The following is a 70,250-nucleotide window of genomic DNA, read 5'->3' on the forward strand; positions in this document are numbered from 1 at the left end:
TCTTTTTTCTTTTTTCTTTTTTTTTCTTTTTTTTTTTTTTTTTTTCCCTTTCTGTTTTGTTGGTTTTGGTTTTGTTCTTTTTTCCTTCCCCCCTTTCATGTCCCGGCTCGGAGGCTCCCGCGGCGGCCGAGCCCCCTCCCCGCACACAGCCGGCGTGCGGGATCGGAGCACGCCAGGCCTCGCAGATCAAAGGGATCTCTCCGGCCTCTGCACAAGGGAAGAGAAAAAAAAAAAAAAAAAAAAAAAGGTTGATTTCTCTAACGATTGTTCGTAAAAAGTCTTGGAAGCAGGGACCATCCCGCCTCCTCCCTGGCCTCGGGCTGCAGGATTGCACCAGGAAACGATTTCGGGAAGGCAGAAAGAGGGTTTGGGAGAAGGGAAAAGAAAAAGGGGGGGAAATTCAACAATATAGAGGAGTTGCTTGAAATTCGGCAGCCGTGTGTCTGCAGGAGCGCACACGCCGTCCCGGGTGGGAGCCCGAGCCGCAGCCCCCGGAGGGCGGCGGGGTCGGGGCCACTCTCGGAGGTTCGCTTCCCAAACCGGGGCCAGCTCCAAGCCCCTGAGCTGTGCGGGGGCACTCCCCCAGTTCCTGCCGGCACGCCCGGGGTGCCCGGAGCGCGCTGCTCCCGGCCAGCGCGGATAGACGGACGGACAGAGGGACGGCTGGACGGACAGAGCGGCTGTTCGCCGTCTCGGGAGGGTGGACGGGCCGATGCGGCGATTGCCTCGAGGCGCTGGCGCTTGGCAGCGTGCGGGGACCGCCCCGCTGCCCCCCCCGGTCCCTGTCACCCCGGCCGGGAGCGACAGCCCGCCGGGCGGATCCGCGCTGGAGGCGCCGGGACGGCGGGGCTGGAATCATCTGATGGGGGAAACGGGGCGGGAGAAACCTCCCTCCTTCGGCACCTCCAGAGAAACCCCCGGCCACGGGGGCGCGGTGGCAACCGCGAGCCCTCATCCTCTTCCCCACGGCACGGGCACTTCCCGGGGGAGAGAAGAGAGCCCCGGCAGGAGAATCCAGCCCGGGGATCTGGGGGTTCGCACCGCGGTATCGCCCCGACCCTCCGACCACCCCCGCAGCCCGCCCCGCCGCGCAACCATCTCCCTTTGCACCTGAAGTGTTTTGGTTGCGGCTGGGGAGGAAAAACCCAGCGGTTCCCAGGGAGGCAGCCCCAGAGGGTGATGCCTTGGGGGTTTTCTTGCTGGCGTTTTTGTTTCGGTGTTTTGATTATTTTTATATATGGGGTTTTTTCCCCAGCCAACCCCAAACTTCCCACGTGCTTCTCCCCAAACCCCGCATTATTTGGGAACAATTAAGGCGTGTAAAAACACGGCGAGGCGAAGCCCTCGAGCTGGAAGTGGCCGTCCAAGGCGCTATTTCAGCTCCTGGCCCCATCCTCTCGCCCCGACGCGGGGGTGCTGCGGGCAGGGTGAGCCCCGAGGCCGGGCCGGGGCTCCGGAGCTTCTGCGGGGCTCTGGAGTGCGCTTTCCTCGTCTGCCCCCGCTCCTCCGTGGAAGCTCAACCCGCAGCCGCCTCGCAGACACCACCTTCGCGCTCTCCCTTTTCTAATCCATCCTTTTTTCCTTTCTTTCTTCGGTTTCTTGCTTATTTATGATTTGATTATTCTAGAATAAATACTTAATCATCATTATATTTCTAAACGCTCCTCAGCCGAGACAGAGTTCGACCTTTAGCGCAGGTAACCGCGGCCATAGTTCGTGCTGAATTTCACCTCGGTCTCACCGAACTAAGCTTTCCCTCACTCTCCCACATAAAAACCTTCCCAGAGAAGGCGTTGAAATAAAAACTCAAACCAGCACAGAGAGGGCCGGGCTGTGCGGAGCCCACCCGACCCCACGGACACCCCGACTCCCCTCCCCTCCCGGGGCAGCCCTCCTCTGCCTCCGGCTTCTCTCCTTTCCGATGTCCTTTCAAGCTTTTATTTCCTTTCAAGCCGTCCGAGCACCACTCACAAAATAAAGTTATCAAGGAAATAAGCTGGAGAGAAAAAGCCAGCGGTGCTTTCCCCCCCCCACCCGGAGCTGCTCCTTCCAGTGAAGGTACGAGCGGAGCGGCTCCGGGGAAGGGAAGAGGATGGGGACGCGGGGTCCGGCTCGGAGCATCCCATGGGCTGGACGGACGGCTCGGTGAAACAAGGAGGTGCTCTCGGGGCAGGAGCAGGCGGTAGCGAGCGAGCTGGAGGGATTTCTCCAAGCTTTCCTGGAGTCCCGTATCAGGTGCCTCCGCAGGACAGGGATTCCCCTGGGGAATGTCACCGCGATCCTCCGGCGGCATTCTGTCCTCTCTGCCGTGCAACTGCTCCTAGGAGCTCTCGCGTTTGTTTGCCGTAGGTTCCTTGGAAATGCCTTTCCCCAGCTTTCCCTCGCTGTCCATTTCGTGGCCTTCCCCGTGGATTTTCGAGGGGCGCTTTTTTTACTCCTCCGTTCTCCCGAGCCCTTTTTTTTTTCAGCCGGTTTTCATTTCTCCCGTCTCCGATCTAAAAAGCAAGCAGAGAAAAAACCCCCTCAAACCTAAATACGATTACAGACCAGGTCAGGAGGCTCCCCCGCTCCCCTTGCCGGGGCGGGCGGGGGCAGGGGCTGCCCCTAGGAAAAGTGAAAAGCTCGTTTTAATGGGCGGTCATTGCTAAATCTCACCTTAGGGCCAAAACGACTCGCGACCCATTGCCCTCCTTACGATGTATTTATTTGTCTCAGCGGCACCAGCCGTCAGTCATTAGTGGGGGGGTGAACCCGAGAGCCGCCCCACGGTGGTGGCGGTGGTCCTGTGGCTTTTTTGGGTTTGTTTTAAATATGATTTCTCAACAGGAACCCTTCCAGGGGAGGAGGAATGACCTGTCCCGGCAGGGCTCCTTGGCGAAACACGGGGGGAACACGCGAGGGAGCGCAGAGAGCGACGACCCCTCCGAAAATGGTTTTGGTGCGAGCAAAAGCGGGGTTTGGTTCGCACCGCGGAGGGTTCGCTGCCAGGAAAAGCGGCGCTTGGGTCGGCGGGGACATTATTTAGTGGATAACAATAACGGAGGGGCAAACCAATGCAGAAACCCGAATTCAGCAGCAGCCGCCCGAGCCCTGGGGCAGCCGGGCGAGAGTTCCCGACCCCGGGAGCGGGAGCGCAGCCGGGCAGCAGCTCCGCACAGCCGCCCGGCCGTGCTCGCCTGCACGCAGGTCCGTGCTCACGGCCGCTCCACGGGCTCCAGAGCCGCTCCGTAGCTGGGCGTCGCTTTCTGTGCAGCTTTCTCTGCACATGATATTCAGAGAGCGCTGAGAAGTTTCGTATACATTTAAAATATTTATATAGCTGGAATACATGCGTGTGTGTGGTTATATAAAGTTGATGCAAAGAAATGTGGCTGTGAGCGCGGTTTTTTTTCACTCCACACAAGACGTGGGCGGTGTGGGACGCCGGGCACGGTGCGACCTGTCCCCGCTGCCCGCACACGTCCCCTCCGGCCCCGGCTTTCCCGGGTTAATCCCGCCTGGCCGAGCACAGCCCGGCTGGCACACGGAGGCTCTAACCTGTGGATTTGGGATCTCTGGCTCGATTAGTTCAGCGATACTTTCGCTATCTCGTGTTTTGGTAAATTCATCTCTGCCAACAGCAGTTGGCTGAGCAGTCCCAGGCTCCCTCATCACCCTTGGGGCAGCTTTGGGGTCCCTGACCATCGCCCTTCGAGGGCAGGGAAAGGTGTGTGAGTGTCCCCGTGTGTTCACAGCCCTTCCACAGGCGGCTCTGGTTTGTTCCCTTTGCCAAATGTTTACCCAGGGCTAGGGACGAGAGAGAACCATGAATTTCATCCTCCCTTTTCCCGCAGCTCGCCATTCCGCTGTCAGGAGCCTGGACCCACGGTGCGGGCGTGCTCGGCCTGGCTGGCACCGGGCAGGGAGGGAGGAGGAGAGGGACGGAGGAAGGGATGGATGGACTGGGGACGGGGTCGGGATGGGGACGGGGGAAGCTCCATCCTCGTGCCGCGGCTCATTTCCTCCTGAAATGGGGAAATCAGGGAATCATGAACGCACGGCAGGACGGGGATGCCCCGCAGCCCGCGGGAGGACAGGGGGGCTCCTTGTCGCCGGGGGTGTCCCCGCGGCCGGGGCCGGTGCCGGGAGCGGGGCCGACGGGCGCCGGGCCCGGTGTCGCCTGAGCCGCTCCTGGAGCGCCACCTGCTGGCAGCAGCGCGGCAGCGCGGGCGGGGCTCGCGTCCCGCAGCCCGGGGAGCGCGGCCCGAGGCTGCCGGGGCAGCAGCGGCGTGAGGGGCGTCCTGGGGACCCCAGAGCCCGGCATGAGGAATGGAGCGGACGCAAGCAGCAGTACCCAAAAGGAAAATATCTGAATTGAAAGAGTTTCTTCTTGAGAGCCAGAGAAAGGAAAGGCACTGCTGGAAATCCTGCGAATCCCTCTCACCTCGCCGGGGCCGAGAGCAGGAGTGCAAGGCTGCTCCCAGCACTGCCAGCACGGCTCCTGGGCATTCCCACACGCTCCAGATGAGAACCCCCGTGCTGGGCATTCCCAGGGAAACAGCTTTGGGCCTGGGTGTTTTTTGCAGGAAACCTCCCGGAGTTGTCCAGGTGTGTGTGTGTGTAGGTGCACTCTGAGAGCAGGCAGGGTTTTACAAACTGGGCCGTCGCCCTCCTGGCTGTGCCGTGGGCTGGTTTGGGTGGCAGGGGTCTCCTTGCTTTGTCTCCTTGGGTTTCTGATGCCCTCCCTCACATATCCACAGCTGCTGAACTATTTTGCTCCCGTGGTTTTGTCATTGCTCGCTGCCTGCTCACTCACAGACAGGTCCCAATGTGAGCAAGCACAAACCCAATGTGTTCATATTTTGTTTCACACTTTTATTCCTACTCTTCCCACTCGCCTTATGCTTTTTACTCTCTCTTACACACAGCTATCCTTCATAAGCACTTTGTCTAATCATATCCATATCCTTGTTACAGCTCTGATGTCTGCCTCCTGCCTCATTACAAAACCATTCTGCACCAGAAACTGCCATTTCGCACGAAGCGCTTCCCTCTGGGCCAGAGATTAACGGGCCTTGGTGAAACTGGGGGGCACAAAAACATGAGAACAAGGATGTAAAAGCAGGAAGACATGCATCAAACTTCAGGGTAAACAACAGGAATGACACTGATTGCTTTCTAATGTGCGGTGGGTGCACAATGGGGAAGAACACCTTCCCAGACCAAGCAACAACAACAACAAAAAGACACTTGCCCCACCTTGGAATCTTGGAGCAGACAGGGAAACTTTGGGATTAACTCAGAGGGGACCTTATCCCAGGGCTTCTGTGAGGAAGTGGATTTCCAGGTCCAGCAGAGCTTCCAAATGAAGTGCTGTCCTACTTTCTGGCTGTGTCTAAAGAGTGATGAGAAATGCCCATTGTCTCTGCCCAGGCTGGTGCGTGCTCTCATTAAGGCTCTGAATTGTGTGTGTGCGCGTCGGCATCAGAGCTGCTTGGGAAGGCAGGGACGGGCAGGGATTTCGTGGGAGGTAATTCCCGGGTTCCAGCGGGCTGAGAAATTTCTGAAGGAGTTTTAAACCCTTGGAGGCTCGGTGCTTCCAGGAGTGGTGAGATGGGGAGATGGTGGAGGGCAGGACGGTGGTCCCGCATCACAAATGTTTAATGAAGCTGTGTGAGCAGAGCTGCGGGAATCCACCCCTGCAAGGGCAGAGCCCTCGCTGGGAGCTGCAGGATTCATTCGAGGTGTACCCTGCTCTGCTCCTTGGGTGTCAGGTCCTGATCCTAACTGACAGGGGTTAGGAGACCCAGAAGAGGCTTTCCCTGCCTTCCTGTAACGAGTTACCTCAATCCAAATCACTTCATACTCAGCGAGGACGGTGTAACAAGAAAAAGTGTCAGGAAACACGAAGGCGCAGCTGTTCTTTCCACTCGGGTAGCTGCGATCGGTTTGAATAATGGACATTCTGCTCAGCTCCTTCGAGGGGAGCTGGGAGTCTCCAGCTCATCACTAAGAGGAGACACGCCCATTTATCATTTATTTATTGGATTGTAACCCCGTTTTACGGGTAATCAATCGCTGCTTTTTCGGCTTCCTCTTAAATCACATCACCCCGGTGCAACCAGGGGCTGAGGCCACTCCGAGAGCACGGAGGTTTCATTGGAAAAAGCATTTCCATCGGATCTGGAGATGTTAATGTGGGCAATTGATGGGGGAATTAACAGGCAGGGGCTGATCTGGCCACGTCCTCTGGGGCTGGGTGAGGGTCCTGTGGCCCTGAGCACACACTGCTGGAGGTGCTGTTTTCTAAGCTGCCGTGCAGCTTGGACACCCTGGTGTTTGAAATGAGGTGCGGCAGAAACAACGCCCATTTTGGGGCTAAATCCCATTTACCACAGAAAAATAGAGCGGGGGGCGCAGTCTGTAAACTCAAAGAGCTTTGAAACTTGCCGTGTATTCTTTGCACGTCACTTGTACACCCCCCCCTCAGATGTCTCCCCCCCATTGAGCTGGACCCCACACATCTCTGGTGACGGCTTCACACAGATTTTAGTGCCAGGGCCCCTCACAGCAGCGTGGGCACCGCTGTGAGGGCACTCACTGCCTGCCTGGAGTGGTGCTTCCCCTCCTCCTGAGCCCAGGTGCCAGCAATGCCCATCAGGGTCAAGGAGAACCAGCTGTGGCCAACAGAGAGATAATTAAGGTGTGAATTTGCTGCACGGAGAAAGAGAGCCTTGAGGTTTTATAGGCCTGATTCAGGCCAGGGAAGGAATGTTCCTCAAAGCTGTGGTGGTGAAGGAGCCATGAGAGGCCAGGGGGAGAGGACCTACGATGGGGAGCTCTGGAATCCTTCTGAAGGTAGGGAACTGTGTGAGAAGTGAGGGGGCCGTGGTGTGGGCAGAGGATGGAAATGGTTGCTGTGTGAGTTTCTGGCTCCCCTGGAGAGCTGTGGAGGGGGTGTTTCCCTGGAGGGAGTTCTGCTGTGTTAGATGTGCCTTCCCTGTGACTCAAAAGGGCTCCAGGGTCTTGGCGCTTCTGGTTTCTGCTTCTTTGGGGACCGGTGGGATGAGCAGAGACAGGAGCAACGTGATTTACATGGAGCTGAAGGGTGGGGGAGAAAGCAGCTGCTCTGTGCAAATCTGAAATCTGAGAGTGTGAAAATGTGGGAAGGGCTCATGGAGGCTCCCTGTGGAGCTGCTTCTCCTCCCTGCTCCTTCAGCTGGTGCTCTCCATCCTTGGCTGCACCTTCCAGCCAGGCAAAGCACTACATCTCAGGGGTCTGAGGGTTTCCACGGAGCTTGTGCAGGTATTGAGCTGGTTTTCCTCTTTGCTGAGGCTCTTCCAGACTCACCCTTACCCATCTGTGGGATTCAAGTTAGGCGTAAGCAAGCCCAACCTGGTTTTGGGTCCCCAGGTGCCAGTGTGTCCCCACAGAGAGCTTGTAGCCACTCTGCCCCTGAGGGCAGGTGGGAAACGGTTTGGGTTGTGTGCGGGGTCCTGTCCTATCAGTCTCTGCGCTCTTTGATTTTTGGAGCTCCTTGGCTGGAGAACAAAGGAGGCGTCCTGGGTTTGGGGAGGATGTTGAAACTCAGAGATGAGCGTGGCAAAGGTTCTGCTCTGGAATGAGGAGTGTAGCTGGAAGGGAAGGAACTCGACAGACAAGTGAAGTGCTGCCTCAGGCTGGCCTGGCAGCCCTTTATCATCCTGCATTCCCCTGCCAGCCTGGCTGGGCCGTTCGACACCTGCTTTCTTATGTGAGAAGTCCCCAAACTCCCCACAGTGGTTTTTCTTTTTAAGGACCTCAATCAGGTACAGCATCAATGTGTAATTTTCCATTCTTGGCGAGGCACACCCCAGTAAATCTGGGACAGCCATCTGCGGGTAGTGGCTGTCCCTTGGGGCTCTGGGTGCTGCAGGGCAGACACAGGCAGGAAGCAACACCCAGGGTTGGGCTGGTAGCTGTGATGGGAGCTTCTGGGTGAGCTGCTGGCCCTGGTCAGTCTGAAATGGAGTAGAAATAAATGCTGCTTTTTAGAAACTCTCCCCAGGAAATGTGGTCTTTGGCTTTAAAACAAAAACCTGTTACCCCCTCTGAAGGTTTAATGTGGAAAAAGAAAAATGTTGGAAGGGTGGGATGCCACTGCAGCCTTCAAAGCTGCAGATAATTATTGAGCCTATTGTTACAAGAGTGTCCCCATCTTTGCCACAAGACCATACCAGATACTTGACCATTGAGGAAACATGGATCTTTCCAGGAAAATTACTGCTCTGGATTAATTTTTCATTTTCTAGCAAGTGAGATGTTCTACATAGCAGTGAATACCACAGCCTTTTAGGCTGGTTATATTCCCAATAGTCTACAACTTCCTAAATTTCATAAAGTCTGGAAGCTTAATAACACTTATGTTTAGGCATGTAACATCTAGGAGTTCATTCTGCTTGCAGAAGGCCATGACGAAGGAGCTGCACAGCTGCTGCCAGTCCTCTGTATAAACGCTGCCCTCCCTGTTTACTGGTGACCTGTGAGTCCCAGGTGCTCATCAGGGTCATGCCTCACAGCTGGGGGCTGAAGAACCAGTTACAGGTTTACAGTGGGTAAATAGACACAAAGAAATGCTCAAAAAGTGCCTCTGTCTGGACACTGAGGGAGTCAGGACGCAGCCCCGGCTGGTTTTGGGTTCTCGGTCTCCGCTGCTCTGGTTGTGTCCAGAAAAATGGTGTTGTTTCCCTGGTGGGCTCTGCACATGACTCTTCTCCAATCCCTGCTGCCATCTCTTCCAGCAGGTGATGGGCAGGCCTGGCTGCAGTCCCCGGTGGCACCTTTGTGTGCAGGAGTGGGGCTTCCCTCATCCCCCTGATCGCTGTGACACGCTACCAGCGAGGGCTCTGCTCCTGCGTGGAGGGAAATGGTTTGAATTTCACTGGTCTGATATTGGTGCAGCCTTGTCTAGATCAGGGAATGCTTTTCCAGGCTTGGGTGGGTTTGTAGGAGCATTCATTTCATTTAAATATCTTTCAGGAGAAGGTCTGGGTTTTTTGGTTTTCTTTTTTTTTTTTTTTTTTTTTTCAGGGCTTAGTGCATGGGAACAGCTACGTGCACATTATGGCAAACATAATTCGGAAATGTTCTGGGCATAGAGGCACAGGTGTTCGGATCCTTAACTTTAGAGGAGATTAAAACCCTCAACCCTTGTGGTTAGTCCTGATTATTCCGACTTGGCTGTGAGGTGTCAGGCTTTGAGGCACGGAGGGTATCCTCACAACTAACCGGCCCGCTGCCCTAGTAAAAGCATTTTTTGGGTTAAACCATCCCATGTTCATAAAGATTTTCAACAGCGGGGGAAAGGGAGCGTGTGCCGCTCCCGGTCTGTCGGAGGAGGTGGCTGCGCTGGAGGCGCCGCGCTGTGCCCCGCTGCAGGACTGCCATCAGGCTCCCAGAGCGCGGTTTGCATACGGCGCAGGTGAACGCGCGGGCGTTTCGGGCACGCTATGGAAATGTGCCGCTAGATGGCCCCAGGAAGGAGGCGGACCGGGCGGCACGGAGCGCGGCAGCCCGCGGCGGGCACCTGGGCCCCGCCGCGGGGCCCCGGGGCAGGGCTGGGGCGGCACGGTCCGACCGCCGAGACACCGCTGGTGGGAAAGAGCAAGGGCAGCGCCCGGGGCTCCCACGCTGCCTGCTCTGTCACAGCCCCTTCTGCTGGCTCTAGTGCCATGGGAGCGCGCTCCGGGCTGCACGCAGCTCTGCTGCCTCCTGGGAGGACCGGCGTGGGCTCTCTGTCCCCCGGGACCGGTGTCGTGAAATGCCGCGTCCCCCCCGCCCGGTTCCGGCGTGGGCTCCCTGTCCCGGGGCCGTGTCCCCCCCCCGGTTCCGGCGTGGGCTCCCTGTCCCGGGGCCGTGTCCCCCCTCCCCGGTTCCGGCGTGGGCTCCCTGTCCCGGGGCCGTGTCCCCCCGGTTCCGGCGTGGGCTCCCTGTCCCGGGGCCGTGTCCCCCCGCCCGGTTCCGGCGTGGGCTCCCTGTCCCGGGGCCGTGTCCCCCCGGTTCTGGCGTGGGCTCCCTGTCCCAGTGCTGTGCCCTGTCTCGGCACCTATCCGTGGAGTGAGTGACAGCCCAGCAAACCTGTCACACCCAGGTGACTCTGACCTGTGTGCCTGAGTGTCCTTACCAGGCTGGAGAATTAACCAGGTTTCTTGGAGCCCTGGTAACTCCCAAACGTCACCTTCCATCTAGAACCAACCTGGCAGCCATTCCCAAAGTCACATGTTGGGATAAGTGACAAAATCACCCCTGTGATGGGCAAACCCCTGGGCTCTGCTGGCCTGGGTGGTGGGACTTGGGCTCAGAGCTGCTCCTCAAGGGAATGTCTGGTATTTAGGATCAAGGTGCTTTTCCTTTCCTTTCCCCTACTGTGCGAGGAAGCCTTAACTTCAGAAGGGGATGCATCCAAGGCCAGGCTGGGTGGGTCTTGGAGCATCCTGGTGTCCTTGACCATGGCAAGGGGGTTGGAACCAGGTGGTCTTTAGGGTCCCTTCCAGCCCAAACCATCCTGTGGTTCCAAGTGTCGTGTTCTGGTTACTGTTGCTACTTCTGTTGTGTGTAAGGTCACAGATATTTGGGTCTCCATACGCAGAACTCCAGGTGCTCTGGCAGGAAAGGTGGTGGCTGTGCTCAGGGGAGCACATGGGTTAGGAGGGGGCTGCAGGGGCTGCGACGGGCTGCGGCTCAAACTCCAAACCCGGGCCTGTGGGAAGCAGGAAGGATCAGAGGCCGTGCATCGTTCCAGCGCTTCTCTCTGGTGTGCTGATGAGCTCCTGCGGAGGATTTAATGAATGGAGCTTCTCTGATGGAGGAGATAGGAAAAAATGCTAACCTGGGGAGGTGAAAAATAGTGCTGGGCCGTGTCACAGGCTGAGCCTGGCCTGGCAGCCCTTCAGGAGGGGACGGCTGCTGTGTGAGCCAGCTTAGGAGGGGAAGCACAGCCAGGGAAGGAGCCGGCTGGAGCTGCCACCAAGCCGCAGCTTTCTGAGCTGTGCTGGCACGGATCTGCTCTGGAAGGAGCTCTGGGAGGCTTTGCAGCGCTGCAGGCAGGTGTGAGCCCTGCCAGGGAGGGCTGCAGGGCAGGCTCCCCTGGGGCTGCTGCCCTGCCTCGCACCTCGCCGCCAGCCGGGGAAGTACCTGCTCTCCTGCAGACAGGGAAGCTGCGTCCCTCTTCCCTCTGATCTGCAATTCCTGTGGGGCCCCAGGCGAGTGGCACTGCTCTTCCAAGCCAAGCTTTGCTCCTGAGGCAAACTGGGATGAGTCCAAGGGCTTGTCTGGTTTCCTTTCTAGGCTTCCTCCCTGTTTAGTGGGATTAATAACACCTAAGGGTGTCAGAGTTAATTACTCATCAGGCTTCAAGCGCTCTGAGAAAACCCTGTGCCATCCATTGTTTGAATTTACAAGGTGCTGCTGCCTCCTGGCTTCCAGAGGAGTGACTGAGGTCCCTTCTGTGACTTTGCTCTTTGAAGGACACACAAAAGCCCCTCTGTCGTGACTGTGGGGCACAGAAGGGAATCAAAAGGTTCTTAAGAGCAGTTGGATTTAGGAGTTGGTTGAAGAGAGAGGATGTGGCTCCTCCACAAGACCCCTTGATTTAAGGAGCAAACCAACCTTCAGCTGAAAACCTTGGGACAAGCTGGAGTTTTGTGGCCATTGGCTGTCAGGACAGTGCTCAGGCCTTTCAAGTGAGAAATGCTGATTTCTATCCTTGTGTTTGAACTGACACAACTGAATTTGCTCAGTTTGGGGACACTTTATGCAGATTTGAGCCACAGGACAAATATCCCTTTGGTCTTGGTATAATCGTTATGAGCTGAAATAACACCTGCCAGGAAGTGTCCCTGGGCAGCCATGGGTAAATCCAGTTCAGCACAGTTCAGAAAGGGATTGACAAGGCTGGGACACCTGGCCTCTGGTTTCAGAAACTTTTTCCCTGAAAATCTTTGTTGTACCCCTCCCCATCCCTAAATATCCACTCAGAGTCTTTTTCCCCTCCCAGTCTCGTTTCTAGAAAGCACCCTGTAGAAATAGCTGTTCACAGGATAAATTCCTTCTGACAGGTAAACTGAAACCTGCTCTTGAGCCCTTTTGGGCTGGGGATTGAGCAAAGCTGGCATGTGCTGGATTTTGCCTCTTTTCTGTCAGGGAGGTTCGGTTCCAGCTGAAGCACGGCGAGTACCTGCTGAGTCAATGTGTCTCTGCTGCTGGTGCGATGGGAAGTGCAGTGCCCTGTCTGACACCTGCTGATGAGCTCAGCCAGGATTGTTTTCCCTGTGGGAGGAGGAATTTCTGGAAGGGGAATGCAGAAGGGAGCAGGAATGACTCCTGAGCACTTGGAGTCAAGCTGAACCTGTTCTGTGGGGTGCAGGCCCTGCTGAGGCACTTGGACGGTTGCTCCGATCGCTGGTTTGTGGGAGCAGGGAACTGAACCTACCAACATATCCCTGAGGATTTCATTCCCAGACTTGCTGAGTTGATTAAGTGGCAGCAGTGGTAGGTTTGGATCCCTTGTGATCTAGGAGCTCTGGAGGATGTGTGCTAGGAACTCATCCAGCTGGCTGCAGGTGCATCTTGAGGCTTTTGTTGTCTTGAATTTCAGGCCTTTTAGCAATGTGGGGAATTTGGGAGTATTCTGTGGCGTGTGTGATGGATGTAGGGGGGGGGAAGTGGCTGTTCAGTGGGCCCTTTGGGATGGAGGATGGCTGTGCCTGGAGGAACCCTGGGTCCTGTTTCCTAAAAGGGCTCATTTTATTATTATAGGCAGTGTCATTCCCACCCTACAGGACCAGCGTGATGGCAGCTGTGCCCAGCGTCCAAGTCTTTGCTCCCAAATGCACAGAGCCACAGAATGGTCTGGATTTGCAGGAATCTTAAAGCTCATCTCATTCCATCCCCTGCCATGGCAGGAACATCTTCCACTGTCCCAGGCTGCTCCCAGCCCCATCCAGCCTGGCCTTGGGCACTGCCAGGGATCCAGGGGCAGCCACAGCTGCTCTGGGCACCCTGTGCCAGGGTTCCTCACCCTCTCAGAGAACAATTCCTCCCCAGTCTCCCATCTCACCCATCTGTGCAGTGAGATGCCATTTCCCCTTCTCCTGGCATCCCAGGCCCTAGCAAAAAAAGAAGTCCTGGAAGCCCTCGGAAATTCCACAGCAATGTGGCAAGAAACTCTTGGGACGATCAGAAGAAATGAGAGGACCTATAAACGCTGCCAGGCCCCTGTTCCAGGGCTGGCTGTGCCTTGAGCTGGGCTTTCTGCTTCGGCTCACTGGGGTGAGGAGCTCTGGGGCAGGAGGGGACTGGGCTGTGCCGACCCCTGGGCTGGAGGAGGGAATGCTGATCCCTGCAGCAGCGCTGCCAGGGCCACGCTTCCCTCGGCAGAGCTGGTCCTGGCATTGGCCTCGCTCATCTGGAGCAGCTGTGGAGCAGAGCTGGTGCCTCCCACCCCTGCTGCACCGGGGACTCTCAGCTGGGGGGTCCCACCCGTCCCCCCGCGCATCGCTCAGCGGGAGATGAACCCAACCTCCACGTACCCCAAAGTGCAGCCCGGGGTCAGGGCAGGGGGGAATGAGCCTTGCCCGCCCCTTCTCCCCTGCAGGGGCTGCAGAGGGCTGCTCCTCGAGCTGCCTGTAAATCAGAGTGCGCGAGGAAGGCAATTTTCTGCCAGTGAAACCTGCCCTCACCGAGCCCTGGGGGAGGGAGGAGAACTCCGAGTGTCAAGGTGAGACGGAAGAGCACCAGAACGAGATTTAATTTCCTTCCCAATAATTTTCTCAAGCTGTATAAACTTTCCTCATTTAAAACAAATACTCCCTGAAAACACATTCTGTGTCAGTGGCCCTGTGAAAACACCCCCAGTCACAACCTGTGCCTGTCCCTCGCTTGCAGCCTCAGCCAAGAGCCAGCAGTTTTACATTTTGCTCTATTAACTCGAGCTGTAAATTTCCTTGTGCAAGGTCTCCCAGGCTGGGGAATGAATTTAAGTAAACAGGGTTTACAATAATAGGTTTGTGTTAGGGCAGGTTTTTCAAGTGGCCTGTAACTTTTGGAGTAAGTTGGTCTAAATCTTGCCCTGTTACGTGGAGAGTGTGTGAGTTTGTCCAGAAGGTGGAGGAAGTCAGAGAAAAGGCCTGGCTGATAAAAGTCTCTGGAATCAGGCAAGAGTAAAGAATTCAGGTGATTTTCTTACCTGGCCCATGGCAGAAGGGTTGAACTAAGGGATTTTTAAGGGATTTTAACCCAGACCATTTTATGATCCTATTATTCCATTACAGTTTTTGGTCCAAGTCTTCCCTAATTATTTTTTGTCTTAGTGACAGCATCCATGAGATACTTATAAGGAGACTGAGGTTTTCTTTTCTTCCCTTGACCTACAAAATCCTGAATGCTCACTCTAAAATCAGTTTTGTTTGCTTTGATGACTAAAGGATTAGTTCCTTCTCAGTTAACCTCCTGTGGGGAAAAGACAAAGAGGAGTTTCTCCTGTAAGTGTGATGGAAACCAATATTCTGTTTCAGGTTTGTGGGCATCATTGCTCTGAGGCTCCTGAAACTCTGCCTGCTTGGTGTACAGCTGTGCTGGATCCGTTTCTGGCTCATATTGCCAAGGAATCTGAAGGGATTCTGAGGATGTTATGAGGTGTTCATGTTTCCTGCTGCTCCAGGAAATCTCTACTGTAAATGCAACCTACTTATCTCAGATTGTTGTTCAATCTTCAGCTAAAACCAGGCTCAAGGTGAACGCAATCTAGAAGGCTGCAGCTGAGGAAAGACTGATGTTGCAAAATAAGCAGTTTGCCTGCCTGATACTTCTGTAGTAGATGATTTTATTTCCCCCATGAACTTGCAGTTAAATGCACATCTGGTCGGTGCCTTTGAGTAATCTTGTAAAGGGAACTTGATCATTAGATAAAGAGGAAAGGAACTGCTGGCTTACAGGCAGCCCCTTCCTGAAAATAAAAGGAAAGTTGTATGGAATAACTTGGCATAAAGGCACACGAACCAGGGTTTCTTCTGACTCCCCTGGGTTTGGGGATGTCTGGTTATCCAACCGTTCTCCAGCTGGCTCTTGTAAAACCACAGCAAAGTGGTTCTGACTTCTTCTGGGGAAAAAAAAAAAACCCAAGAAAACATCTTTAAGCCCTTATCCAGAACTCAGTAAAACCAATGGAAAACCTCAGAGTCCAGGGGGATATTGGATCACTTCCAAAGGGTGGAAAACAGTGGAGAAAGGTTGAGCCCAGCTCATGTAAGGTCTAGAAGCCAAGGGAAGTTCTCTGCTCCTGGGGAAAAAAAAAAAAAATGAAGTCTTGGCAAAATCTGGATCTTTGTGCTGGAGGAAGTGATTGACCCAAAATGGAGAAGGTTTGGATATATGGGACAGAAGGAGGATAAAGCCTTGTTTACTGAGGCACTCGAGCAGCTTCTGAACTAGGAATTTCCTCTTGGTCCCTTTATTAGATAAAAGGGGAGCGCCAGGGTTCCTGCTGCTGTGATACATCTATTTCCTCTCTTTGAAGTAAGCGTTTGCACCCAAAATTCCCTCCTTCTCCCAGCCAGGTGAGTGATCCTGCAGCAAGGCTCAGCCCAGGTGTTTCTGTAGCCCCAAAAGATGTTGAGTCTCCCTGCTGTGGGCCTGAGGGTCCTGTGCCTGAGGTGCAACTGGCAGCAAAAGGACGAATTTACCCAGCTGAATGCAAAGACTTTTAGATAAAACCAAGTGTTTGCTTTGGCTTTCAGAAGCCTGGAGATACCTTGGATGGAGAGCTGCCAGCTGGCTGCTCCCCAGCCACTGACTCAGAATGTAAAAGTGCAGAGTGAGTCCCTGTATTTCTTCCCCCCACTTCTTGACAAACTTTATAACTGGCTTTTTTTTTTGGGGGGGGGGGTGGGGAGGAGGAGGGAATTCTCATGGTTTTACGCAAATCACAACTGACTCAGCCTAAGCCCAAGGGTAGAATGGCAAAGGCTTGGTGGATTAAGTGTCCTGGAACAACTGGCTGCGCAGCTCTTTCTTGTTTTCTGGCTGTGAGGATCATCCTTTTGATCAGATCCATTTCCCTGCCGCTTTCCGGGTTGTAAATCCAGATTAGTCATGGCAGGGTGGCAAACAATCCATATGGAGCAGGAGGTGAAGCCCAGGGAGCGTGTGGTGGTCTCTGGGTGCTGGTCACACCCTGGTGGCCAGGTGGGGAAGCAGGGACACCTTGCCGATTTGGAAGGGTTGAGATCCTGAGATTCCAACGACAAACCTGATTTGTCATCTGCTCAGAGATGTCTCTAACTGACCTGCTTGAGTGTCTGACTTCCAGGTCTTGCTGTAAGGCTCAGATTTGTATCCTAAATCCGGGGGAAGAAGCTGTGTTTTGGCCATTTCCCATCTCTCCTGTGTATCTGATCCTCACAGCTCCTTGCCTGTGCTGCTGAGCTCATCCTCACCCTCAGGACTCCCTGGATAACTGGTCTTTGAGAGCATCAGGCAGCTCCTGCTCATCCCTTGGGTGCTGGTGATCCCTACTGGAAGCAAACTTCCTTGCTTCTCTGGCCAAACAGGAGACTGGGGTGATTTTATAGACCTCTGGAACCGGGAGAAAACACTGAGGGACTTAAAATCAGCATCACCAAGGTTGCATTTCAGATCATAAAGTCCAACCATCAACCCAGAACTGTCACCCCTTTTAAAGGACTTTGGAGACCATGAGGAGGGCAAAGGCTTAAAGTTCAAGGGACAAAGTGTCCTGATTCCCAGCCGGTGTGCTGAGGGATGAGCACAGGGACACCACAACCCTTGCCTTGTCTCTGGCTGGAATCCCTCCCCAGCTGCCCCAGTCAGACCAACAGGCTTGCTTTGAAGGCCACCTCGGGTTATGCTTCCCCAAACAGCTCCTGCTGTGGCTCCAAAATGATGCCTTCAAAGGTGAAGGCTTTGTAAAAGATGAGGTGACCGTGCCCGAGTGATGGCCATGTCCAAGGCTGACAATGTTATTTTAAGGCAATAGTCTAAAGCAGTAAACTCGCAACACAGTCAGTTTGCAGTGGGGTCCCAAAGGTGGAGCTAGCAAGGGCTGCTGTGTGAATTTGCAGATTTATTTGCAATAGACTGATTTGCCTGATTAGGGTGGCTTATGAACACAGCTGCTGCTTGGTGCACGGCTTCTGACATCAGCGCTGTTGTACCAGGGGTGAAATTGGCCTTCCCCTCCATTGTTACCACTTGCAGGAATTTATCATCCACCTGTGCTCTGATTTAGGGGTGTGTAAATCCCAGGTAACTGCATTAACATCAATAAAGCTGCTTGAATAGATCTCTATCTGAATCGCTGCTGAAGACTTCTCCCGTTGCTGTTGGCTATGCAGGTGCAGGGATGTGGTTGGCTTCAGCTGGGAAACACGATGCCATCCAAGTGTGTGTCTAGCATGCAAACAAGAAAATGCTGAGTTGAAACCACAATGCTCATTTAAAAGCCAGGGGAGAGGTGCTGTCAGGCTTTCAAGAGACGATTTCTCTTTGCCGTCTTGAAATATTTGGACAGGCAGAATTTTTCTGGAGAATGTTTGCCTGGAAATGTTTCCCTTGGAGGAGGAGAAAATGTCCTTCTCCTTTGTGGTGAACAGAGGAAGGTGGAAGGTGGGCTGGTTCCAGATTGGTTTTGATGGCAAAGCAGGGAAGAAAAATGAGTGGTTTTATTTCTCATTTACCTCCTCCACTGTCACTGCACCTTTACCTTCACCAGCTGTATAAAAGGACACAGAACTGCAGCTTGCTTTTTTTTCCCCCCCCCCCATAAATTTTGGAAATTGGGAACTTAGAAAACAACACTGAGCATGTGGGGCGGAGCAGAGCCACCTTGCACTGGTGTGTGGATTTGGGGTCAGTTGTCTTGTGGAAGCAGCAGAAATGGAGTGTCACTTTTTAGTGAAAAAAGTTGTCCCAGGGAGATGAGAGAGTTTAGCCCTAAAATAATTTCTCCACAGAGCTGGTGGCTACAGCCACAAAGCATTTGGGGCTGGCAGCTCTTCTGAACCACTTGTGATGTTACTAAAGGCTCCCAGGTAAATTACCCACACGATTTCTGAATCTCACTGGCCTCTTTGTGACAGCTCCCACTAACGAGATTCTGGGATTTTTGGGGGGTCGTATGGCAGCTTCACGGATAAAGGTGCAAACCAGTATCAGTTTGGATTGGTTTTTCATGTGTGAAATGCAGCTTTTTTGACTGGAAGTTTTCCTGATTTGCTGAAATAGAAGGATTGGAAATACTGTTTGAGGCAGTTCATTTCTGGGAGCCTGTGCTCATATTCCAGGGACTCCAGCACTGAGCTAACAATGGATAGGTGCAGGGGAGGAGGAAAGTGGATTATTGGCAGGTTTATTATGGTTTTGTTTGGTTGGTTGTTTTGTTTTGGGTTGGTTGGTTGGGGTTTTTTTTGTTTGGTTTTTTTCCTTTTTTTAAATTAAGATGTTGGCTCCTTGGAGTGAGAGGTGACATCTTATTGAAGGGAAACACTCGCAGCATCCCAAAGTTTTCCATTGCTGGGCAGTGGAGGGCTGTGGGCTGTGCCCCCAGCTGGTGACACCCTGGGCAGGAGGAAGGGGGTGCCAGCCTCGGGCTCTGGGGACACTGGGCACCACCTCTGCTGTGTCCTCCAGTCCAACCCTTTGGCCAAATCCTCACGACATTCAGACAGCTGGAAGTGGTCAATACTGAGGTGTGTAACCTGTGTTTGACCACTGCTCTGTCTTGTGCCTCTGAGCTGGAAGCAAAGACAAGACAAAACCAAGCACCTTAACCCCCAGACGAAACCATGGCCCTCCTCATACTCTCCATCCCATAAAAACTGGAATACTGCCTTTGGAATGAGCAGAGAATGTGCTTCTGCGTTGTTATCTTTGCAGCTAGTGGTTCCTCAATATGAAGAAGGGTCTGAAGATATCGGTTTGGATCTGATCCTCATTCACCTTGCAGGGCCCCCCAAGCAGCTGGTGCAGGAGTTGCAGTTCAGGTGTCTCGTGTGCCTGTTTTCCATGAACAGGTTTCCCACCTGGGCCGTGTCTCTCATGGCGGATCCTAGCTGGAGGTTCCTGTTGGGAATTGTGGCTGGTTTTCCCACAGGCCGATGCAAAGTACCGCAGGGGTTGGGAAGTGGGCAGGAATGCGTCACACAGGGGAAAGCAGAGGCCTTGCCTGCATCCTACGTTGCAATGGCTTTTTGGTATCAATGCCTTCTGTCAACAGTGCCTCTTGTCTTGATTTTTATTCATCTGAGGGGAGTGTGTGGCAAACAGCTCCACTTGGGGACAGGGGTTGGAGTGGCTCCTGTAGAAATGCCACCTGTACAGCGGTGTGGAGAAGGGGGCCGTTAAAATGAAGAATTCCTTTCCAGCCTCGGTGCTCCTGTAGGTGTACCCAGGTTTGCTAAAAATAGGCTCCTTAAGCTGACTGGAAATGGGCTGCCCCAGGCGCTTGACTCCGCAGCTCCCCTCCTCCTTTCCCTGCTTTTGAAGTTGAATGCTTATGGATGTTTTTTGGCTTATCACGGACCCATTGCAACTGGCAGCACTCCACTGTTCCAGGGCTGAGGGTTTTCTTTCTCAGCCTCCACCCATGCGTGTTCCTCTGGGGAGAAGATCACGTGAAGTCCTCAGCTTCTCGGCAGGAGCTTGTCACTTCTCCATGCCTCCAAGATCATGCTTAGCATTTCTTTCAGCGAGGATTTCCCACCTTCTGAAGGACCTCAGACACTGGCTGTGCCCTTGATCTTGGCAGCTCCTGTGACAGACTCGTTCTTGTGGCCTTTAGTCTCTGCTTTGAGCCCTTAGGCTCGTCCTAAGGGGCTGGATGAGCTTGTGAAGGGGGTGATATTTCCAGGAGCCCTCCTGTTTTAAGTGTTTTCCTCCCAGAGATCACAGGGAGAGGAAAACTCGGTGTTGATACCTGCCGAGACAGAACCATGGAATTGTTTGGGTTGGAAGGCACCTCAAAGATAATTTAGTTCCAGTTCCTCTGCCATAGGCAAGGACACCTTCTAGACTTCCACCAGATTTAAGGGACACTTTCCACTAGATTTAGGGAACATTTGCACCACCAGCAGCAGCTGGAGGTGTCTTGTACTAATCTTGTTTTTTGTGGGGCACATCAGGGGACAGGTCTGGCTGAGGGGGAAGAAGAAAAGGAAGGAAAGGACATTTAGAAAACGTGGCTGTGTCCACAGCAGGGTCCTGTGAGCGTGAGGCACCAACACAGCCGGTGATGACACCAGGAAAGGGGAGACAGAGAGCTGTGGGACTCCAGGAGATCTGTGCTGGAATGCGTGGGCTGGGTGTGCGTGTGAGCACTGCAGGAGCAACCACAGAGCGCTGGAGGCTGGGAAAATCCAGTGGGAAAGATGTGTGGGCCCTGCTGTGCCTGCCAGGTGAGGCCATGGATGGCTCTAGCTAAAGCCGGGCTGCTGTTCTCACCCTGGGCCTGGCTGCTGCAGCCGGGCTTAGGGGGGCTGTGTTACAAACGGTGTTTGAGAGGGCTGAGGGAGCTGGCTTGTGCACGCCTGTGGGCTCCAAGTGCCCCTTGCTGAGGCCTGAAGGGATGTGCAGCCTCCAGCTGGTGCTGGGCACGGCTCCACGGCTGTGCAGGAGCTGAGACACGCGGGCTGACCGCAGCTGGAATGAGCTGCTGGGCGTGGCTGTGCTCTCCCCAGTCCAGGTGATGGCCAGATCTAATCCAGGTCTGAGACAGATCATTTGTGTGGTGAGCAGACAGACAGAAAAGCACCCCAGGTAGGCAGCAGGACGGTGGTGCTGCCTGTGGAAGGGAATGTGGCTGAACAGGCCATGTGGATGAGGAGCTGCTCCTTCCCTTCCATCCCAGCACAGGTTAACCCTGTCAGAGATACTGGAAAAAGGGTCCCTTCCCTGGAGAAGGGAACGTTGTTTCCCCCTATCCCCCTAATTCAAGTGTGGCTGCCAGTCCCTGCACACAAAGGATCCCCTATGAAGCCTTTCCAGCAGGTTTCCACCAAGAAAACTACTCATCTTAGGGAGAATTCTGCAGGGTTTCATCAAAAATCTTCCAGAGATCGGGATGGAGTAGAACATGTAGGGAAAGAGTTAAAGGAGAGTTAATGTGCAGGATCTTTTCATAGGGTTTCATTCCACGGGGCGAGGGACATCCCTGCAGTGTCACGACAAATCCTGCAGATACAGGGGAGAAAAATCTCAGAGGGTCTGTGCAGGTGCAGGTGGACCCAAAGCTTGCTGAGCTCCAATGCTTTGTGACATCCATGCTGCTTCAGGTCTGTCCATGGATTGCAGCAGTGCATACCCATGCCAGGCCCCATTGCTGTGCCTGCCCTGTGGGGTTATATGGATTTGGGGTTTATTTTATTCCTCTTCAGGGGGTGGTGCTGACTGACTTTTCAGGGGTGTCATTGCTGTTAGCTCTTGAGGGGACAGGAAAATTCACCAGTGTGCTGGGAATCAGTTTGTCTTCCGAAGAGCTTTGCTCCCTGGGTCAGGCTCTCGGATAATATCGGCGGCTGTGCTCAGGGAGGGATGTTTTTGTGGCTGGTGCACTGCAAACAGGACAGATAAATAATAGCAATCCATGCAGACAGAGGTAATTAAAGTGACAGCCCCACTGACAAATAGCTGAGTAAATGGATGGGGCGATTTGCTAATGAAATGGGGATAAAGGGATGTACGGACAGGCAGGATGGGGAAAATGACAGAAATATGAATTTGGCGTGTTCCCAACAGGCACTCTCAGGGCTGCTGTGCAATGATTTAGTCAAACAAGGCTTTGTGTCCTAAATCATGGAGTTGTTGCAGATTGCAAAGACTTTTTTTTTCTCCCCTATGGCAAAGTGTGGGATTGATCCAGAACCAGAGGAAGAGTGCAAATTCCTGGAAGAGGCAAACCTGGACAATAATCCCAGTACTGGGCCTGTGACTATGGGTTAAAGTACAAAGTACCTTCAAGGCAAGAGATGTGAAAGCAATTTGATGAAAATTTAGGGAATTTTCTGGTTTTAGTCCTCCACTTAGTAACGGTGCAACGTGCAGCAATGTTTGGAAGTGTTAGGGACGGGGTGAAGTTCAAAATGAGATAAAACAGAACTAGAAAGTCCTAATAGCCAAGTTATGCTCCCTGCAAGCCCTCAGGTGAGGTTGGAGTAGACAGAAAGTCCTAAGGATGGTGTCAGCACCTATTTAAGGCTGAGGATCTGATGTCTATCAGCCTCTCCAGACCCTGATTAAGCGTAGCCTAACCTACATCTGGGACCAGCACAAGAATGGTTTAAACTCACCCTTGGACAATGAGGAGTTTCAGATCTGTGGTGATACACAGCTTAGCTGATAAATAGCTTCTCTTGGTTTTTTTAACTCCCCCATGCTATATGTTGGGAAACCCATGAATTTTTTTGCAATTTTGGTCAACTTTGGAGAAGCAACTGAATAGCCAGCTTGTGATCCTACTGGTCATCAACAAAACACTCGGCAAAGATTAATATTAATCTACCAGTCGCAGTATTTTTATCTTTTTATCTACCTTTTCAGCCTCTTAATGCCTACAGCAGTGTTGCACATGCAGTTATTCCTGGGAAAATACCATGGGGAAAATCAGAGTTGTTCCACTTTTTAAGTGAAGCTCGGAGTGGTTTCCCTGGCTTTAACGGAGCAGGCACCCAGTGCTAAGCAGCATTTCAACTTCAAGCCCAGGGTGGGGAAAAAACGCTCCCTTAATATGAAAATGACGTGATGCTCCTTTTCCAGAAATAGCACACGGTGCGTGTTTGGAGGGTACCCATTAATCTTCATTAAATTAGTGTCCTGGAAATTGGGGTGAACAGAGGTGCAGTGGGGAGTGGGTGGGAGGAGGTGGGGCGGCTCTGGAGCACGTGTGCCCTGCTGCTTTGTGCAGCTCAGAACATTAACAGCGCTGCTTGTCGGGACTTGAAGCTGAATTTTATAGAGGGATAAGATGGAGGAGGCAGGAGAAGGAGGCAACATAACTTCCCTGGAGGCAGCATTTCTGCTCAGAGCCTGCTTTGTTTTGGTGTGCTCTTCCTTCCTTGAGATTAATTAATTTGCAGTGCTGGGGAGAGCTTTTGAAGGCTGCCTGGTGCAGCAAGCCTCGTGTCCCTTTGTGTCCTGCAGGAGAGGCAGAGACAACAAACCTGTCAAATTGCTCTGAAGATGGAGACCTGCCTCCCAGCCTGGGTGGTCCTTTTGTTTCCAGAGAGGGGAAATAGCAGGTGTAAAGCACCTTTTTGGGGCAGAGCTTCCAAAGCATTGTCCCTGTGTGGAGCTGGGCTGTGTTTGCAGCCTGGTCTGCGTGCACAGTGCCAGGATTCCCTTCCCAGTGTTTGAATCAAACCCTGGTTGCTCTGTGCTCTGGTCTGGTGTGTGAGCAGCAGGTACTAAATATTGCATTTTGCAAAGAGTGGAGAAAAGCAAGGGAGTGTCTTGCATCTTCCTCCGAGGAGTTTGCTTTGTCCCAGGGCTGGGCAGAAATCAGGAATGGTGATTTCCCCAGGCCAGGAGCTCCTTTGTTCCACTCAGCCTGTGCCTGTTCTTGAGGGATGCCATCTGAGCAGAGCCACACCTCTGAGGCTTTGTATTGATTGGCAAAAGCTTAGGAACACTTCTTGTCACCAATTGAAACTTTTCTCCATCAGTTTTGCTCTGCTGGTTCCTGTCTGGACCCAAATCTAAGTGTTCCACATTCCAGACAGGCTGGATTCGAGGGACAAGCAAGGTCACAGTTCATGATTTTTAAAGGATTTTACAATATATCTTTCAGAAAAGAGAGTTTACAAAACCTAGTTCTGTGTGACTTAAAAATATTCCTTCCACATACTCTGTTTATTGTGATTTTGTTCTCAGGATACTTTAAAGCTTTTCTGCTTCATGATTCAAACAGAAAGAAGTGGATGCTATTTCTTGTCAGTCTCAGTGTGTTTTATTATTTGTCTTGAAGTGGCAGGTAGAAAGCAAAGCTGAGTTGGGATTTTTCAGCCCACAGCTCGTATTGCTGACACCGAAAAATTGGGATGTGTGTGGCTGGAAGAGTCTAAAACTCACTTTTCCCACAGTAGCTGGACCTCCTCAGGTTTGCTTTCTTCTTCTCAGTGCCTTTTCCAGATTCCTCTTCGTGCTGAGTAAAGGGAGGTTATTGCCACAGGTTAGGCAAGGCTTGCAAACAAAGCCTGAGCTTGGGATTTAGGAGTAAGGTGCAATGCCACAAACCACTCCAATTAGAGAGCAAACTGGCATGCACATGCTTCATCCTGAGCCCAGCTGGAGCCTGCCTGCTGACTTGGCACAGCCTTTTATTCCAGACTGCTGGGGATAGCAGCAGAAAATCTGTGGGGTTTGTTCAGTTTGACCATAAAGTGAACATTAAGACATTCAGGATGCAAATTTTGTCTTCAGTGGTTCAGGGTGCCCCTGAGATGGATCTGATGCAAACAGTCTGTCCTGGCTTCTTGCTCTTGCTAAATATCTTTCTCATGCTGTTGTAGAGTGGAGGGTTGGGGTGGTTTTTTTTAAGCCAGGCATAAGAAAAAATATAACCTCTGTCCCAAATCCTGCTGCTTTCATGTCAGAGCATGGTAAATGTTTGCAGGTTTTGATGCCCAAATGCCAGTATTAAACCTGTCAGCTGTGCTTTGTAGTGAGGGTGAAGTTGTTTATCCCTTCTTCCTTTTGCTCCTACTTCCTTTTACTCAACCTTGTTTAGGTATAGCCTGTTCCTGTAAAAAAAGGAATTTCTCCCACTCTAAACTATTTATTTAAGAAATCAAATTATGAATTATATGGAATCTCACCTCTGTCTTACAGGTATAACAGTTTCTGGTGGTTTGGACTATTTTTAAATCACTCTCAGCTGAATTAGGTGTGTTTCACCTCTACATTTTGGGGCAAGTGTCTCTGGAGAGCTCACAGCCCTGGTTAGTGGTGCAGAACTTGTCTGTCATGGCAGACTCCTGTCCCTAAGAGGCATTGCAGGGCCACAAATGATAAACCCTCCTCTTGACTCGTGGGGTTTCCCATCGTTTGGGAAGAGGAGGAAGGGCTGGGATGCAGGAGATGCTGGGAATTGTGGCTGGAGGGGGTGGAGAGGCCATGAATGGCTGAGTGCAATGGGCAGCTGGCTGGTAAATATGGGACAGAATGGGAATGCTGGGATGATTCCTGGCAAATTCCTTGCCCTGGCACTGTTAAATGCTCTGGCTTCATGGCACAGGCTGGTTTGGAGTCCTCAGTGCCACAGCCTGTTGGCTGCAGGTGCTGGGAAGGTTTAGGCTGCTTCCAAATCACCAGATCAGAGGGAAAATGGGATCAGGAGTGCAAATGAGTGAGACTTGCAGCAGCAGATTTAATGTCTCGTGGCATTTTCCTTAGAGCCAAAGCAATTAGCTCAAATATGGAGCCCTGGGTGAGCTTTAATTCCCTTTAAGGTGTGTTTTGAAGGTTTCTTGAGAACCCAGGGCTCAGGTGGCATCCCAGCTCGTGTAGTCCTCCATGCCTGATTGTGCTGGAGTTCGAAAGGAGCTCCTTCTGGGAGTTGAAACATCCCAGCAGTGCTGGCACTGGAGCTCAGCTGGGAGCTGTGTTCCCTGTCCCTGGCAGCTTGTTACTGGTTTATTGTCTGAAACTGGGACGGGGAGCTGCTGGGCAACTGTCAAGACCTAGCAAAAGTCAATAGTTTTATTTTCCTTTTAGCAGAGGTGCCTCTGAACCTCCCTTCGAGGCTGGTTTCATGTCCAGAAGCAGATCCCCAGCGCTCCTTAGCACACTCCAAGGCTCTGAAATGCCTTCTGTGGTGGGCAGTGCGTCTGATGAGAGCTGATGTGGTTTTGCACTGCTCCCTGCTGTTTCCCTGGGCCCCAGGAGAAGGAGTGGAGCTTAACTGGTCATGTTCCACTTATCTCCAGCTGTTGAAACATCCTTCTCCAGGTGATGAGGAAATATATTTTTAAGACTTGAGGCCTTGCTCTTTGCCAAGGGTATCGTGTCCATTTATCTTCCCTTAAAATGTTCTTTGTGTTTAATCTCTCAGTTCATCTCCACAACACCCAGTTCCAGACTCAGCAGTAGGGGATGGAAAAGTGCTCTGCACCAAAGTGACTTTTTGGAGCTGGGGTTTATTGAAAATTAGTCATGAATGATAAAATAAAAACTTTGCAGAGAACCAGTGCTCCCATGGGAATTCTGGGAAGTGCTCTCCTGAGCTCCAATCTCATTTGTGGTGCTCTTTTGATATTTGCTGGCACTCCATGAGGCCTGGCAAGCTCACAGGAACTGACAGAGGATTCTTCATGGAAATGTGGACCCAGGTGATGTCTTCAGCCTGGTGGAGTTACGGATTGGGGCAAAATGCAGAGGAGAAATCTCTGTGCCAGGACAGAACTGGTTGTGCTGTCACTGTTTTGGAGATACCTGCAAGGTCTGGGAGAGGATCCATGGCCTGAGAACTGCATCCACAGTTTGAGGAACAGTCTATGACGAGATGCTGGACGGGAAGCTCCCTCTGTGTTCGGGAGAAATCGAGCTGTCAATGGGAAGCTCCTAACGCTGGACTCGCGGTTCAGCCTGTTGCTCTGGAAACCTCAAATCATATTTGAGGTGGCAGTAGCGCTAAATCCCAGCAAATGTCATCTCCTGTCGGGTGGTGGCCTCATTTGTGAGAGGAGACAAAGCTCCCCCAGCCTGCTCACCTTGCTGGTGGGAAGCAGATCCTCCCTTTGCCTTTGCCTCCTCCTGCGTGGAGCACTCGCCGCTCGTTTAGAGGAACGGAGAGACATAATTAGTGTTTATGAAACACTTGGGGATTGTGTAAAACAAATCATAAAAAAGGGGAGCTCTGCCAGAGTGCTGACAATATTTACACAACATCTGAAGCCTGCCTGTGTTGGACTCCATCATAAGGAAATCCGTGCAGGTGCCAGGAGTTGAGCAACTGTTGAATGCATCCTTCTGGCTGGGCCTTGCCATCCACGAATCCTGTGGGAACGCTCGGTGCTTGAAGCTCAGACGTAATGTTCCTGCTGGTTATCATCCAAAGCTCTCCGAAGGGGGAGACCACCTCACTGCTGCCTGTCTGGAGCTGGGATGATGGATCCTCAGGGAAGCCGAAGAATTTGAGGATTGCGAAAGCGCTTTAAATTCACAAAGCTCTCTTTGCCTTGTTCTCAGTTTTCTGCTCTCGGCTTTCCCTCCTCCTGCTCTGAGGAGTGGCGGGGTGGGGAGGGGTTTAAATCTTCCCCTGGAACAAATTCCCGGAGTTTCCTTCCGCAGTGTCCTTCTCGTTTTAGGTGGCACCTCCTGCTCTCTAGGAGGAGGCTGCATCTTCCATGAGTTCAAAGGCTAAACACTGGAGATCATTTCTGCCTTCCTTTAAAACCTGGGATGGAAAGGCTGCTCAGGGATACCAGCAGCACCTCAGAGCTGATTCCTGCCCGTCAGGATGAGCCCTTGGATTCAGCATCCTCGTGGTACATTGGGATGCCTGATGCCCCACGGCAGAGCTGTGCCCAGGGTGGGATGAGCACGTCCCAGGCTCTTGCAGAGGGAGGATTCTCACTGCTCCCTGAGCTCCCTGGGTTTGAACATCCTGTTTCACCTGGACATTCCATGGGAGCCAGCTGCTGCCTTTCCCAGCTGATAGGCCTTCTCTCCTGGGAGGACCTTCCCCCGAGATGGGGCCATACTGCGGGGTCAGCTTTGGCACCAGGAAAAGGCTTTTTCAGGAAGGATGGGCGATGGGATTTTAGGATCCTTGGGGGAAATGCAGCCAGGATTGATGTGCTGCTTGCTTCTTGTGCCTGAACTGCCCAGAATTCCATCTTTTTTTCCCTATTCCTGTGCTCAGTGCTGCTTGCCTGGATCTAATGCTCAGCTGTCTGCTTCAGGTATCACCTGAGTGTTCATCAGTGACTTCCTTCACCCAGTCACACGTTTGGGGTGACTTTCAGACGAGTGCTGGCTATCAGCCAGCCAAGCACGGAATATCCCTACATTTAATAGCATTTTGGGGATCAAATCAGATCCTTTTCAGCCCTAGCACGCTCTTGTGCAAACACCAGCGGGCCAGCAGCAAGATGTCCTTCAAAAAACATCTCGCAGATGAAAGACAAGAAGTCCCTCTGCTCCTGAAGGGTGGAGTTTGACACTTGTCAAAGGCCACGGGAGATGGTGGGAAGGAGGAAAAGGGCTGGTGCTTGCAAATTCCTCTGGTCTTTGAGCTCACTCCTAGGATTTAAATGCAGGAATATGGTTTGGTTTAGCTGGAGGAGATTTATGGCTTTTGGAGGAGATGGGCTCAGCAGATCTGAAACCCCTTTTGAATTTCAAACCAACAAATGCTGAACATGTTTTATTATCTTTTAATTGAATGGTGTCCTGTATCTCCCGTGGAGTGCAGGTAAGTGCCTGGACTATTGAGGCACTGTTGTGTTGTATTGATCACGGGGATAAATCATGAGGGACGTGGAATGAAATAAATTCATTCCTTCTGTACGTTTTGGTAAGTTCCTTAAGAATGAGGAAGCTCTCCCTTCCTGGAATTTCAAATGCCTTTGGATGTTTGATCGCATCCCATGCGAGACCAAGTGGTGTGTTTTGGCTCTGCATTCAGGGGTTTTTTTTGCATTTCTTGAAGTTATTAGAGAAGCACAAAGTCCTGGCAAGAAGTAGATTTCTTTACATCCTGCCTAATGCTGAAACTCCTGTCTGGGTTTCCAAATTTTAGTGGAAACAAGACTAATGTCCATTTTAACAGAAATAGAAGTTGGACCAAGGCACTTTCTGCTCTTCTGTGTGTGGGGAGGGTGGGAATTGAGAGGGAAAAAGCAAGTGAGGCTCAGCAGCATTTCTAATCAAATCCATGGTCTGATGATTGTCTTAATTTCAATTAGTGAAAACCTCCTCCAAGAGGCTGAGGCCAGCTGCAGATGCTCCAGGGAATTCAGAGCCTCCTCCTCTCTGAAAGCTGGAAGGAACCTGCTGGAAGCACCGATCTGATGGATGGTGCTGGGCGTGTGATGGCAATGCAGGCTTGCAGTGGGAGTTGCTGATAGATGGTGCTGAAATGGACTGGAGCAATCTTTCACCCATAGCTGGATGGCACTGTTAAAAACACCAGAAACTGAGTGACGGCTCAAGTCCATTCTTAACAGGCAGGGAAAGCAGGAAGGTTTAAGCAGAGCGGACTGAGGGATGTTTCTTGTTTCATTAGTCAGGATTTGCTGTTAAAATGCTGTTGGCTTAAAATTCATTGCCTTTAACTTCCCTGGAAATTCATTGGCTTCAGTGGGAATGAAGGACAGAGATGGGAAAATCCCCCCAAGCTGTGAAACTCAGGGAAGCCGCAGCTCCACGCCAGCATTTAAGAATTTCCCTCAGAAAGGCTCTTCCACGCACTGGGTGAATGTTTTAATCATGAGCTAGGACACAACAATGATTCCAGAGGGTTCGGTGTGTGGAAGGCCTGGCTCACCAGGATAAATTGGGATTTCAGGCCAGGGCCTCCGAGCTCATCTGTGTTTCTCTGTATGGCTCTCATACAGGAGCTGTTCTGCCTCTGAAAACACTCCTGGAAATGTTTTCAGTGCATCAGGAGCTCCTGTGGATCACAGCTTTAGGTCTGACTGTCCAGCTTTGACCCCAGGATCTCTTCCCACTAAACACTGGCACAGTGCTGCTTGTCTTCATTAAAATAAATTAGTAAAAACTTTGATTGTGTGGTCTTAGGCTCTGGTTTAGTCTCTTCAACTGAACCCCCACCACTCCCTGTCAGTAGCTGCTTCAGTGACTCACATTGGGCAGAATCAGAAATTCTTAATTTGTCAGACAGAAGGGTTTTACTGATTGCTGGTTTTCTACTGCTTTCCCCATCCTTCCTCACCTTGAAGACAGGGGAAATCCCAAAACAAAATAATATAATCTCAGAGTTTTACAGCAGAAATTACATCTGAGGCACTGAATGTGACTTGGGGGTATCCCTTGGGCACCATGGGTGTCAGTTCTTACAACACACCAAACTCAGTGGCATTTCTTAACAAGAATGGGGATATAAATGTTTGTGAATGATCACACAGCAGTTGTGTTAGCTCTGAAATGGACTTCACTCTGTATGAAATCCTGTGAAATATTTAGACAGAGCTTCTGAGCTGGTCTTCCTTGGAGAGAAGCTTTGCACTTCTACAGGAATTGGTGTTTTTGTTTCTTCACTGATGTTTATTGCCTTTACATTCTCTGGTTTTCTCTCCTCCCTGGCACTTTTCACACCTTGTCTCGATAATCTGCTGCTGGTTTATTTAATAACTTTTTGGCTTTAATTGAATTAAACCTTCATGGATGAAGAATTGGATGAAACCTTTGCTAAGCCTCTCCCTGTGGCAGGGGGTTGGAGCTGAGGAGTCTTTAAGGTCCCTTCCAAGCCAAACCATCCCATGATAACTCTCAATCCTAAAAGCTTGGCATCTACAACTGCTCAAGCAGGTGCTGCTCTCTGCTCTGCCTGGATAATTGCATTTCAGCAATCCTTTCACACCCTGAAATCCCTTAATGCACTTCACAGCCTTGCTGTGCTTAACGCACCTGAATCCCTCTGCTGCAATGATCTCCTCACCTCTGTCATGCTCATCATTATTCATGAGGCTGATGGCAGGGCCGTATCGGTATTTTCTAGGTGTTACCCAAGCCCTCAGCCCTGCAGGCCACGTTCTGATCTCCTGACTTAGAGCAAGGAGTCTTTGTCCCACAGAAGGAGCGAGAATTGTGAAATGAGCTCTGCTCGGTGAGATCAGTGATTTACTGCGCTGAAAAGCATTTTAAAGATAAAGTCAGCTTCAGGAGTTGGGCACAGACGATTTGTGGCACAGATAATTTGAATCCATGTGCTAATCACTGGTTCATTTTCAGGTACACGGCCACACTGCTGTTATTAGAGTGGAGTACATGTAGCAGCACCCCTGGTGCCTTTAGGACTTGCTGTTACAGTTTTGTGACAAAGTTAATTAGGCACCATACGAATTTCTAGGTTCGTTGAAGAAAATCAGAGCTAGTTATCTCTAGAGATGCTTCCAAACTGCCCCTCCAGAGGTGAAAGGGTTGGCTTGGTCCAACTTTGTCTCGGCGGTCCCAGAGATCACAGAGGCAGGGGGGTCTCTTAGCTAATTTAGAGTAATTGAGCTGTGAGCATTTTGAACCGTGAGAGAGCTAGAGAAACAAAGCTTTGAAGCCCCTGTGATATCGGTACTTTAAACAACAAAAAAATACTCACCCAGGATATCCATATCATGGATGGGGAAAGCGTCTCTGTCCAGGGAGAAGCTTCTTTCCTGTGACTGTGCTCTGGTGCTTGTACTGGTCTTGTTCACAGTCAGGTTTCGTCCCTGACAGAGGATTTGTCTTTTCCTGCTGGGTTGGCAAATGCTTTTGTGGGGCTGCAGCTTCCCCCCGAAGCTTTCTGGGACCTCCAGACGAAGGCAGAGGTTGCAGCAGAGCTGTTGCAGGCAGCGGGCAGGAGGCTTGGCCCGGTGCACTAAAAGCTGGGTGTGAGCTCCGGCAGGTGACTGCCCACCAGGAGACTGCCCCGAGGCTGTTAATTGATTCCCCTCCCTGCCCCAAATGAAGATGGTTGCATTAAGAGAGCAGTTGGCTCTGCCACTTGACCCAGAGAAGCATTTCCATTAAGATGCAGGATGTGTATCCCTGGAGGAGCAGATGGTTCCTGCCTGCCGCAGAGAACAAAGAGCTGCTCTCCTGACGCAAATGCCACGGGCTGAGCCAGGTGGGTGTTGCTCTCCACGGGGCTTTGCCTCTGTAGGAGAAGCAGAGGAACACTCAAGGGGCTCTGAGGAAGAGCTGTACCACTCAAGATGTTTTATTTGTTACCTGACTTCACTGGGAGCTCTTTTCTTGCGTTTCTGTCTCAAGGCTCAGTGCTGCTGGGGAAAGAAAGACCAGATGCTCCCTGTTTATACAGGCTTTACTGAAGTGTTTTCTTTTGTTTGGAGGATCCTCTTTGAAGCTAGAAATGAAAATAGCTTTGATTGCTGCCTCTTAGGTAATTTTGAAGCAGTGGGGTTAGGGGAAGGTGTCCAAAGTTTAATCGGGGGTCCCATATCTCTCTCTGGAGAGCTGCAGGAGATGGGAATTTGCTGCAAGAGCAGCTGTGGGGGTGAGGATGGGGGAATTGTGCTTTTTTGAGTGTCCTCTGGTAAAGCACCATTTGGGGAACACCCTGCCAGAGTGGGGTGCCCAACCAGCTCTGAGTCTGAATAAGAAACTTCTGGACCGTCTAACATTTGAGTTTTCTCACGTGACTTAACACTAGAGCCTTGAGATGGATTGTGATGCTGTTTGTACCCTCTTTGAACGAAACCTCTCCCTGTGCCTTTGCTGTGAGCCAGGACCTGTCCTCCTTTCTGTGTGGGGTACACCTGGAGCCTGATACTGGTGGTGTTTCCTCCAGCTGCAGCAATCCTGGGCATCCCTGCTCTGCTCAGTAGCCCGAGCCACGAGTCACAGAACGGGCTGGGGAGAACAGAGGAGTATTGAAAAACACGTCATTAAAAGCGGAGATGTTCAAAGAAGCTGGGTCTGAGAATCCAAGTGCAGTGCCCTGGTGTTTGTGCTGCATCCATGGCCGCTCTGATTGCCCTTCCATGGATGCAGTTTATCCCTGGGTTTGTCCTCTGTCACCATCGGGGTGGCACAGATGGAAGCAGGGCAGTTGTGATGGGAAGAAGCCCAGGTGGGTGCTGGTGTCCTTGGCAGCAGGTCTGCTCCCCAGGCTCTTGCTTTAAGCCCCTCTCTTTGGATATAAATCCCCTCTTGGGAGCTCTGCTTTCGCAGGGCTCCAGTTCCAAGCTGGTTTAAGGTGTTTGCTTTTCATCTATCACCTGGGAATTCTGTGCTGGCAGGGGAGATGGAAGGGCTGTGGGTGAGCTGGAGCTTGGCATGCCTGCCTGGGGCCCTGTGCTGCCTGTGAGGAAATGTCTGCTCCCTCCCAGCTGTGGGAGGAGGGAGAGGAAAACACCTTGGCCTGTCTGTGCCAGCTGCAAGCCTGGCAAAGTGCTGAGAGCTGCTGGAGCTGTGCTCTGGGGAGGGCCCTGTGCCAGGCTCATCTGCCCCCCGTTCCCCTTCATTCCAGGCACCTGAAAGATGTTTCTCCTCCTTCCCAGAGGTCTTCACCAGCTGGCTGGCAGCAGGGATCCGCAACCAGCACAGTTTTACCTCAAAGGTGACCCCAGGTTGTTTGGGCTGGGCATTGGCAGGGTTGAGATCTGGATGGGATTCAGGGCCAGCCCGTCCCTGTCCTGAAGGGTTTGGTCTTTTCTCACCCTCTCAAAAGCCTGGCGACAGCAGGGACTCGGCTGAGGTCACGTAGCTGCTTTTATGGCAGAGGAGGGGAGCCTGTGTGAAGGGCCAGCAGGAGCTGGGAGACGGGATTGCAAATAAATCCCCTTATTCCTCCTGCCCCCAGCATTTCCCCGGCAGATCAGCAGCTTCAGGAGGTGCTGCGAGCATCTCCTCTCCTCTCCTCTCCTTCCTGGTTGCTCTGCGTGGCTGGCAAAGGCTCAGGGAACGTGGCAGTGACAAGCAGGGCTGTTTGAAGCCAGCTTTCCCTGGGCATCCTCTCGCTCCACCTCCAGCCTTCACTGAGCAGAGCTCGGGAACAAAGCACATTTTCTGCCCTTTGCAGGGCTCTGCCTCGCACAAGAACGAGCTTGCAGAAACCCATGTTCCTGGCAGGGGCTGGGAAGTGGGTGGGATAGCACAAACGGGCTGGAGATGGAGAAACCCAGCCTCAGAAAGGAACTTTCACTCTGTCCTGCCATGCCTCAGGCAGGGATTTGGATCTGAGGAGTAGATCCTGCATCAAAGTTTGGAAGAAATGCATAAAGCTGGGAGATCTGGGGAGCAGCGAGAGGGTAGCCTGAGGCTCAGCTCTGTGCTTAGGCGCTGTACAACTGGCAGTACAGGTCTGGCTCTGCAGAGCTCTTGTTCTCCCTGCTGCTCCTCCTGGCTGGAATTTCTGCTGGCTGCACACAGGTTCATGTCAGGGAGGGTTTTCCTCTTGTCACTCAAGAGAACCTGTGCTTGGATCTGGGGTGTTTGTGGATCTCCAGAGCTGGCTGAGGGGTGAAGAACCTGGGTTTTCCACACACCCTGGCTCTGAGCCCCGTCCTGCACTCAGGTCAGATGAACAAGGTCATGGTCCAGCCCTGTCTAACAGGGAATTATGCATTCCAGGGGAAATGTGGATGATTTGGGGGTGCCAAGGTGCTGCCAGCTGGCAGAAGAAAGACAAGGATGTGATGCTTTCCCTGTTTCTTGCTTAAAGTCAGGGGTACAGGAAAGGGAAGCTAAAAATAACCTTAAAATAGCCTAAATCCAGGGATTCACCCCTTCCTCTGGTCTTACAGGACCAGAGCACAAGATAACAGGCACAAACCAAAACCCTAATCCTGTGTCCCCACTTTTCCTTGTGCAGCATTTTGCCATTCAGCAGGCCCCAAGGTGAAGCTGACCCATTCCACACTGAGGGAAGGATGTCAGAAAAGTGCTACCATGGAATCAAATTCACCCTGATCCTTTCTGGAGGAGCCGAGAATGGCGACAGCCAAAAGGAACTGGAGTTTTTTGCTCCTCCTGAGTTTCCTTGGGGTCTTTGAGTGGGAAAGCGACTTTGCCTGGGGTGGTTCCCTCCCTCTTCTGTCATTTTTAGTCCCTTGGCATTAATATGGATTATTTCAAAGAGTAAATTGCGGTTGTCTTGAATGCAAATAATATTTGGGAATATAACACTCGAACTGCAGAGAGAAATTTGGATCTGTGTGTGTATGGAAAAGCCACGTCCAGGAGAGAAGGCCTGGGATGGTTTTCAGCATGGGAACTCCTGCTAGGTTAGAATAGGGGTTTGTTCTTGCTGGGGGTAAATCTCGAGTCTTCCAACAGAATAGGATTCAGTTCGGATTTAATCTGTTCTCTTAACATTTATTCTGGAATTACCCTGCCATGAATCTGGAGGAACAAAGGGATCGTTTAGAGTTCAGTGGGGATCACATAATGCTGATACTGCTAGAATTAAATAGAAACTCAGAGGCAGGGGATCTTTTTGGGCCTGCCTGCTGTGGAAATAGAGCAAGTCATCAAAACAGGCTGAAAGAACAGGCAAAACCATGCATGTGATAGGTCTGACTGCTGCTACAATCCCTGGGACAAGGCCTAGGTTGTACTGTAGGCAAGCATTCAAGGTGTTTAAAACCAAGCAACCAGTACCCAGATGGTTGTTGGAACATGGTACAACGATGGAGGAGTCTCTGGGTCTTAGAAAACCTCCTTGTGCAGGGAAGCAGATCCTGAGAGTCCTTCTCACTGTCCTTCTGCCCAGAGCAAACCCTTTTTAAAATTATGTGTTATTTCATCTCGCTGCATGTACGAGCTGTGCTTCTGACCCAGCTATCAGATCTGGCAAGCCTGGGGGACACTTTCACCCCTGGATCCCTTCCCAGCCCCTCCCTTCAGCCCAGGCAACACCTGGCTGTGCTTGCAGAGCCTCCAGTGCTCGTGGTCCTCAGCCCCTGACCTCCCCGGAGAGCCGGCAGAGGGAAAGGTGGGAAAGGTGGAGGCACATCCCCAGCCTCCAGCATCGTTCCAGCTCCCCTCCCTCAGGCAGAGCTGATGCTCCTCCAGTTGTGGTGCCTGTTGTGGCACCGTTTGAGGCTGAAGGGACGGAGGGCTTTTGAGGGGACGCAGCCTGGGGCGATGGTTTTGAAGGGGTTGGCTCATTTTTCTTTGGGGATCCTGGTTTGTGCAGGATGGAATTCTCGCCGCTCGGGAAGGGATTAACAGCACGAGGTTTGGTTCCTTGCCGGCTCTGTCAGAGAGCAGGTGGGAAGGAGACTTTAATGCGAGATTTAACGAGGTGCCAAAAGTCACTGCTGCGGGAGGCGAGGCCGCGAGTTGGTCTGAGAAGAGATGAGTCCGCTCAGGGAGGAGCGGATGAAGGTACGGGGCAGGTTCCAGGCCGTTATCCCGCCGTCGTGCAGCGAGCCCCGGGTGCTGCCAGCATCCCCGGGTGTCTGCCCCGCGCGTCCCCGCTGGAACGCGCATCCCCAGGTGTCCGATCGGGTGTCCCCGCTGGAACGCGCATCGCCGGGTGTCCGATCGGGTGTCCCCGCTGGAACGCGCATCCCCGGGTGTCCGCTCCGCGCGTCCCCGCTGGAACGCGCATCCCGGGGTGTCCTCTCCGCGTGTCCCCGCTGGAACGCGCGTCCCCGGGTGTCCTCTCCGCGTGTCCCCGCTGGAACGTGCATCCCCGGGTGTCCTCTCCGCGTGTCCCCGCTGGAACGCGCGTCCCCGGGTGTCCGATCGGGTGTCCCCGCTGGAACGCGCATCCCGGGGTGTCCGCTCGGCGTGTCCCCGCTGGAACGCGCATCCCCGGGTGTCCACTCCGAGTGTCCCCGCTGGAACGCACATCCCGGGGTGTCCGATCGGGTGTCCCCGCTGGAACGCGCATCCCGGGGTGTCCGATCGGGTGTCCCCGCTGGAACGCGCATCCCCGGGTGTCCGCTCCGCCCGTCCCCGTTGGAACGCGCATCCCCAGGTGATGCCAGCTCCGCGTGTCCCCGCTGGAACGCGCATCCCCGGGCTGCAGCGGGAGCGGCGGCCGCGAGAGGGCACTGGAAGGATGCGGATTTCGGGGCTGGTCCCAAACCATCCAGAGGCTGGATTACCCGGGAACAGAGCTTCTTCTCCTCTCCCCTTCCTTCTGAATCATAAATCAGCGCGTTGGAGCTCGGCGCAAGGCTAGAAAGGCCCAGCATCACTGCTTCATGATGATTTTTCTTTCCTACCGGGGGACTTTTTTTCCCTGCAGCTTTCACGGGTCTGTTGAATTTTACTCATCTTTCTTCAGTCCTGTTGAGAGTCCAGGGAACAATCTGGTTCCTGTATCCTGAATTCCAGAGATAAGGCCCCGAACTGAGACAAAACGGGCACACAGACGAGACAACTTCAAAATTGTATTTCGTGTATTTTTTCCTGGTTGAGAGGTCACAATTTCTGCCTCGTTTCCCTGAATTTATTTCAAGCACTTGGTTTCCTAGTCCCAAAGGGTGACAGGGAGTGGTTTCCCTAAGAATTATTGTCTTCCCTGTGATGGAGGGTGCTGCAGGAGCAAATCCTCCTCCTTCAACTGACTGTCAGAGGAAATTCGGGGACAGTTTGAAATTGAAATGCTTCTTTTGCCCTTTCACTTTGGCCTTATACTTATCCTGACTCAATTTGGTTCCGATTTTTGGGCTGCACGTTAAAGTAAATAATTAAAAAAATGTATCTTGGAATACCTCAGAATTTCCATTCTGCAAAATATCTCAATATCTGACTTTTTTTTTTCCTTTCAACCTGAAATCAGTTGGAAATTAAATCAACAGCCTGGCATCTCTTTCAGAGAGGGAATCCTGTTTTCCGATCTCCTCCTGGCCCTGGCGTTCTGATGTTGCTGGTGTGTTGAACTGGGACAGTGTTCCTAGGAATTTCTCTTGCTTCATCTTGCTTCATCCTCTTCCTGTGCCGAGGCCAAGGCAAACCTCGGTGCAGTTTGAGCACTGATCCACGCTTTGAGATCGGCAGATGGGAAGCCTCAAGGAATATTTTATCTGGCAGAAGATTTTTGTCTTTGAATAAGAGCCCGTGAGCTGGGGGTGGAGCAAGGTTGTTGATGAGAATTTGCAGGTAGAGAGAGAGAGAGCGACAATAATTTTTTGACCTTCAAGTATGAAATGTATTGAGAGCTGCACTAAACCGTGCAGTCCTTCAAGCGAAATAGCAGCTTAGTGCTAAACCGGATAATAAATATAATAACAGCAAAATTAATAATTCTATAAAATATAATTAATAGCAACATTTATATTAATTTGTAATTATATATTTATGTATATAAATATGTTATATTTATATACGTAAATATATATTTACATATATAATACTTATTTTTACGAATACATTTATATGTTCATATAAATATATATATATTTAGATAGATAGGTATAGATTTATTTATATAAGCATATAATTATACTATTTATTTATTTATAATTATCGATAGACTAACTTTATCATTATTAATAGCAAAATAGAATTAATTTAAAAGCCCGGAGGGGTGAGGGTGTGGAGCCCGAATCCCGGCCCGGTGCCGGCAGTTCTGCTCCTTCCCCTGCGGATGGCAGTGCTCTGACTGCTAACCCCGCTCTGCTCCGCTCTGCACCTCTCGGAACGGCTCAGGATCTGCGAGGGGGAGAAACGCCCCGCGTGCTTTGCCCTGGGAGCTCCAGGACGAGCTGTGGAAGGAGCTGCTTGGAGCCCCTGTGCTCGAGAGTTCTCCCTTTCCTCACTTTTCCACCCAGTTCCGAGGGTTTGTCCCTGGCTGCAGGCTGGCGTACGGGAATCTCCTGGCCTGGAGATTTGTTAGTGATCTGTGTCGTCCTTTAAAGCTTCCAGGAGAAACTCCTGGGGATCAGCAACCAGCAGGAGAGCAGCTGGTGCTCCAGGGAAGGCAATCCCTGCAGGACGGGCTCTTCCCAGGAGGGTCCCACCGGAGAGAATTACCCTGTTGACCACCCCTTTAATCATCTTTAAATGCGCTGAGTTTGTTCCAGCAAAAATCCAGCACTCAGCCTGGAGAAGGTTCCTCAAGCTGCTCAATTTGTTAAAAACTGAAAGCACAAATAACCTCTGGAGATTTTTTTTTTTTTTTCGTGGATCTTCAATTCCAAGTCTGAAATGTCTCTCTCTTCGTACAGTCATTTATCAAATAACGTAACATTAAAGCAACACCCATTTCTGGTAATAAACCAAGAAATGGGACTTTTGCTTGCAAAATAGGATGAAGCTTTGATAATTTAATAATAACTATTAAAAAAGGGTGGTTTTTTTTCTCAGTTGGCAAAACCCAGCCCTCCCTGAGAAGTGGCAAATAATCAACTGAAGAGAAGACAGAGCCTGCTCTGAGCTGTGAGGTTTAAATCAAAACATGCACACTTAAAAAATATATATATATATTTCATGGTTTTAGAGGCCCTGTAAAGGAGGAAGAGCGATTCATCTGCCTTGGGTTTAGGGTGGTGGCTTGGGCTGTTCAAAGAGACAGCACGTGTGTGGGAATACTCCCCTGGAAAACGAAGAGATCCCCGCATCAAAGCGGGAACCTGCAAACGTGTGTTGCATAAAGGGGGAAATTCCAGGCATTCTTGGGGAAATTGCAACTTCTCCAGTGCAGGGCCGAGCCCGTGAAGGCCGGTTGGCCACGGTGGGAGCGTGTGTCCAGGGCTGGAGGGAGATGAGGAGAGGGACGGGGGCTCGGCGCGCTCCTGTGCGAGGAGGGATGGAGGAACTCGCCGTTCCTCCCGGCGCGGTGTCGCAGTCATGCTGATACCCACAGCCCCACCGGGCCGTCAGCTCTTCACAGAGACCCCACCAGCGCTGCGGGGCTCACGGGTGAGAGAGAGGCAGCAGCGTTTGAGCTGTTAATTGGATGGGTAAGCTCCTCTCTCCTGAGGGCCGAGATGAACTTCCCACTGACCCCAGAAATGGTTTCTGGAGGCTGGAACGGAGCCCAGGGTGCTCAGGGCAGGTGCCTTTGACCAGCTCTTGCTGCGCTTCACAGAGCTGCTGGGCTGGGGGTGCTTCCCGGCTCGCCAGGGGGATTTGGTGAGAAAAGGAAGGATGGGATCCCAGCCTTGCAGGAATCAGGGGTGTCTCAGCTCCCACGGGATCTCCCAGCCTGATCCCTCGGGGCAGTAATCAGCTGCTGCTGTCCAGAAGAATCTTTTGACTCTCCTTTTGGGGGGAAAGGGGAGGTTTTTGTCAAAGCAGAATTGGGCAGCTCTTGGCTCTGCTTCAGGCCATTGCTGCCTCCTCAGCTCATCCCTGCAGCCACCTCCATCACCCTGAGTCTGCTGGCAGAGCTGCAGTGAAACTCAAAATTCCCTTAATTCCCCCTCGGACCACCCAGTGGAGTCCAGCTGGATGGGAGTGGACAAGGAGCCCTGGGAGGAGGGAGCTGTGTCCATGGTGGGAGCGGGTGGCAAAGGAGACAATCAGGCTCAAAGGCGCCCTGCGGATGCTGGAGATGGGTATGTAGGATTGGAGCGGCTCAGGGCTGTCTTTTATCTATTAGCAGCCATTTTATCTGCCTTTGGGAAGGCAGGGTCACCTCCCAGGTGAATTGTCTTTGTCTTGGGACATTCTTGGTCATGTGGTGCTAGAAGTGCTTGTTCCTCTGTGCAGTCCCTGCTGTGGGAGCCTTACTGCCACCTGTGCTGAGTATTCCCCAAAATCTGTCAAACCACTGGGTTTAAACCAGTGACAGCTGTCAGGCAAGCCTTAATGCAGAGCTGGTCCACGTCCTCCACCTCCCCTGTGGCCTCCCTGCTCTTTTTAGGGCTCCTTTTCTTACTCTTTGGTGTTTGAAAGTCTCCAAAACTCAACGTCTGGAGCTGGAGAGCAGCTCACACGCTTCGACAGACGAATGATGTCCCTCTTTGTCTGTTCACTGCAAAAATATTCCCCTGCCTTCCTCGCCTTCATCTGTCCAGTAGCTTTAAGTGGCTTTCCAAATGTGTTTATCTGGAATTCTTTACATTTTTACCCTCCATCCCATGCCTGGGAAGCGACCGGGCCCTTGGATGCTGGAATCAGAGCTTAATGCCGGTCTGGTGTGCAGAGTTATCTAGAGGAGATGATCCTGTTGAAGGAAGAAGAGCACAGAAATCGGTGCCCCCGGTGAGAATGCAGGTGATAAACGTACCCTGCGAGCACATTCCTGCTCCGTGTGCCCCGGCACCGCTCACCGATCCCTCCTAGGAGGAAGGAGAGGGAAGCAGGGAGCTGTAAATTACAGCTCGGCTTAATTGGCTGGCTCAGGTACAGGAGGCTGGGCTTGGGAATACACAAAATATCTTTATGTAAAAGAAGTGGTTCTTAGCAGGGGATGCAGTGAAATGGGGGTTTCAAGCAGTTGGTGTCTTGTGGTTGGATCCTCTGGTGTCTGAGAAGGTGCAAACTCCAACTGAAGCTTTTCCTGCCGTTGGGGCTTTCTTAATATTCCTCCCTCCCCTGTGGATTCTCCGGTGTCTAATAATATTCCTAATAAGCTGCAACGTGAGCTCAACTATTTCTTTCAGTGTGGGGCATTAATAGGTCTCAGGGCACGGGAGAGGGCCCTATTTTCATAAAACTTGTAGGAACTGCAAGACCTCTGCCCCTTCCACCAAGCTGGGTTGGAATTGGCCAACAAATTTGGAAGTTATTGGAGACGGGGGAGATGAGTATGTTTGTTTTATTTATATTTTATATATGTATCCCACGTGCAGACTGACTGCAGAAACCTCATTTCTTAAGAGACCGAGCTCAGACCTTATGTTTTGCCTCTCTATTGTAATAAACCGTGTCTCCTTTTATTTACCCACCTGTAGGATTTGATGATTTCCCCTTTCCCCCCGGTCCTCCGTTTCCCCATATCCTGTTCCCAGAAGGGCTGGGGCCCTTCCCAAGGGATGCTTTCGTGCTGTTCCCCAGGAGGGCTGCCCTGAAGGACGCACGTTTGTAGGTGCACGTGTGTCGCGCCGCGTTGTTCGCTCAGCAGCGAGAGGGAAAGGGATACCCAGAGAGAGCCTGCTCTGGCCTTCCCCAAAACCACTTCGGATTTGTGGGGTTGCTTTTCCATCTGTCAAAGGCTCCTATATCCCCACGAGGGGGAAAAAAACCCCTTTAACGATGCAAAAATAAGAGCGGCGGGAGGATTTTCGATACGTTTAGCTCAGGAGGCCGCTTTGGCTGAATTGGAAAGGATCTTTCTTTTGGGGACCCGTGCTTTTGACGACACCTGAACACCCGGAATTTGAACCCCCCGAGCTGCTCTGCTTTCAGCGCTCCCCCAGCCCGTGTGCGCACACAAATTATCCCCTCGCGCACGCAGCGCTGCGTCCTTGCTTCCCTCTCCCAGCATTCCAGCCTCCTTGGGTTGACCTTGTCTCTCTCAGTGATTTAGGTTTTAGAGAAGGAATGGGTAAGGATTTGCTTTGACATTTAAAGGCAATCCAGGTAATTGATAGCACTGGCAGCGTCCATCTCTCCCCCCATATATCTGCACAACAGTATCTATTTTTGACGTAGCTGACACGCCATTTCCTTTGGCAGCCCAGGGGCGGCTCATCTTTAAATTAAACTCGTCTCCGACCCCTCCAATCTGCGAGCTGTGCAGAGGCAGACACGGGTGGGGTATTTCATCTGGAGACTGTGCAGGCATATTCCAGCAGGGTGATGTATTATCAAAAGGGCTCTGCGTTGCTGCTAGCTGGAACCAAAACAAGCTCTAAAGTATTAACTAATGACATGGGAAGTCCCTTAGGTATCTAATCACCTTTAATGTTCAGATTTAGAAGACAACTTTAAAGGAAGAAAAAGAGATTAGCGGGTCAGGTCAGAGCACCCCTTCCCCCCTCCCTCCGCCCCCAAAATACAATTGGCTTTTTAAAGTCAAAACCAGATTCATATTTCACCTCATCAGTAAATACACCATTAAAACCCCAGCCTCGGAGCTTGCATCTTGGAGCAAAGCTTTGCTCACGTTTGGAGGGGTCTGAACCTTTGTCTTGCATCAAAAGCAATGATGGGCTGGGGGGGTCTGGAAAACAAACAGAAAAGCCACCCTTTGTGAGGTTTGAGGTGAGGTTTGGCGCTGCCTGGCTGTAGGAATAGAAAACCCCTGCGATGTTTCAGCTGTAGATTCCCAGGTTTCCACGCCTGTAAAACGCTTGGTCTCAGAAGTGTGTGGCTCTAATCCCTGTTTTCCTCATGCCAGAGCTCCTTACCTGGACAGAGGTGCTGTAGGACATTCCTGTCTCCTATAGGAAGTCTGTTTGGGGGGAAGGAAATACTGCTTTGGCCTCCCAAGGCTCAGGCCAGCATGTGGCTTGCAGAGCTGGCTCTGTGGGTGGAAAAAAACCCAAAAAACCAACCCATAACCTCATAAGAAAAGGAAAGGTGTTGTCAGTAAATTCACTTTCCTGCCTGGATGTGGACCCAGCTGTGTTCCTCTGACTTGGGGCAGAGGATTTCAGCCCTGGGCTGCACACAGTGGGCCAGTTCCTGCCTCCCACATCAGTCCCTCTCCAGCTTTGAGGGAGAGAGGTGAAATTTGTTCTCACCTGGGAACGTTGCTGTTTACAGCAGGAGAAGCTCTGCCTTCCAGAGCTGCTTCTCCAGCTTCACATCGGGATTTCCAAGGAAGCTGAGCAAGTTTTGGCATCCCAAGCCCTGCTGAACTTTGTGCAATGTGGATTTTTGTGCTGTTCTGAGACTTCCTGGCAGCAGCACACAAGAGCTCAGCATTCGCCACATGCCTCAGCGACTTTGGATGCAAATATAAAATTTGCAGGTATTAAAGTGATTTCCAACCCTGGATTTCACTGATTTTTTTTTTTTTTTTTTTCCTTCTAGTTGTGCTTTGGCATCTGTGCTAGAGATTTGGGCTTCCTGGAATTTTTTTCTTCATTCCTTACTTTTTAAAAGGTGGCTTGCAATTCTAAACCCTCCAGTATTTCCCTCAAATTAATGGAACCTGGAGATGCTCGGCCTCCCTTTGAGTCAGGTTCAAACTTAAATCCTGAATTAACACAAAATCTGATTTCTTTCCCTTGTCCTCATTCTTTGACATTCTTCAGAGACTGTTTAGGTACAAACCAAATAATTTGCTCATATCCTTTTATGGTTTTCATGAGAAAAAGTTTACTTAATCAGCTTAAATTGTTATTCCTTTTTTTTCCTTTTTTTTTTTGAGAGTATAATCTTAAGGTAAGAGTTGATACTTCTGAAATACAGAGAATAAAGTAAATCAGATTGGGAGCTGGCCAATTCTAGGCAAGTGTGATGGGGAGAAATCAGACCTAGTGCCTTTTAGTCTCTATTTAAAATTTTTAAAAAGCCACAACATCACCCTCAACAAAAGCTGTGGAATTGTATCCGAGGTTCTGCATCCATCCAGGGATCGTGACGGCGACAGAAGTCAGTGGAGCTCTGCTCTCATCTCATTTGTTAGGATGTCACCTCTCCAGACATATTTATAATTTTGCAGCTTGTGGTTCCCAATCATTTATTCCTGTTAGATAAATACACGGCCGTGGGCTTTGGTGACATCATGGTAAACCGAGGGAGTGAAGGCTGAGGACTTTGGCATTGTGTGGCTTTGTCTGGCAGCTTTCCCCACGCTTGTGTGGTCACCCCTGCTGGATGGTTCCAGTGGGAGATGATCCTGGGATAAAGTGGGGAGGGTTTGTGTTTCCTTCTCCCTTTTTTCTCTTAGACTGGCGTTGGTGGTGCGGTACCAGCTGATGGTCAGTGCACCCAAAGGGACTCTATAAAGAGCTGGAGATTCCTCTTGGGACAGGAATTGAGGATTTTGGCAGTCAGCACCCAAATTCGGAAGTAGAATGGGGGAAATAGTGCAGTTTCAGATGTTTGGTTTTGTTTCTTTAATGCCTTGTGCCCACGTGGATCTGGCACAGAGATGGAAAGGACCCTTTATCCCCTTCACCTACAAAACGAGTGCATTAAATCAGATATTTCAATGGAGAACAGCAGGCGAGAATCCCTTTGTGGGTACATATCTCCACAGCTCTGGGAAGAGGCTGGGGGACCGCAGGTGAGAAATGAGCCCTGCCAGTGGGAATGCCCCCCTGAGCCAACCCTGCCGTGCCCTGTGCTCGCCGCCCTTCCCTCGGGCGGCACAGCTGGAGCCAGGCACCGAGCGCGGGCTGGCACAGCTGCCGCTGCCCTCGCACCCTGCTGCAGCTCAGCCTCTTTCCGTCCTCGCTTTGCATCACTCGAGCCCAAACTGCGGCGGCGGGGATTGGAGGGGCAGGGAGGTGATGGTGCCCAGCCACGTGAAAGGGCTCCTGCAGGAGAGCTGGGTGGGCAGCGGCTCTGCTCCACGGCCAAAGGGAGATCCCATGGGCGGGGGAGGAACAGAGGGAGGCCAAGGCAGGAGAGGCTCTGAGGAAAGTGTCCAGGCAGCTTCCCAGCTGCATTCACCAGCTGTTGCTTTTCCTTGATGCTGCTTGGAGGTCTCGGACTGCAGCTCTGCCCTTGCCTTGCCAACCTGACTCTAAGGAACATGGACTGTTCCAGTGGGAAGGCACCAATCTTCCTCAGGGTCTTCTCTTACCCTGGGTGCGTCCAGCAAGGGTTTTTCTCCTGCAGAAATCAGAAAACTGGCGGCTAAATCTGGTGTCTCCATCATCCTGTGTTAGCATCACTCGTGGGGCTCTCGGAGACCTGATGTTTGCATCTGTCCCGCCCCAGCCCCAGGGGTGCCGGCGCTCACCTCCTGAGAGCGATGTGAAAACCACGCTGCTCATCGTACAAATATTCTTAGCATTCAAAGAAGGACAAATATTCTCTGCCTCTCCATGCCAAAATCAACAGGGGTGCTTGAGGGCCGTTTTCTCCTGCCATCTCCTTGCTCTAGGGTAAGGCTCTGGCTCTAAATCGGCCTCAGTGTTTGCTCTGCCTCGGGAGATCTGCCTCTGGATGCTGAGTGGAGGCGTGGAAATCTGTGGGGAAGATTGCTCCGGTTGTACCCTCTGTGCCAAGATGGGAAAAGCCTTCCTCTTTTCCCCCAAAACGATGCCCAGGTGCTGCTTTTCCTGCCAGCAGTTGGGTGGGATGGGATCAGAAGAGGCTGCAGCTGGGTCCAGAGGAACCAGTGCCAAAGCAGTGCCAAACCAGCACCAAAGCAGCGCCAAAGTGGCACCAAACCAGTGCCAAACCAGGGCCAAACCAGGGCCAAACCAGCGCCAAACCAGCGCTGGCAGTGCACGTGCAATGAGGAGAGCTCTGCGAGCTGAGCACGAGGCAATAGTGGAGATGGATGAGACTCTGGGAGAATGTTGTGAGGTTCAGATAAAATCTGCAGTTCTCAGGGCAGGGTCTCAGCGTGCTGGTGTCGAGGCTAAATGGAGTTTACCCACTTGGGACGTGAGTGACGCGTTGTTTATCCATTCCTCATCTACACCAGGCAATGGAAATAATTTCTTTTAATATCCTATCTTGACATTGGGAGGGAGGGGGGGATCACCCCACTGGGGGCTCAGGAGCAGGTGCACGGGGGGCTTGGGAATGCTGCCATTCCCTGTGGTGTGGGAGGGGGCTCTGGGCTTGCTGGGGAGTCTGGAGGGGGGTGCTTTTAACCCCAAATTGCTCCGAGGGTGTGCTGCTAAGGGGATGTCTGAACCCCCCTGAGTTATGTTGTGCACTGTGCAGAGAGCACCCTCACTTGTGTTCTCTCTGCTGGCATCTTCTCTCATAATCATTCATTCTCTCTATAAACAGATTTCCCGGTAATGGTTTTCATTTTCTTTGAAGTGTCCCATTCATTCTGCTGCTCTGCCCATTCATGTGCTCAGGGTTCCTTGAAAGGAAGACAGACACAAACATCCAAAGTGCTTGAAATATGCTGGTGGGGGAGGGGGCAGGCAGAGGCATTTCTTTTAAAATATATCTATTTTAGGAGACTTTTGCATACTCTTTATTTTTTTCATCCTTTTTTTTTTTTTTTTTTCCCCACCTAAATAATTATCTTTTTGATTATTGTGTTGTTTTCCCCCCATACTGATCCCAGTGCAGCCTGGTTTTTAAATTCCACCCCCTGCAATGTGTTCCTGCTGCTTTAAACTATTAATAAATTGAAAGCATGTTCTGGAGGCTGTTTTAATCCAGCCCCAAAGTTAAGCAGGTGCTGAAGTGGTTTGCTGATGGGGTGCATGGCTGAACTGGGGCCTTCAGGCTGGGACATGACTGTCAGCGGGCCTTGGTGGCTGGGCTCGCAGGAACACAAAGGAATATTTGGCCCTGAAAACCAGGAATTTTCTTTCTCGGTGAGGGCATGGAGCTGGAAGGGCTGTAAGGAAAGGCAGCACAAACCCCAGGTGCTGGTTATGTGTCACAGCCCGGAACGCTTCACCTGCACCAGGATCTCGTCCCTCTGCAGCACCAGCCCAGTTTCGAGGGTGAACCTGTGCAAATGCTGCTCTGCTTTGCCCCGATGTCCTCCGTCATCCTTCTGTGCTGTCTGAACCTCTTGGGGCTTCCTCAGGAACCGGGGTCCTCTTCCCTTGGGTGAAAAGTGACTTTGCTCGAACACCTGGTTCATCAACCCTCTTTCCTTTCCGTGACAAGGCACGGCTTGCAATCAGCCCTAGTTCCATCCTCAAAGCCTTGTCCCAGCACCAGAGGAGGAGACCTCGGGATTCTGATCCTTTCCTAGGGAGGCTGAGTTTAGGTTTAGAGCAGAGAAGAACCTTCACCCTCTATGAAACGTCACTCTCGGGTCGCAGCCCTGGGAGCCTTCGCTAAACCGAGCGCCCCGAGCGAGTTCTCATCCCCGCTTTTTCCTCTCGACACTTGTGCCCGCACACCCAAGGCTGCACGTGGCATTTTTGGGCTGTACTTGTGGCCAGCCCGGGGTTTTTCGTAATTATTATGTCACGATGGGCAGGGGGTTTGGTGTATTGGAGCGAGGACAGCTTTTGCTGTTTCTCCGCCAGGTTTTTGTGTTGGCTTGGTTTTTATGAGGACATGTTTGGCTTTGGTTTCAGAGTGATTGGCAGTTCTGTTCTAAGAGGCTCCAATAGGTTTTTTTGAACCCTGAGCCCCAAAGAAATGCAGAATTATGATCCCAACATCATGCCTAGTAGCAAAAATAATAGCAAAGACCTGGAGGTTCATATTTGTGTGAGAGGCAAGCCCAAATTCTCTTCCAGGACTGAACCCCTGCGTGGCTCTGGGGCAGGCAGAACCCCATTTCAGGCGGAAGCTTGGTGCCCACTTGACTCAGAGAGGTGGGGTCTGGAGCAGATTTGGGTAAGGAACAGAACCGGGGGAAGGAGGCAGGAGCAAACCAGCCCCTAGCATACCACAAATGTGTTTTATATTGTAATATCAAACATTGGCTTCTTCTGTGTTTTCTGTTAAAACAAGTCATAAAAGGACTACTTAAAGGGGACTCCATTCCTATATTTTATATATACCCACAGAGAACATGTGGAGCGCAGATAACGGTGACCAACCTTCCCCCGCCACCGCCTCCTGCATCCCCTCCATCTAATAAGAAAAAGAGCAGAGCTGGTGTTAACACAGGAGGGGTTGTTAATCTGTTCGGAAACGGATTTTCGGGGCCAGCCATACTATTTTTAATTTTTTTTGGCGGGCCTGGGCGGAGAAGGGAAGGGACAGGATGGGGATGGGATGGGATGGGATGGGATGGGATGGGATGGGATGGGATGGGGATGGGATGGGATGGGATGGGATGGGGATGGGGATGGGATGGGATGGGATGGGATGGGGATGGGGATGGGATGGGGATGGGATGGGGATGGGGATGGGATGGGGATGGGGATGGGATGGGGATGGGATGGGGATGGGATGGGGATGGGGATGGGATGGGGATGGGATGGGATGGGGATGGGATGGGATGGGATGGGATGGGATGGGGATGGGATGGGATGGGATGGGATGGGATGGGGATGGGGATGGGGATGGGGATGGGGATGGGGATGGGGATGGGGATGGGGATGGGGATGGGAATGGGGATGGGATGGGATGGGATGGGATGGGATGGGGATGGGATGGGATGGGGATGGGGATGGGGATGGGGATGGGATAGGATGGGATGGGATGGGATGGGGATGGGATGGGACGGGATGGGGATGGGATGGGACGGGATGGGGATGGGATGGGGATGGGGATGGGATGGGGATGGGATGGGATGGGATGGGATGGGATGGGGATGGGATGGGATGGGATGGGATGAGATGGGATGGGATGGGATGGGATGGGGATGGGATGGGATGGGGATGGGATGGGATGGGATGGGATGGGATGGGATGGGATGGGGATGGGGATGGGGATGGGGATGGGGATGGGGATGGGGATGGGGATGGGAATGGGGATGGGATGGGATGGGATGGGATGGGATGGGATGGGATGGGATGGGATGGGATGGGATGGGATGGGATGGGATGGGATGGGACGGGATGGGATGGGGATGGGATGGGATGCTCACCTCGCTGCTCCGGCCGGAGGAAGGAGGGCAGGAGCGATGTTTGGGGAGAGGTGCGGGTCAGCCGGGGCTCAGCCCCTCGGGGAGCGGCTGGAGGGGCTCAGCGGAGGGCGGGAGGGGTGGGCAGCTCGGGGTGGGATGTAATTGATAGCAGGGAAGAGCTGTCACAATAGCAGGATAGGAAACCGGCTATCCGGGACAGAGCCAGCTTTTAAAAGCCCCTAATCTGCCAGTCTATGTATTAAAGGGCTGATTTGAGGGGAGGACACGGCGCAGGGGGGTTAAAGAGGAGGCCTGACTCCTGTTAGCTCCTTCTAATGAGGCAGTTGAATAGCATTTAAAAGGGCTCCTGGCCTGGCATGAAATCTCACAAAGGAACCTCCTTATTTTAATGCACGCAACTGACTTTGCTTTACAAACACTTTTATAGTGTCCAGACACTTACAAATCGACCTTCAGTGATTCTCGAGTTAATATGAAGTCTTGGGAAACATTAATGCGCTATTAAAAAAAAAGAAAAAAAAAAAAGAAAAAAAAAAAAAAGAGAAAGTCTCTCAATAGATCTTTCTAGTCTTACAAACACGCTCAGAGTTCTTGAGTACTCGGCCCGGGGTATAAAAATGTAAAGTCGTTTAAGGCTATTAATGGGGGGAGGGAGTCGATCCCGCATTCCTTGCCCGAGTCTCTCATTTAAGCTATTAACCTCCCGCTTGTAGTTGTTTGGGGGTTTTTTTGTTTTTTTTTTTTTTTTCCATTTTTTTTTTTTTTTTTCCCTTTCTTTTTTTTTTTTTTTTTTTTTTTTTTTCCCCGAGTAAAAAGCAACGGACTTTGGCTCAGAGCAAGCATATTTAAAACCCCGAAGAAGGGCTTGTGTGTCGGCAAGTTTATCTTCCCCTCCCCAACCCCCCCCTTGATATGTCAGTTGGTTTAATAAAAAAATCCCCCATTACCACTCCCTGCAGACCTCGGCTCTCTAATTATCCAACAATGCGAGGGAAGAAATTTAGGGGTCCAATCCTGCCAAGCGAAAAACTGGAGGGGATGGGAAGGGCGAGATCGGGCGCTGTCTGAGAGCAGCACGGAAAATACCTCTCTCCTCAAAAAATAATTTAAAATAATAATAATAATTAATAATAAACCGTGCAGCAGAAGGGAAAGGGTTTAAATTGGCAAGCGAGATTAATGAGGGCTGGAGAAAGAGCCGAGTACATCGCGGTGGAGCAGCCGGACACGGCAGGAAATGTGTGTGGGGATGGACACAGTGTGTCCAGCTCGTGCTGATCCTGGGAGAGACATTCCGGGCTCTGGGAGCCGGGATTCCCAGAGGATTTATCCCACAGACATGCAAAGGGAAAGAGGAAAAAGACAGACGGAGGAAGGAGCGCTGCGATGAGGAACGGGCCGAGATTTCGGGGATGGGTTTTGGAGGAGGGAGTCTCTTTCCACGGCCCGCTGCTCGCCGGCGGACCGCGCCGTTTCTAACAGTAAAACTCGCTTCTCATCACTGAAATTTCGGCTTTTTCCCGTTCTTACCGCCCGGCTGAGCCGAGGACAGCAGTGACGGGAGCCCGGCTGTGGGGCGGGGGGTTCCCCGGCGGTGCGGGAGGGGAGAAAAAACCAACCCAACCCCAAACCACCCCACTCTCACGGCCCAGATTATCTCCTCTTAGCGCTGCTTTCGATAAGGCCAGACAGAGGCGGCCGGGCCGGGGGGCCGCGGACCCCCGCGCTCCTCTTTTGTCTGGTTTTCCCCCTGCTCTCGGTTGGTTTTTCTTTTTTTTTTTTTCATTTTTTTTTTTTTTTTCTTTTCCCCTCAATGAACAAAGAGCCGATTTAAAAGCTGCTCTGGGCAGAGCGCTGGTTGTGGCAGAGGCGGCCGCTCCGCTCCGCTCCGCGCAGGCTGAGCGCGGAGGCTCCGCTCCAGCGCAGCCCCGAGCAGCCGGGAAAATAAACAACGCTGTGTTTTATCTCTTTGCTTTGCCCCTCTCCGGCGAAATTCGCGGGAGGGGGAGTGGATCTGAGCATGCGAACAGCTGCTTAAAATCTAATATAGACAAATAGACATCTTGTATAACATTAAGTTTTAGTAGGCAACTCATTTATTTTGAAGGGCGCTTGCGGATAGTTTGGCAAAGAGCTTCTCTCCCTTTTTCCTGTTCCTGGAGAGGAGCTGGAGAATTTGCTGGGCTGAGCTGGGATTTGGGAAGGAACAGGGCACTCTGTCCGTGAAGGTTTCCCAGCCCTCGGCTCGGTCACTTCAGCCCGGGCTGTGTGCCTTTCGCCCAGGCGAGAAGCGAACGGGAACAACCACCAAACAAAACTAAAGGTAGAAAGAAGACAATGAGGATAAATGGAATATTTGCTATTCGGATAATTAGGGCTCCTGCTTTAAGAGCTTTAGGGAGTTTTAACGCTCAGAGCGTTCGAAGTGCAGAGTTTTTGTTCATCCCCTTCTTTAGGCTTGTGCGATATTAAGCTAAAAAAGCCTGGCACGGGATATCTCGAGTTTGTAAATTCCTTAGGAAAAGTGGATTCCGCTGCGGGAAGCTGCCGGGGATGGAGCAGGGCGCTCTTGCCTCGGCTGGATGGACTCAGGGACTGTACCGTGCCTCTGTCGAGGAAAGGATCATAATATTAATAATTATTAATATTTTATAGGAATGTAAGTATTTTATTGGAGCCATGAGCACAGAGGCAAAAAAAAGCGAACCTGTGTCCAGCCAGCCTTGGGGAGAGCGGCTCAAAACGAGAGGGCTGGGGTTCAGGGGGAATTAAAATAAAACGGGCAACTAATAACTAGAAAATGGAGAAGTTCTTCGGGGAGGTGTGCGCTGGCTGCTGCTACCCACCGAGCCGGCCTCTGTCTCTCCTCTCCGGAGCCGCCGTCCTCCCCAAAATCCTCCCTGGAGCAGCGTTTTTAGGGCTGGATATGGGGGGAAAGGGGGAAATCGCAATTGTTTGTGGGCTCGTAGGGATAACAGGGCCCTCTGCGGCACCGCTGCCTTCTCCTGCCTTCTGCGTTCATTTGCACTGTCAAAAATGCCACAGGTTATCCACATTTTTTGTTTAATTCCTTATGTATATTTACATTTTTTTTTCCCCTTCGTTTGTACTAAGACGACCTGGTGAATTATTAGATGGAAAACAGCCCGGGTGCCAGGATAAAGTTTTCTGCCGGATCAGGGGTTTGTTTGTTGGTTTTTGGGGTTTTTTTTTTTCCCTCTCAGAAACCAATTTCTCGAGCTGCCCGTGCGGCGGCAACGAGTGAATTTCCCGCTTGGGAAAGATGAGATCTGGAGCTAAAATACGGCTGAGTTTAAGCTGGGATCCTTCGAAGTTGTGCGGTTGTTGTTGTTCTTTATAATAATAATTAAAACCCCTAAACTACATGAACACACACAGAAAAAAAAGAAAAAAAAAAAAAAAAAAAAAAAAAAAAAAAAAAAGAAAACTCTACCCCATTTAGGAGGGGGGAAATGTAGAAAGAAACCGGCAGCGTGACCAGAAAACGCGGTTTTGGAGCAAGAAGGGAAAAAAGAGCGGCGAGAGCTCCGGGGAAAGCTTCGAACCCCGGTGTCAGACGCTGCACGAGGCTGCTGAAATTCAGGATGGGGAAGGAGCGGAGCGGTTCCGCGGGCCGAGAGCGGCCGGGCCGGGAGCCGGAGGTGATTTATTGTGTGTTTGTTTGAAAGCGTTCCCCCCAAACAGAAACAAACCATTGATCTCCCTGAAAGGCGCAGAGCCGCGGCCCCGCAGCGAGGGGGGCGCTCGGATATTTCGTCCCTCTGCTCGGAGCCGGGGAACAGCAAATTTTTTTTTTTTTTTTTTTTTCCCTCCCGAACCCTCGGCTTGGCGAGGGAGGAACGCTCCTCTCGCTTTAAACCCGGCTTAATTTTTGCCGCATTTTCGAAAGCGGGCGAGCCCTCCCGAGCGCGGAAGGTGCCGCCGGGTCTGTTATCCCTCAATTAGAACTTCATTAATATCTCGTGCTCGCTGGGCAGCAGCGCCTCCGCGGAGCGGGAGCCGGCCCAGCCTGCGCGCCGCGGGCAAAGCGCGCAGCTCAGCGCCAGGTATCTCCCTTCTTCTTCTCCTCCCGATCCTCTGTTTCTATCCCATCCGCCGTGCCTGCTGCTCTGGGCGCATCCCGGATCCCTCCCCGGCGTTGGGAAGCGCCCCAAGGCCGAGGTGTTAACGAGGGGGGGACGAGAGGGCTGCGGAGCGGGGCGCGGAGGGGCGCGGGGCGGCCCCGGCGGCGCTGGGAGGAAACGCCTCGGGTTCCTTTACGGGCTCATTTTCTCCGAGGAGGATTTTACTGCACGCGTAAAGAATTTTGAAAAGCAGCGGTAAATATTTTCTCTTCTGGCGAGTTATTTATTGGCATGAAGAGAGGATTTTTTTTTTTTTTTTTCCCCTCTCTCTCTCTCTCTCCCCCTCTTTATAAAGCTACATGTGGTGACCATATAGGATCAGAAATAATGCGGGCCTTTCTGGGTTTGAAGAACTGCTAATGTCATTAAAGGTCTTCCTAACACGCCAGCTAGGAGTTCAAAAAGCCTCGCCTTTTATCCTGAGCGTATATTTGGTTGTTTATAAAGTGCAGACTTCCTCGTGCTCCAAGTGCGTCGGGAGGATCCCTGAAAACTCCGTAGCTGGATCTGTTTTCAACTATATTCCTCTCTGGAAATTGGAAATCGGGCCGTTTAACGGGTGTCTTTCACACTTCTTTGCTGGCTGCTATTTTTATACATTTGACCGCAGATGAGCTTTTCCCGCACACAGAAGCAAACAAAGAATTATCCCCGTTTGCCTCGCATTGCAGAAAATATCTGCGCCGGCCACTAATTGTCCATTAGCGCTAATAAGTGGCTAAAACAATAGCGGGAGATAACCCGAGCAACCTGTCTCCTTTATTTTAATTTGACTTACTGAAGTCGGGAAGGTTTTGACGAAGACCCGACTAGACGTGTCCAGGGAATCTGTGTACTAAACTTTTGGACTGTTGATTTTGAGGGTCACTTATCTAAGCTAAGTTCAAAGTGTCACCTGCTTTAATCCCTTTTCTGTCATGCTCGGGGAGACTCCACACAGACCGATTCGTTTCTCAGAGCGCCTGGAAAAATCTCTCTGTCTCGGTTATTATTTTTTTTTTTTCCCCTCCCCATTTTCCCCCCTCACAAATGCGTTTAAGAATTTCTCCCCTCCATTTTAGACTTTTAGGGGAAACTCATTTGAATTCAATTATTAATATTTTCCGGGCATGCTCTTTCAGTGTGCCATTTGTAATATATTAGGATGAATTATATGTTGGGTTAAAAAAAAATAATAAAGGAAGGGGGGGGGAGGGAATGGCAAAAAAAGGAGAAAAATCCGGAGGAGGGGGAAAAAAAAAGAAAAAAAAAAGAAAAAAAAAGGCTTATTCTATTAAATAGAAACAAGATGTTCAAATATAGAATACATGAATTTGAAATCTGGTGTTTTCCACTCTCGGATGCTGATGGCGTTAAAAAAAGAAAAAAAAAAAATCTACTTTGCTGCTTCTGCAATTTAAATCTTTAGCTAGAAACATAAATTCTCCACCGGGATATTATTTTTAATTAAAATTCTCTTTCCTGAAGGAGTTGTTTTTAACTTCTCCTCGGTTTTCCTGAAGATTTTTCTCTTTCCTTCGGATTTCACATTTTCATTAATGGAGGGATTCTTAAGACGGGTCTTGCAGCGGGGTTTTTGAGACTTTGACGGAAAACAGCCCGCTTGTTTTGTTTTGGTTTGGGTGAATGGTTTTGGGCAGAACGCATAGTTTTGAAACAACTCAGAGGGAGTGGAGAGCTTGGAGCTCCTCAGACACGTCAATGAGCAGTGTTTGCACACACACAAATCCCGTGTTTTTCCAACGAGCTCTTGAACGTCAAGCCCCTCACTAAGGCTTTGGAGGGGCAAACCTGAATTTATGCCTCTCCAGCCAGTTTGAGGCACCTAAATAGAAACGGGGAAGTGCTGAACCCTCACAAATCTGGGTGAAGACGAGGAGGACAGCTCCGGCTGATCACCCCGAAAATGCAGCCCTTTTCCTCTCGCTGTCTGCATGCGACTTGTGCTGCCTTTATCATTTCCTCCCAGAGAAGAGCTGCAGGATCAAGGAAAAGTTCCTCTGTATCCCGACAAGTCAGGGTCTTGAAGGGCTCGGTGGAGTTCAAAAGGTTTGGGAGGAGCAGGGCACCACACCTGCTTTATGTTAGGTGGGGAGAAGGGCTGAGGGGAGCCACCTCAGCCACAGCCCAGCGCTCCCAGCTGCCAAATCCAGCCCCAGCTCCCGGCTTCCAGGAGTGTTCCTGGAGCATCCACACCACAAAACGCCTCCTGCTACCTGGGAACAAACATCCAGGTGCTGGTAGAAGACAGCAAGTGGTGGAGGAGCCCAGGATCAGGGGGAGCTTGGCTGGGAGCTTTAAAGGTTCCAACACCCCCAGGTTTTCCTCTCTTTTAGTTTGGTCTCTCTTTTAGTTTTGTCTGTCAGAGGCGTCCCCTCTTTCAGCTTCAGGCTAAAGAGGCAACACCACTTGGAATGTAGTAAAAATAAAGAAAAACCAAGGAAAATCAGCTTCTTTTTGTATCCTGGGAAATTCTTTTAGGAAGGGAAAGAGGGATTGTTTGGGTTACTTGAAGCTGGCGGGTGTCAAGGCAATGTCCTGTTTTCTCATGGGGTCCTGCTCCAGCAGCTCAGCTCTGTGACCTGTCCATGCTGCTCTCTGTCCAGTGCCCAGCAGACAAGGCAGGCGGATGGGGACCGAGGGCACAGACAGAATTACTGGAGCAGGTACAGCTGCTGATCTGTCTTAGTGGTTTCGTGGAGTTTTTTTTTCCTTTTTCCTGTAATTTCGGAATCAGTCATTCTGCTATGAGCTCGCTCTAGAGATGGATGAGTAACACCAGTGAGATAAAAGAGTCAAGCCTCCCTTTCCTGTGATTTGGCTGCTTTTTGTTAACAGCGCTGAGTGCCATTATTTCCCACAAGAGACATCTGGAAAATCGTCGATGTGTGGTGGAGAAAGTGGCTCTTCTCTGCTCCGTGCTCCCCTTTGATCCAACATGGAGCACAATTCACTGCCTCTTGAGATCAATAGCTGCCATCCCAGGATATTTTTCGCTCTCCTGTGCTGTGGCTGATTTGAACCACTTGAAGAAAATATGAATGTTAGCTGCTTTTTGTCTTAGATCGTGTTTATTTATGAATTTGTGACAGCAGGGCCGATGCCAGGAGGGGAATGGCATGGACCAGCTGGATATCATGAGTACGACCGGTGGAGCGGCTCCTCTCAGCTGGGTTGGCTTCACCTCCGTAACAGCGCACGACTGCAGATTTGCAAAAGCCTGGGTGGCCGTGGCTGGGCTGTGCAGGGTCCCAGCAATCAAAGCACACATCTCCAGAGCCAACAGCATCAGCTGTAGGGTCTGAGCTGAAGCTGCCTACCTGGAGCAGGGACGGGTTCAGAGCTCTTTGGGCCGGGGATAAAAACGGGGGGAGCAGAGCAGGAAAGGTTTTGTGTGTTGGAGTTCAGCACGAGCATCGAGTTGTGCTCTGGTCTTTTTAACCGAGAGGGGCCACCCTGCGATTTGTGGGCTGTGTGCAGCACGCTGGTGCTTTGCATGTGGCTCCCGATCCAGGGATTTGTGGTGGTCGGGCAGTGGTGGGCTGAGGCTGCGCATGGTTTGGTGTGGGCACGAGGGGCCGGTGTTAGCCCTGTGCTCTGCACAGCCTGGATCCCTGGGATCTCAATCCCTCTGGCACTCACCCCCAGGGTCCTCCCCACCCCTGCTGTGTGATTCCTGAGTGAAAAGACATCCGGGTGGGTGAGAGTGACAGTGTGAAGCTTTTCCTTTAGAAAAGAAGATAAGTCCTGGCAGTACCGAGCAGGAACTCCTGACCTGTACGTTCACTGGACAGACTCTGAGAGGTTTTCCTGCTCGGTACCTCTGCTTTCCAGCACTAAATCCTGTAGTACTCGACCTGAAAGGTCCTGCTAATATGGGCAGGATCAAGCACAGGCCTACAAAGAGCAAGGGAGGTCATTATTTTCACAGGAACTGCAAGTCGGACCCTAAATCTTCAGAAGAGAGCGGTGCCTAGAAACCAGCTGTCTCATATATCTGCTGTGCTGCACTGGTAGCAGGGAGGGGAGAATAAAAATGTGTTTTGCAGTATAATATTGCTTTGTGCCTCTAAAAAAGGCTCCTAATTTTATGTTTTAAAGGCAAACATTGCAGCTAATTGAAGAGCAGAGAGGGAAAAATGGGTCTCCTTCTCTAAGTGCCAGTAAGACTGGGTTCTGGGCCAGTGGTTCTGTGAGAGGTCTCCATTTACTACCTGTCCTAAACCTCAGGTATTTTAGAAGGAAAATGCCTGCCATATATTAAAGAGAAAAGTCATTAAATGGATGTCAAGAGAAAAAAAAAAAAAAAAAAAAGACGTAGGACAGAGAAAACCCATATGACTGAATTTACGGCTCGCTAAGGAAGCACAAGGTAGCGCTGAGAAAACACGAATGGGAACAAGGGGGCATCCACGCAGAGGAAAAGGCTTTTGCCACTTGCTGCCTTCCCAGTGCTGACCTCAGAAGAGGTCCACCAGGATGGCAGTGTCACTGTCCCAGAGCCTCCTCCTGCCTTTTCCCTCTGCCCCCTCACTTGAAGAGCATAACCCTCCTCCTCCTCCTCCTCCTTTTCCCTGGGAGTTGGGTTAGGCCCCGTGCCCAGAAAGTCACCGGGATTTTATTGCTCTGTTGAATGCACCCATTTGCCTCTGGAGGAAACTGCTCAAGCAGCCCTGAGCCAGCAGGAAAGTCAAGGCTTTGTGGGCATCCAGGCAGGAGCCAAAGCAAACGAGCAGGAGGCAAAGGGAAATGCTCTCGGGGACAGCGGATTAGGAGCGGGGGCTTGGCTTTGGGAAGGAGGACGCAGGAAGAGAGAAAAGTGGAATTTCAGCCATCACCTTGATGGGAGCAGCGAGTCCAGAGCGTGTGGTGTCAGAGCAGCATGGAGGTGCTGACACACCTGTGGGCAGGTTAGATCTGTCCATGGGAAGAGCTGTTCTATTGCCCAGGTTCCTGTGGATCCAGAGGTCTGGGCAGAGCTTGGAGCGAGAGAATTCCCCCTAAATCAGGGAGTGGGACCGAGGTGGGCAGGAGACAGGCAGAGACAATGAGCTCAGTAATGCTGTGAGCTCCTCTTGAACTCCAGGCTTTCCTTTTGGACATCCAGCTGGAATTAAAGATCTGGAAATCCTATCCTAGAGGGCATCTGCTCCTCCTAACCCATTTCCTTCTTGTCTTCAAGTTCAGCCGTGCAGTGCTGTGGCCTTTCAGTGGGATCAGCCTCAGGGACGGGCTGGGCCATGGCATGGGCTGGGGGCTCCCCAGTTCTGCTCCCAGAAGCCCAGCAGATGCCAGAAGTCCCAGCAGATGCTGCGTGGTGCTGCTGTTCCTCAGCCCCACCCCTGTCTGTGCCACTCTGCAATCCCCACAAGCTCCAGGTGTTTTGGAGGGAGGAAATCACCAAGCTCCAGGGCGGAGCAGTGACTCCCATCCTGCACCCTGAGCAGCTGAGTGGGGCTCGGTTTGTTGTTTGTTCTCCTCAGCTTTGTGCCTGGTTTGATGTCCCAGCTCGGCTGCAGTGCCAGTGGGGAGGGCTGGGCTGATCCCTGCCCCTCCTCACCCCGTCTCCGCAGCTGCTCAGGTTCCCTGGCAGCACACCCAGCAGGGTCTGGCTCTGGGGTGAGCAGGTTCAGTTGGGCTGATGGTGGATTAACCCCATAAAAATATGGCAAAGAACGTGGATTTCTGTCAGATCAGGCGCTAAGCTGGCCACTTTATGGCTCCACCCCACACGGTTCTGATCCTTTCTCTGACTTGGAGCGGTTTTGGTGTGATCGAGACAGGGGAGGTGGCTTCCAATCCTTCTGTGTTTCCAAAGGACCGTGCAGGGGAAAATGGGAAGCAACAGCAGCAAGAATCCTGCTCTGAGCTTGGTGGGACAAGGAGTTTGGGAGGGAGCAGATGTGTTTTCTCCTCTGCTGCTGATGTGTCCTGTGGTCTCAGGCGCTTCACCTCGCCTTCTGTGCCTGCCTTGTCCCATCCTCCTGCTCTGCAGAGGCAGGGCCAGCCTCTCCCTGTGTCTGTGGGGTGCTTCACACGGCGGTGTCTGTCACGGGGTGGCCTCTGGACTCTATCACAGCCCTACTACTATTAATAATCCAGAGGATTAGAAAGATAAGGCAGCTACAGCAAGACTCGGCCTTGTCAGTGCTGTCCATGACTTGTGCTATCTCCTAGGTGGGGGAACTGCTCTGCTCTGTTTATTTGCAGTCCATAACTTTGCAAACGGGCTAATAGAGGCTCAGGTTTTACTTCTTTGCAAACCCCTCAGCGTAGGAGACGTCTGTGCTGACAGAATTATCTTTTTTCTCTTCTTCTTTTTTTTTTTTTTTTCTTTTTTTTCCCCCCTTTGCCTACAATGGTGCCTTTAAGGAGGGCTGGGCTTTAACTGGAGGCTCAGATGGATCCTTCCCCTCGGCCTGGGGGAGGATGCCTGGCAAGGAGCACGGAGGTAAAATACGGGCGGACTGAATCCGCGCATCTCAGCCATGAAGCGCAGGATGCCATATATCCAATATCTGCTTCACCCCCGAGGCTCAAAGTTGCTTTATTTATCCCTAGGTGAGGCGCAGTTAAATTCCGCCTCCTTCCAGGGGCTCCATTCCAGCCGGAGGCAGCGGCTGCTCGGGGCTGAGGTGTCTGCTGGGGCCGCAGGTCCCCGCACGCCGGGATCCGCGCTTGTCCCGTGCCAGGGGGGCTCCAGGCTCCCGCAGCCCCCCGTGGGAGCTGGCAGCGCTGCCCAGGCGGGCTGGAGCATCCCCGGGGTCACGGCAAGGTGAAAGTTGTTTATTCCCCGCTGGAGGATCTAATCGGAGCCGGAGCACAGGGACAAGCCCTTGCTGACTGATCTCCCTCTAGGGGCACTTTTCCTTTTTTCGATGCCATGCTAAGTGGATTTTGTCTCCTGGCTGATACAGGAGGGTTGGGGTTTTTTTCCCCCCTCTGTGAACAGCGGCGGTGTTCCTTTTGCAGAGGGGAAAGATGAGGCTCGGGAAAAGGGGTTTTAGGAGGCAGCTTGGCCCTGAGACAGAGCAGCCAATGTCCCCGAGCACCACCGGAGCGTGAAACCAAGGCACAGCACAGGGATGATGCTCACACGTGTACAGATCCGTTCCTGAGCCTTCCTCCTACCCAGGTAGCGCTTCCCAGCCATGAGGTTTGAGTGAAATCAAACAGAGGGCTGCTGTCCTCAAAAATCCAAGGATTTACGAGCGCCTCCAGCTCCTTCCAGCTGTGGACCTGACCCAGCAGCCACAGTGTAACTCAGTCACACATCTCTCTCCACTCTTTCCTGCTCTGGGATTTCACAAGGGCGATTGAGGAGAGGCCCTGTGTGCGCGGAGAGAAGGGATGAGGTGCATGTGAGGAGTTTCACGGTGTGACAGGTCTCACCTGGGATCAGCACAGGACACGGAGCAGGACAGAAGGATTCCCAGCCGTGCCAGCGAGGCTGGGCTGCTGCCATGGGAAAAAGGAGGAGAAGGAGCTGGTGAGGGATCTCCCTGGGCTTTCCTTGCTGCTGGCATGGAAGGTCAGCTCCTTGGCTCTGTGGCTGCCCAGGCACCTGCTGGCTTGTGTGTCAGCCCTCTGCAGCCACCTGGAGTTCTGCACTTTCTCCCCACTCTTTGCCACCAGCCCAAGAGCATTCCCTGCCCCGCTGGTGAGATCTCAGCTCCCAGTGCCCCGTGGCTGTGTGGAAATGTTATCACTCCACGTTCCTGGAGAGCAGCTCTGTCCCCTGGTCCCTCCTGGCTGCTCTCAGCACTGGCAGGGTGGAGCAGCCCTTCCAGAGAGCGAGCCCCTCTCCTTGGCCACCTCCTCTGCCGCAGCAGGCCTGAAAGGGAGGTTTGGGAAGGACAAACGAGAGGTGAAACTGCAGGAATTTGGTTATCAAACTCATTCTTGAGGGGGATTTTCTGGTGTCTAGTCCAGAGGTATGTTGCTGTGTGTGCAGCATTTCTAGTGGTGCTCATCTGGGGGTTCCCTGAATCCACAGTGAGGGCACTCACTTTCTCCCAGTCCGTGTGGCACAGGAACTTGGTTTCTAGGAGTGACAGCAGGCTGCTAAACTGGATGGAGATGGGACCAGACACCCCAAAACTGAGGATGGAGACAAGAGAGAGAAATCAGTTGCTGGAGGCGGGTCCAGATGTGCATCATCCCCTTTTCCTGAGGGAAACAGGCTGAGCACTTGTTCTGCGTCTTTGGGAATGACCCCAGATTTGTGACCTGTACCCTGTAACACTGAGCACCTCCCTAAAACAGAGTGATTTCCACCCACAACACAGATTCAAGAGTGGTTTATTTAGATCTTTATTCCCCAAGTTAGCTCCAGGGTGGACCCCTTCACCACAGCTTTGGGTGTGGAGCAGTGCCCAAACCATGCTCCAGGCTGTTCCTGCTGGCTTGAGGCGCTGCTGGGGTCTCTGGAGGGTAGCAGTGGGGCTCTGGGCAATTTCTGGGCCCAGATTTTAGGGACATTCTTTATTGACACCTCCCCAGACTGGACTCCTTCACCCCAGTGTCTCCAGGCTCTCGCTGCTCTCCCCTTTGACAGCACCGGGGCAAATTAATAACCAACTCCAGGGATTCCCTGGGGTGGTGCAGACTTGCTGACACCCAGGGTGACCCCCCCAGAACACAGGAACCACGTCTGGGAGAGCGTGTCCCGCCCTGGGAGCCAGGTGCAGGACTCGTGACAAGGGCACCGTTCACGGGAGAGGGGAGGCTTTGGGGTTTTCACACTGGGATTTGGGAATGTTCCCCCCACCCTGTTCCTCCTGAGTAGCTGGGTCAGAAGTGTTTATCAAGGGCTAGAAAGGAAACCTGTGTGTATAATAGCCCGGACCAGAAAGCCAGAAAAATCTCCCTGAAACCACAGGGCCAGCCTGGCAGATTTGCAGCATTAATTTACCGCTGCCTTAAACAAATAGAGGCGGATTTGCGCTCCTGCCTCCTCCTCTGCCATCCCACACGGCAGAGAGCAGCGGCACAGCTCTGCGGTCGGGTTCCCAGGGCTCTGCCCCGCTGTGCTGTCCGTGCGCGGTGGGTGCCGTGATGGAGCGACGATTCCTGCTGGGATCCCCCTCCCTCGGAGGGGAAAGGGGGCGGAGGAGTCCCCTCACCGAGCTGCTGAGTTAATTGTCCCCATCCAGGCTGCGGTGGATGCGGGGAAACGCCGCTTAACTCTGACCCCACTTCCTCTCTGCTGCCGCTAATTCGCCTGACCCTGTGTCCGCTGCTCGCCGCTCCCTCGCAGCTGACACAGGGAGGGAGGGAGGCGAGCGGGGCTCGGCAGAGGCAGGGCACTCCCCGGTCCCACTGTTCTGCCGCTTGCTGGGCCCGCAGCAGCCCGGGGAGCCGTGCTGAGGGATGCATCGTTCAAAATGTCACCTCAAAATGAGGAGTTCTGACCCCGGGTCCTGTGTGGGAATTCAAGTTTGGGGCTCACCTCCGGCTCTGACTGGGGCACAGGCATCCTGCTGCTGTTGGATAGTCAGTCTGCCAATTTTATATTAATGCTCCGAGAAATCCCCTCACTGAGGGTCATTCTGCCTCCTTAGGATCATAAAACCTCGTGTTTCCTGGGCCTCACTCTTGCAGCTACTCCCTCTAACTCTGTGATCCAAGGATGGGTGTGAGAAGAGGCTCAGGTATTTAAATGTGTGATGGGAGGGGAGGAATGGCTCGGAGCTGTGACAGGAAGGGTCTGTGGTGCTCAGAACGTCTGATCCGTGTTTGGATCTGCCTTTAGGGAGGGATGCTGGGGCTTGGTCAATCTGTCACCCAAATCAGGATGTGTTCCTCCTGAAAAGCAGCGACGTTTGTGGGCACAGCTCCGTGGGTGGATGTTACACACCGAGGGGTGCTCTGGGAACGGATGTTCCTGGGGAAGATGGAGCAGACAGCACAGTTTCCACTGCTCCCAAAGACAAGAGTGGACAGCTTGGGATGTCTTGGGAAGCCCCTGTGTGGGTCAGCCCTGGCCTCTGGGAGAAGGTGACTCTGGTGTGTGGGTGCCTCCTCAAGGTTGTTTGTCTTTGCAGGAATTACAGGCCTGGCCCAGATTCTGTTAGCAGCACACTGCAATGTCCTTGAAACTCCCCCAAAATGGGAGTTTTGGCCCAAGGAGAAAAATCTGGGCTTTGCAGCAGGAAAGAGGAGCATCTTTGTCCTCCTTTTGTCTTTAATTTCTTTGCTCATCCCTACAAGCAGAGCCCTTCCCTCCCTGGAAGGTGCTGTCACTACGCTCACCTTTCCAACCCCGGATCCCCACACTGGGATAAAGCTCGGTCGAGTTTTCCGAAGGGCTGGAGGTGGTGTCAGGGCCATCTGCTCTCCAGGCCATTAGAAGAATTTGCAGGGTAAAGCTTTGCCATGTGTTCCCCGCAGATTACACACACCTTTGGCTGTGCTCTTGTTGTTAGCTGCTCATTATTGGGGGGTTTGAAAAGCTTTCCTTATAAATGCCCTGGGTCCCAACCACACGTGTTGTATCAGTGGTTTTATAATGACCCATTTGGAATTATTTAGCCAGGGAACCTTGGAGGTTTTTTTTTCCCTTTCAATGTGTCCTTGTAAGATGCCCAACTTCTACAGTTAGTCTATGAATGTACCCACACTATTAGATCCACTTGTTTATAATAGCAACCAAATGTCTTCAAATATTCAAGCCTCCTTTTATTTTTTACAGCACTGGCAATAAGCCTTTACATGTTAACTCTTGGCCTCTCTGGGTAACCTCTTATTTAAAAGCAACTTAATTGACTTTACCAGGCCTGGGCTATTTTTCATTTCTTCCTAGAGGACTCATTACTGGAGATGGATGTTTATAAACTGGATCTGGATCCTTCTCTCTCTCTTTCTCTCTCTCCCTCTCTCTCACACACACACAAAACCAACCTATTTTACCCCTTCCTGCCTGTTTACATTAGCAGGCCGTAATCATATTCATGGCTTCACATAGTTTGGCCAAGATTTTTGTAGTGGCGACCCAGTGGAAAGTGAAAAAAAAGCAAATAGGTGAACAGCAAGTGCTGAAAGAAAAGAGAGAACGGTGAAATGCTCCAAGAGTTTAGGGATTTGTGTCTAAATGAAATGGGCAGGAGTAGAATAGAGGTTTGATTCTTTGGAGCAGGTAGGTTTGTGATGTCAAACAGGTGTAGTGAAGTGGGAAACTGGGCCCAGTGTTGGGTTTTTAATTCCTTCTTTCCCTTGGGAAGTAGTGGTATCATAATTGTTTAGGAAAATGGGTGACGATTTGGGTCAAGCTACAATCCTTGGCATAACAAGTCCTCCAAAATTCTGCCCAATAACCTGCAAGAGCTTAAGGCCTGAGAAGTTTACCTGTGTAAAACTGCTGAGAAGGACACACGCTCAAATCCACAGCCTTGGAGTGTTCAATGCATGCAACCCTCAGCCCAGCCTGCGCTGTGAGAATTTTCCTGGTGCCATTGGATCCACTCTGATTTCCATCAGTGGAACATCTGGTGCTTTGTGGTCATGTCCCTGGCTCAGTTTAAATCCACAGACCTGTTTTGGCAGAGGGGCTCCTTCCCAAACCCTCTGTGTTTGTTCAGTGTCTGAGCTGCTCCGTGTAACCACTGGAAAGGCCACTCTGCTCCTCTGTGCCTCCATCTGTGCCTCCTGGAACTCCCAGGGGATGTGAGGGAGGCAGAAACACCTATTCTGCATCCTCTTTTTGCCCAGCTTCCACTTGACACCTGATCAATTGGGGGATTTTTTTTTTTCATCATTTTAAGTCTCTGATCAGCAGAGGATTGCAACACCCTCCACCTTTCCCAGGCTGGCAGAATTCCTGGGGAGGATTTTCCTGGCTATTTTTTTAATTTGCCCCCGTTTTGTGGTGGCTTGTCCTCTTTCCTGGGCCAGGCTCTCATTCTCCCAGCAGGTCCCCAGCAGCTGCCGCTGCTCTGGAGAACGACCCAAGGGATTCAGCTGTGGGATCCCAGATTTCTGATGAGGTGCTTTTCCTCTGCCTGCAGCCCCCCTCATGGCTGATGTCATTTCCAGAGCTCCACAAGATGCCCCAGGAAGAGCTGAGACAGAAAAGTGGGCAGTGAAGCTGCAAGATGATCAGATTTATCTTATTTACTCTGATCTGGTGTCTCCTGCATCGCTGTCCCAAACCCTAACGATTCAGACGGATTTGATGACACCTGCCAGAAGCACAGGTCCCAAAACATGTGGGGCCTTCCCCGCATTGGCTGTTAAACCCTGTCCTCAAACTTAAGGGTCTCTCCTTCCCTTTAGTGCACAAGCAGTTCTTTCTGTTGCTTTCTGATCTTCCTCTGGGGTTTTTCTGGCTCTGCTCAGCAGGAGGGTGCGCGTCCCCACATCCCAGCTCCGTGTGTGAGCGGTGCTCCCGCTGTGGTCCCTGCCCTCCTGCCACCCCTCCCTGCAAGCTCCAGCCTCACCTTCTGCCCCATCTCTCTCTGGGGCTCACAATTTATTTTTACTGGATTGTGGATAAAACCACAGTTAAGGATTCTGGATTTTGAATAGTCCTCCAGCCACATTTCCCTGAATTTCATCATCGCAAATAAATTCGGGCTCTTTCTCTGTCCTTTCTTCCTGGTTTTCTCTGTCATTTTTCCCTTCCCTTTGTAATCTTCTCTTGCCTTTCATGAGCTCCCTTAACTGGGTAGCATCTGCCAGTTTTATTAATGGGCTGTGTAATCCGTTTACTGGGTCATTAATGAAAATATTAAATAAGGCCAGACCTAACAAAAGATCCTTGGAGTGCTCCACAAGATACCTCCCACAAGTGTAACACTTGGCTTGGTGCCTTTCTGGCAGGTCTGAATCCACAAAGCAACGTTCTTATTATTGTTATTATTATTGTTATTATTACTGGCACGAGGTGACAACCAGGAATCCCAGCCAAAGGCCGGGCTTTTGTGGCCATAGGCATGGTGCACACATGCTCTGGTTATTTATTAGCAAACAGCAGAGCCGCTCTGGGAGGGGAGCTCTGGTTTGGTCCAAGAGCTGCACGGAGGAGAGGCAGTCCCAGGGTGGTTACAGCATGAGAAAAGCCACCTGAATGAGGGATGGGAAGGGGGACAGTGGGATCAAGGGCACCGCCAAGGGTTTGCCCTCCGACAGTGGCCCTCAGGCAGAAATCACTCGTCTCCATCTGCTTGGTTTTACCTTTCCAAAGTGTGTCCGTGCTGGACGCTTCATTGCCCGTCCCAAAATTACCCTGTTCGTAAAGCAGTAAACCCCAGAACCTCAAAGGGCATGGGGAAAAAAAAAAAAAATAAAATATATATATATATATATATATAAACCATCATGTGAGTTCTGCTGGACAAGCTGAGTTGCCTGGGAGGAGACAGGAGCAGAGGGGAGCAGGCTGCTTTGTAAGAATCCCAAGTAGATCCCAATGAAGAGCACAATGAGGGGAGCCCAGAGCTCAGCAGGTGGTGGCACAAAGCCACAGGGATCGGGACAGAGAGCAGAGAGGGAATAGAGCAAAATGCCCGGTGAAAGAGATTCTGCCAGAAAATGTGAATTTCCAGAGCTGCCTACAGCACAGGAATACCCATCTCCCAGTCAAAACTCCACTGCTCAGGCTTTTATGTTCTCGAGTTAATTAAGATCGATGCCTGGATACGTAAATTGTGTGGATCAGATGTTTAAAAAAGTTTTTGTGCGCGCACCCTCAGGTGTTTACGGACAATTATTTTCATATCAGCACATTTATCAAACCTCCTGGATTCTGCGGGTTTAAGGCCTTCAGTTGCATTTTGGGAAACCTTATCCCAGGGCACGTGGATAAAATATTTTTATATATTCTCCTTTCCAGGTGCCTTTTCCACAATGCCTGTGCGCATACCAGGACCCCTCCGTGACTAGATGGGGCAAACAAAGTCTTTTTTTGTGACTTTGGAGCTCAATTTGAGCAGCTTTCAGGATTTCCCAGGGCTCTTTGCAGACCCTGAAGTCCAGGCAAAAAAACAAACAGAAAGGGTTAGGGGTTGGGGTGGGGGGAGAAGGAGAGGTTTCCGTGGAAAAGAAGAAAATTCTGACCACGTTCCTTTTATTGGCCTGGAGGAACCCTCGAGATTAACAACCACCGACTCCCCCCTTCCCTGCCACCCACCCCCCTGCAACCCCGGGACCTGAAACAATCCGGTAGAAGGTGTGACTTCAAGCTCGGTGGTAGGGATAAAGAGAAAGGAAGCCGGAATGTAAGCACTTGTGTGATGTGATTATTCCCAGAAATGCCTCGACATCTCCCCGCTGGCCCAGCCCGGCCGCCGGCGGGGCCGGGGAGCTCGCAGTGAGGTGCTGACCGCGGCTGCCGCGACTCTGTGATACCTTATCGGGCCGGGCAGTGTCCCCTCGTAGTTACAAGCGGAAATAGGGCCGGGAGCCAGCCGAGCCCTCTGCCAGGGCCGCTCGGCATCCATGAGACCTCTGCCGAGCCCCCCGCCAAGGTAAAGGGGCTCCGCCGCGCCCCCGGCCCGGCTGGGCTCGGGGCCACCGCGGGGCTGGCACCAGGGACCCCCGGGGCGCGGGGGAGCCGCGGGCGTGGGGCGCACCCCGCAGCACGGGGGGCTGGAGCCCACCCCCGGGCGCGGGGAGACTGGGGGGCACGGACGGGGAGCGTTTGCCCGCTGCTCTGGGCTCGCTGTCCGTCCACACCAGAGGAGCCCGGGGGAGGCTTTGGGGTAGGTTGGGGTGTCAGGTTTTGGGTGTGAGTGCGCCTAGAGATGCTCTGGTGGAACTCGCCGTGTCGCTTCTTCGGTGCTTGATTGTGGATTTATTCACCTGAAGTGATAACCCGGCTCTGATCCCGCGTGGCGGGAGAGAAAATCGATTCGCCTGTTCTCTCTCATATATGTATATATTTCTTTATTTAAATAATTTCATTTACAGGGGAGGTGGAAGCGAGAGAGGGCTAATGTAGAACAGGTGTTTTGATTTCACGTTCCTCTTTGAAAAGCAGATTTGGAGCCCTTATCCACGCTTGGTTGGTGAAGAAATTAATAATAGGGATTTGGATTGTTTAGGAACCCATCAAAGAAAACCCCATCCCCTTTCTCCGCCCTCCCCTTCCCTGAGCCCTCGGTGGGATCCAGCACCTCCTGATTGGAGATGGCACAAAGCTTTGGCGTTTGATTTTTTTTTTTTTCAATTATTATTTATTTATTATTATTTTGGTTAGTTTTGTTTCCCAATGCTCTGTTTGGCGCTGGGAGTTAGCAACTTGGCACGGAATAAGAGGGGCTGGCTCTTCCCCGCCGGGGCTGTGAGGGATGGGGCGAGCAGGGAGAGCCAGCCCGGGTGCGAAGGGGCGGCGGCTTTCCTGCTCCATTCCTGCCCAGTTCCCGGCTCCATTCCCGGCTCCCTTCCTGCCCCATTCCCGGCTCCATTCCTGCTCCATTTCTGCCCCATTCCCGCCCCATTCCTGCCCCATTCCTGCCCCATTCCTGCCCCATTCCCGGCTCCATTCCTGCTCCATTCCTGCCCTATTCCCGGCTCCATTCCTGCTCCCTTCCTGCCCCATTCCCGGCTCCATTCCTGCCCCATTCCTGACTCCATTCCTGTCCCATTCCCGGCTCCATTCCTGCCCCATTCCTGCTCCATTCCCTCCCCATTCCTGCTCCATTCCCGCCCCATTCCCGGCTCCATTCCTGCTCAATTCCCAGTTTCATTCCTGCCCCATTCCCGGCTCTATTTCCACTCCATTCCTGCTCCATTCCTGCTCCATTCCTGCCCCATTCCCGGCCCCGTTCCCGCTCCGTTCCCTCCGGAAGCCGGGTTGGGAATACCCGTGGGTTTGGAGAGCTGCCCCCGAACCCCCCCGGCCCTTCCAGGGATCTGCCCCCCATCTCCACCACTGTTCGTGCCCAAGAAGCACCTCAGTATATAAAAATATATAAGTATATAAAGATATAAATAATTATAAAACTATAATTTTATATTCTATATATATTATATAGAATATATAATATATTAGATATATATTAGATAGCATATAGCATATAGCATATAGCAGATAGCAGATAGCATATAGCATATAGCATATAGCATATGGCATATGGCATATGGCATATATTTCTTTGCTATTTCTGCTTCTCTCCTACCCCGTGAATAATAAAAACCACAGAACCGCGGCCCAGGGTCTCCGTGTGTCCATCGGGTGACACAAAATATTTCCGGATCTTGTGAGAGTGCCAGGGGATCCATTCATTCCCCAGCCGCCAGAAACAACTCGGGGACACGAGGATGAACGAAATATTTGGGTTCGTTTGGGTTGTTCCTTTTTTTACACGTTATTAATTACCATCCGTAAGAAAAAAAAAATGTATTTTGATGATTTTCCCGTTGCCCGAGAGCTTCAAGGTTCCTCCGCGCTCCTCTCCCGGGGTTCACAAAAATGAAAAGCAGTGGTAGGCATGAGGTAAATCGTTACACGGGAGTAAGAAGCGTTTGCACTGGGGTAAAACGGGGACTGGAGAACCAACATCGAGTTCGTAAAGCCACGGTAACAAGCGCCACGCCGTTTTGAGGGGGGCTGGTTTTAGGACGGGGCTTTAAATAAGCCTAAAACTTGAGTAACTTCTGGCTTGTATTTGCCAGAGTGAGGATAGAACTAATTCAGGATCCTAAATGATGTTTGCGGCTAAACTCAACCAAATGAACCAAATTATTGGCAGTTCAAGAGCCCGGTTTTGCTCTCGGTTTCAGGGCTCGGGCTGCTGCTGTGGGAAAACCGTGGGTAAATGCATCTCTCGGAAATTCGATTTCTCCTGCCCGATCCCGCTGTAGGTGCTTGTGCCCCAGCAAATTCCCGCCTGCCGCTGCTGAAACAGATTTTCCTGAAGCCCAGGGCAATTTTCTCCGTCCTTCTCTTTGCGGGGCTGTTTCGTCTTGCAGAAACCCCGGCTAATTTCCCCAGTTAATCTAAATATTCGCCACG

At 51.8% G+C, this 70,250-nt stretch overlaps 1 long non-coding RNA gene across 1 annotated transcript; it reads left to right on the plus strand.

Moving 5' to 3' along the window:
• The first annotated feature begins 6,710 nt into the window (after positions 1–6,710).
• LOC120760720 (uncharacterized) lies at positions 6,711–37,325 on the plus strand. Its single transcript, XR_005703447.2, has 2 exons — positions 6,711–6,837; positions 35,847–37,325. It is a non-coding gene; the product is annotated as an uncharacterized LOC120760720 (long non-coding RNA).
• The last annotated feature ends 32,925 nt before the right edge of the window (positions 37,326–70,250 follow it).

This window comes from Hirundo rustica, chromosome 17 (genome assembly GCF_015227805.2).
Source record: "Hirundo rustica isolate bHirRus1 chromosome 17, bHirRus1.pri.v3, whole genome shotgun sequence".
In the NCBI taxonomy this organism is placed as follows: Eukaryota; Metazoa; Chordata; class Aves; order Passeriformes; family Hirundinidae; genus Hirundo; species Hirundo rustica.